This window comes from Neomonachus schauinslandi, chromosome 10 (assembly GCF_002201575.2).
Source record: "Neomonachus schauinslandi chromosome 10, ASM220157v2, whole genome shotgun sequence".
Lineage (NCBI taxonomy): Eukaryota > Metazoa > Chordata > Mammalia > Carnivora > Phocidae > Neomonachus > Neomonachus schauinslandi.
This window is the reverse complement of record NC_058412.1, coordinates 51,679,151-51,732,490: the sequence shown is the minus strand read 5'-3', so window position 1 is coordinate 51,732,490 and position 53,340 is coordinate 51,679,151. Positions and strand designations below refer to the sequence as shown.

The 53,340-nt window shown below is 42.5% G+C and overlaps 3 protein-coding genes across 3 annotated transcripts; 1 reads left to right on the top strand and 2 right to left on the bottom strand.

The window, feature by feature from the left end:
• Positions 1-5,345: 5,345 nt before the first annotated feature.
• Positions 5,346-23,487, top strand: PCYOX1 (prenylcysteine oxidase 1). The gene is made up of 6 exons (XM_021699167.2): positions 5,346-5,500; positions 6,766-6,972; positions 8,196-8,370; positions 18,585-18,796; positions 19,113-19,265; positions 20,084-23,487. The coding sequence occupies exons 1-6, from the start codon at positions 5,389-5,391 to the stop codon at positions 20,740-20,742; spliced, it is 1,518 nt and encodes a 505-aa protein (XP_021554842.1). The 5' UTR covers positions 5,346-5,388; the 3' UTR covers positions 20,743-23,487.
• Positions 23,488-23,677: 190 nt separating this feature from the next.
• Positions 23,678-34,022, bottom strand: SNRPG (small nuclear ribonucleoprotein polypeptide G). Its single transcript, XM_021699209.1, has 4 exons — positions 33,916-34,022; positions 30,110-30,132; positions 29,089-29,213; positions 23,678-23,996 (listed from the first exon to the last, which is right to left on the bottom strand). The coding sequence occupies exons 1-4, from the start codon at positions 33,945-33,947 to the stop codon at positions 23,946-23,948; spliced, it is 231 nt and encodes a 76-aa protein (XP_021554884.1). The 5' UTR covers positions 33,948-34,022; the 3' UTR covers positions 23,678-23,945.
• Positions 34,023-35,174: 1,152 nt separating this feature from the next.
• On the bottom strand, positions 35,175-39,694 carry FAM136A (family with sequence similarity 136 member A). Its single transcript, XM_021699276.1, has 3 exons — positions 39,514-39,694; positions 38,478-38,618; positions 35,175-36,682 (listed from the first exon to the last, which is right to left on the bottom strand). Exons 1-3 carry the CDS (start codon positions 39,598-39,600, stop codon positions 36,494-36,496), a joined length of 417 nt encoding a protein of 138 aa, XP_021554951.1. The 5' UTR covers positions 39,601-39,694; the 3' UTR covers positions 35,175-36,493.
• Positions 39,695-53,340: the final 13,646 nt, after the last annotated feature.

Genomic DNA, 53,340 nt, shown 5'->3' with positions numbered 1-53,340 from the left:
CCCCAATAGTGGGTAAATTTTTAAAAAATAGCTTTTTGAAGCTATTTCAAAATACACTGTACAGTTCAGTGGTTTTTAGTTTATTCACAGAGATTTGCACCATCACTATAATCAATTTTACAACATTTTCATCATTCCAAAAAAGAAATTCTTACCAATTAGCAGTCACTCTCTATTGCCCATCCCACCTGACTTCCTACATATTCATCTGTCTCTATAGATTTGCCTATTCTGGGGATTTCATATAAATGGAATCATGCAATATGTGGTTCTTTATGACTGGCTTTTTTCACTTAGCATTATGCTTTTATGGTTCATACAAGTTGTAGCATGTATCAATATTTCATTCTTTTTTTTTTGCCAAATAAAACTCCATTGTATGGATATAGCACAAGTATCTTTTAAGCTTTAAAACCTTTATGAAAATTTTCTTATTTTGTTATATGTTTTAAATTGTTATATATGTTACATTATAATATATGTATATATTATATTTGTATAACATCATATAAATATATTATTTACATTAACATATATTATATTAAATATAAATATATAAAATACATATAAATATATAATTGTAATATATATGATATATGTTAACATATATGTTATATATTGAAGTTTTAAAGTTACAAAACTAATACAGACTCACTATCACTAGTGAAACAATATAGGGACACCTGGGTGGCTCAGTCAGTTAAGCATCTGCTTTTGGCTCCGGTCGTGGTCCCAGGGTCCTGGGATTGAGCCTGCTTCTCCCTCTTCCTGCTTCTCCCTCTGCCTGCTGCTCCCCCTGCTTGTGCACTCTCTCTATGACAAATAAATAAAATCCTTAAAAAAAAAAAGTGAAACAATATAGATAAATAAGGAAAAGATTAATAATTCCTTCATTCTCCCCCTCTTGACGTAATTAATGTTAACAGATAAGTCAGTAGGTGGGATGCCTGGGTGACTCAGTCGGTTAAGTGTTTGCCTTCTGCTCAGGTCATTATCCCGGGGTCCTGGGATTGAGTCCTACCTACATCGGGCTCCCTGATCGGCAGGAAGCCTGCTTCTCCCACTGCCTGCCACTCCCCCTGCTTGTGCTCTCTCTCTTTGACAAATAAATAAAATCTTAAAAAAAAAATTAGAAAAAAAAGATTAGTCAGTCGGCTTCCACATCTTATTTTACAATCATACAAATGCAAATGTATTTAAGTACTTGGGATTTTTATTTAAAAAATGTGGTTAGTTCATGGATATTACTTTGCAACTTTCTTTTCTCACTTAAACTTACATCATAGATATTTTCCAGTTGAACCAATACAGATCTAATTTATTGTTTTTTTGGTAGCTGCAAAATAGTCTATAAAATGAAAGTGCCACAGTATTTGTTAAATTGAATAAACGACCATAAATGGTATTGATGGACATTAGGTTACCCCTGTTTTTGTTTTGTTTTTCCACTGCAAAAAATTTTGCAATAAGCATCTGGGTACATATACCCTTATAACTAATTCTTTTATTTCTTTTTTTAAGATTTTTTAAATTTATTTGACAGAGAGGGACACAGTGAGAGAGGGAACACAGCTGGGGGAGTGGGAGAGGGAGAAGCAGGCTTCCCGAGAAGCAGGGAGCCTGAGGCGGGGCTTGATTCCAGGACCCTGGAATCATGACCTGAGTCAAAGGCAGACGCTTAACGACTGAGCCACCCAGGCACCCTTATTCTTTTTTTCTTTAGAATAGATTCCCAAATGTGGGATTTTTTGATTAGACAGTATATCCATATATATATCTATCTTAATAGATAATTGTTTTTAAAAAGTTTTTAGTCATTCACACCCCACAACAATGTTTGAAAGTCAGTTCCAGAGATCCCCATCCATTCCACCTCATTTTCTCCTGCATTAAGCTGTCAGTCTTATTAGTTTTTGCTAATATGAAAGATGAAAAATGGTATATCTTTAATTTACTTTTGCTTAAACTACTACTAGAATTGAGCATCTCTTCATGTGTATTTCATTTTTTAAAGACTATTTTTTCAAAGCAGTTTTAGGTTTACAACAAAATTGAGAGGAAGGTAGAGATTTCCCATTTACCCAATGCTCCCATTCATGTATGTTGTGTTTTGTTTTGTTTTGTTTTTTTGAGCATTGGCACTTGTTTTCTCTTTTGTGACTTGCCTATTTATATAGTCTGTATTTATATTGAGTTGTTTACCTCTTATCAATTTGCAGAGCTCTTTGTATGTTTGCAACATACACCGCAATCTTGCCTGCCATATTAGTGGCAGATATTTTTCTGGCGTATTATTTTTTTAAACTTTTAAAATTCTATCTTTTGCCATCTGAAAATGTTTAAGTTTTATGTAGTCAAATATGTTTATATTTTCTTATATTGTTTCTAAATTTCCTGTCTTGCTTAACAAGGAATAAATTTTATTTAGTTTATTTAGAATATGAAAAAAGTGAGATGTAAGGCGGTAAGAAGGTATGAAAAGCAATTTTTTTTTTAAAGATTTTATTTATTTGACAGAGAGAGACATAGAGAGAGAGGGAACACAAGCAGGGGGAGTGGGAGAGGGAGAAGCAGGCTTCCGCCGAGAAGGGAGCCCTATCGGGGCTCGATCCCAGGACCCTGGGATCATGACCTGAGCCGAAGGCAGACGCTTAATGACTGAGCCACCCAGGTGCCCCGAAAAGGAATTTTTTCAGGGTAGTTTCAGAAAAGAAAAAGAAACATGGAGCAGTGGCAGAATTATAGATTTAAGTGTTATCAAAGATAAGCAAAGCCAGCTCTTAATCGGTAATACACTATTGCAATAGGGAAGATTCTAGCATAATCTGAACTTAACTTCAGTTTGTACAGATGTGACCTGGCATTTTGAAGGGAGAATGTAGGTATAGGGAGGGGGATGAGCAGGGGCCCAGTAGAGTCCAGGAAGGGAAAGATTACAAAACTTGAGAGAAAGGGTGGTAACTGGTGCTTCTCAGTTAGGCTCCTACCCTCCCACAGAGGCTATGAGACAGGGACTCTATCATGATGTGTTGGTTGGAACAAACAGTAGTCTTGGCAGCCTTGAGTTTTCTCAGACAGGCACTTTAAAGGTAGCTAGGGTCATCCCAAGGACAGAGCTTTGAACTGTTAGAAATTGTTAGGGTTTTGTTCAAGTCTTAATAGGCTAAGACTAAGGCCTGCCTAGTGGAGTAGATTGATCAGAGGAGGCTGGCTGGAGTTTGGTCAAGTAGAGAACCTTAGTAGTGTTTAGTCTCCTAGAGGGGAGTCTGTTTTTCGAGCACCACTCCTTCGTATGAATGTTTGCTATATTACCTTATTATTACTCTCCATATATATGGTAACATTTTCCCTCTATGACCTTTTTAAAAACCTTTTGGTTTTTAAAGTGGCAGTGTTACTTTGAAAGGGCAAGAGTGCGGAATGAGAAAGCCTCTGACCCACCTTCCACTTTGCAAGTCCTTTACACTGTCTCTTCACTGAGTGTTCTTTTCTTTTTATTTATTCATTTATTAAAGATTTTATTTATTTATTCATGAGAGACAGAGAGAGAGGCAGAGGGAGAAGCAGGCTCCCAAGGAGCAGGGAGCCCAATGTGGGACTCAGGGTCCTGGGATCATGACCTGAGCCAAAGGCAGACGCTTAACCATCTGAGCCACCCAGGAGCCCACTGAGTGTTCTTTCAGTAAACTCTTTCCCAAGGTTTCAGCAGCAGCAGTGAAAGCTTCCAAAGATGACACATGTGTCAAGGTCACTAACATGGTCCATTCTAATCAACCAACAAACATTTGAGGGCCTAGTAGGCTTAATGCATGGGTAATTGTGTTGTGAGGATAATGTAGTTTGGAAAAAGGAAAGTAAAAGACACAGAGAGTTTAGTTCTTTCTTTGTAATTTCTAGATATAGTGAAAAATGGGGCTTACTCTTCATCTTTTTATGTTCTTAACTAGGCGTGTTTATTCCTTGTATGATTTGCATCTTGTTTCATTAACACCACCTTCACTCCCCCTTTCTTTCTCTGCTTAACTGGCCTCCTTGCTGTTCTTTAAACATGCCAGGTATTTTCCTTACCTAGAAAGCTCTTTCCCCAGATATTTGCTTGACCCACTCCCTCACTCCCTGAAAGCTTTTGCTTAGATGCTATCCTGTTCAATGAGGCCTACCCCAACCACCTTATTTAAAACTGTAACCCATTCCTCATTCTTCTTACTCCACTCTGTATAATACATCATTTACTTATTTGTTCTAATTACCATATCTCCTTCCACTAGAATATCAGCTCAATTAAAATAAATATTTTTAAAAATCTGTTTTGTTCACTGATTTTTCTCAAGCACCTAGAACATTGCTTGCCACTTAGTAGGAACTCAATAAATATTTGTCCAATGAATGAATGCTTTTTTTTTTAATGTTTTATTTATTTATTCATGAGAGTCAGAGAGAGAGGCAGAGGCAGAGAAAGAAGCAGGCTCCCCGCCTAGCAGAGAGCCCGATGCGGGACTCAATCCCAGGAAACTGGGATCCTGACCTGAGCCGAAGGCAGACGCTTAACCATCTAAGCCACCCAGGCACCCTGAATGAATGCTTTTTGCACTGGGTTTTATACTCCCTTTTTCCAAGTTTAATATTTCTTTTTATCCAACTTCTGTTCCTTCCATCCACACTGTTCTTCATGTTCACATACTGGTTTTTTGTTTTGTTTTCTTTTGGCGGGGCGGGGGAAGAGTGGAGGTGGAGTATTTTACTTAGAAAATGGGATCTTATAATACCCATCACTCAGCCACTAGTTTTTCTCACCTAACAATACCAGGAAAGGTCCTACATTCTTTTTAATGCTTGCATAATGCTCTACTGTGTGATATGGGCACATTACTTTTATTCATATCTACCATTACTTTCCACCTTGGACCACCCATCCCGGGTCACCCTCATTTTCCCTTTCAGCGATCACTGTTTACCCATTCATCTTATGCCCAACAGTCCCCGGAACATAGTGGTCACTCAGTAAGCATTTGTTGCTCCATGGGTCCGACAGCGATTTGCTTTGTGCATTCTCTGACAGGCAGAGACTGAAAAGACAGAAGAGGTCACTAGTGAAGAAGTGATGCTCCACCTGAATAGAAGGGGAGTAATGCGGCGAGCTGGGGTGAGCCTCCGCCTCTGGTGCCCCCGGTGCCTCTGGTGTGTCCCAGAAGTAGGGTGCGTTTCGAAGGGGCGGGACATGCTTAGGAACCGAGCGGACCATGCTTGGAAGCTCCTGAAGGGACGCCCCGCTCCTTGGGCGGGGCTCGGAGGGGCGAGGCCGGTAGGGGGCGGGGCGTGCGGAGCGCGCAGACTCATAGCAGCCGCGGACTATAGGGCGCTCCTGTGGACTGCCGCGCTCCGGGAGCCATGGGGCTCGTGGCTGGGGAGCTCGTCTCGTCGCTTCTGGGGCTGTGGCTGCTGCTGTGCAGCTGGGGGTGCCCCGGGAGCGCCGAGCTGCGGGCCCCGCCAGATAAGATCGGTAGGTGACGGGGGCGGGGGACGGCACGGAAAGGGTGCGGGAGCACGCCCCGCGCCGGGCGGCCGCTACGCAGTGCACCAGGCCCTGCGGCCGCGACGTCCACCAGGCCGCGCGCGCCGAATCCTCCGCGCAGGTCAAAGTCTTCTCAGTTCGTGACTTAGGGTCGCTGTCGGTGCCCCAGGGACCGTGTCTTCCTGGGACCTTGTCGATGTGCCCATTAGGGGAATGGGCGGTGGAGGGAGTATTGGGGCGGGCGGCCGCCAAGCGCCCCTTGTGCCCGTCTCGGAGGCCTGGGGGTCTGCGGAGGCCGAGGACCCTCTCGCCTCCTTCCCTTGCTGCACCTTTAGGAGGCCAGTCTTCTGGTTCTGGAGCGACCGGCCGCCTCGCTCTGCGGATGACAGGCGCACGCGGTCACAGCACGCAGAGCAGTGCAAACAAGCTGACCCGTCTGCTTCCCTTGATAGACTGGACTGGAACCCCATTACCCCCTTTCACTTTGCTGAGGTCGGCCTGCTGCCAGAGGCCCTAGCTTGCACAATTTCTCTACCTAGGACTACTACACAGCCGAAATAATCCACTCTCAAGTTTCAGTCTTGGTTTTTGCCGCGTTTGGTTTCCTTTCTTACTCCCCTTAAAGCTTTGTTTTGTGGGGGCATTAACCCATCTATTTTTTTTTTTTTTAAAGATTTTATTTGCGAGAGAGAATGAGAGACAGAAAGCATAAGACGGAGGAGGGTCAGAGGGAGAAGCAGACTCCCTGCTGAGCAGGGAGCCCGATGTGGGACTCGATCCCGAAACTCCAGGATCATGACCTGAGCCGAAGGCAGTTGCTTAACCAACTGAGCTACCCAGGCGCCCCTAACCCATTTATATTAATGAGACAGAACAAATCTTGACAAAAACGGTGGCCACTTTATTTAAAATGCATGCTGAAAAGGCCCACCTCCTCTGTTCCCATGCTTTGGGCACGAAGAAGGTTGTGCAGAACCAGTGGTGTCTCAACAAAGAACTATGAGAACCTTTGGGGATTTGTCCCCCCAATCCAATGTCAATTTGTACATCAATGTACTACCACTTTTGTCCGAGGGCTGTGTCTGTCCAGATTCAGAGTTCTATCTTCAGCAACTGTCACTTGCCTCCGGGTCCCCAGCTTCCCTAAATTGGTGATAATAGCCTTGACTAACATCTGTTATTCAAAAACAAAACCCACATAGCTGGGTAAGAAGGAAAGAAACTGTTCCTTTTTTTTTTTTTTCCATCCATAGCAATTATTGGAGCTGGAATTGGTGGCACTTCAGCAGCCTATTATCTGCGGCAGAAATTTGGGAAAGATGTGAAGATTGACCTGTTTGAAAGGGGAGAGGTGGGAGGCCGCCTGGCCACAATGACTGTCCGAGGGCAAGAATATGAGGCAGGAGGTTCTGTCATCCATCCTTTAAATCTGCACATGAAGCGTTTTGTCAAGGACCTGGGTATGTAATTTGTTCTTAGAGCTAAGCAGATTTCTGTGTGACCATCCATGGATATGTTTATCAGATAGGGAACTGAAACTTTTCCGCTTTGTTGTCTTTTACAGAGAAGTTGGTAAAACGGTTTTCCTCACTTTGCTGCTAGCAATTAGTGCAAGCTTAGTTAGGAGCCACTTTCCCGTAATGGGACACTAGTTATCTGTATCTTCAGTTATCTGGAATTACAGCCATTGGGGGGGCGGGTGGGGATGGTTGCTGTTCTTAGTTCTTAAACCTCTGGGTTCATGTTAAAGAGTCAAAGAATGGTTTGAGTTAGCAGAAACCTTGCGTACTCATTTACAGCTGGGAAAATGAGGCCCAGAGGCTTTCAGTGTCTAGCATAAAGTCACTCACACAGGTATGGGTCCAGACATGTGCCTAGAACCTGGGACATCTGACTGCTTCCCTGCCAGCAGAGGAGCTGGACAGGTTGGGGGAAGTCTGGCAGGCCTCCGCAGGCCCTTTGCTCAGAGAATATTGTGTAATTTTTGCTATCTGAAATAGCCAGTTATGCAAAATAGGATTCATACAGGAATGGGGATGTCTCCTTTCCCTTTGCTGCTTTCCACATCTGTGGATGCTTCCTGAGCTGCTTTCCTCCATGAGGGCAAATATATGCCAGGAGCAGTTAATGCTGCAAATATTCATGTCTGATGTTTCTGTTTTTTTTTTTTAAATTTTTTAAAAAGATTTTATTTATTTGAGAGAGAGAGAGAGAGAGGATGGGCAGGAGGAAGGGCAAAGGGAGAAGCAGACGCTCTGCTAAGCGGGGAGCCCGATGCAGGGCTTGATTCCGGGACCCCAGGATCATGACCTGAGCTGAAGGCAGATGCTTAACTGACTGAGCCACCCAGGCGCCCAACATTTCTGTTTTTAAATTGAATTCAGTTTGTGTTCTGACATTTTCCTTTGACTTTTTAGTCTTTTTCAACTAAAAATAGCCAGGCTGATTTTGATATATGTGCATGACCATCTGACCCTTCCTTTAGAGATCTGCTTTAGGACAGCGTAGTGAATGAATAGTGTATTACACACTGTTCTAAAGATAGAGCTCCTTTAATATGTTTTCTGAGAACTGGGGGAAGCCCAGAATTCACGCACTTCAGAGTGTCCACCTAGCTTCAGATGATCTTTCATTTGATCAACATAGAAACCCTGAGTTTAGCTAACCCTTTCTGTTTTTGCAGGTCTCTTTACTATTCAGAGCTCTGGTGGCCTAATGGGGGTGTATGACGGAGAGACTCTGGTGTTTGAGGAGAGCAGCTGGTTTATAATTAACATGATTAAACTAATTTGGCACTATGGATTTCAGTCCCTCCGAATGCACATGTGGGTAGAGGACATATTGGACAAGTTTATGAGGTAATTTTTTCCCCCTTCCATTTACCCTAAGACCTTTTAGTTAGATGATCTTTAGGAATTTTATTTCTTGAAACAGTTCTCTACCTAACTGTAAGCCCTGTTTGTCAGATTGTTAGGTAAATGGTTTGCATAAAATATGCAGACCGTTTATCCACTTGAATATTGAAAGAGTAATTTTTGCTTTTGAAAATGTATTTTGCTGGGCGCCTGGGTGGCTCAGACGGTTAAGCGTCTGCCTTTGGCTCAGGTCATGATCCCAGGGTCCTGGGATCGAGTCCCGCATCGGGCTCCCTGCTCCTTGGGAGCCTGCTTCTCCCTCTGCCTCTCTCTCTCTCATTAATAAATAAATAAAATCTTTAAAAAAAAAAACGTATTTTGCGGGCGCCTGGGTGGCTCAGTCGTTAAGCGTCTGCCTTCAGCTCGGGTCATGATGCCAGGGTCCTGGGATCGAGTGCCGCATCGGGCTCCCTGTCGGCGGGAAGCCTGCTTCTCCCTCTCCCATTCCCCCTGCTTGTGTTCCTGCTCTCGCTATCTCTCTCTCTGTCAAATAAATAAGTAAAAAAAAAAAAAAAGAAAAAAGAAAATGTATTTTGCAAATGCTTAGTTTGTTTTTTTTTAATATTTTATTTATTTGACAGAGAGAGACATAGTGAGAGCAGGAACACAAGCAGGGGGAGTGGGAGAGGGAGAAGCAGGCTTCCTGCCGAGCAGGGAGCCCGATGTGGGACTCGATCCCAGGACCCTGGGATCATGACCCGAGCTGAAGGCAGATGCTTAATGACTGAGCCACCCAGGCGCCCCTAGTTTTGCCACACACACTTAAATGCTCTACAAATGTTAAGTCCTTGAATTCTTATGACAGCTCTCTCAGGTACTGTTATTAGCTTCTTACAGATGTGGAAGGTGGAGGCATAGAGGTTTCAAGTGTGCAAGAACACCAACCTAGTAAGTGGTGGAGCTGGAGTTCCCACCCAAGTATTCTGGCTCCAGAGTTCTCTCTCTCTCGCTTTTTAAGATTTTATTTATTTATTTGAGATAGCAAAAGAAAGTGAGCAGAGGGAGAGGAAGAAGCAGATTCCCTGCTGAGCAGGGAGCCTGACGAGGGGCTCTGTCCCAGGATTCTGGGATCATGACCCGAGCTGAAGGCAGATGCTCAACGACTGAGCCACCCAGGCGCCCTGGCGTGTGCTAATTTTTATGCTGGTTTACAATTTTAGATGCTAGAGAAATTTAACTTGTAAGTGCTGATATTTCATTACTATGAGTTTCAGTGTAGTAAAATAATTGTCAATAAGGTAAAATTACATGTCATATATGACCCAGTATTGACAAGGACAGATATAAGGATTGAGTAGGATAAATATACTCTAGTTTTTGTAACTTACGGTAGTTTGGGATTTTTTTTTTTTTTTTTTTTAAAGATTTTGTTTATTTATCTGACAGAGAGAGAGTGCATGAGTGAGCACAAGCAGGGGGAGCAGCAGAGGGAGAGGGAGAAGCAGACTCCCCCCCCCCCCTGAGCAAGGAGCCCGATGTGGGGCTCGATCCCAGGACCCTGGAATCATGACCCGAGCCCAAGGCAGATACTTAACTGACGGAGCCACCCAGGTGCCCCTGGGATTTCTCTTTCTAGACATCGTTGTTAGGTCAATTCCTCAAACACTTTTCCAGTGGATACATTAAGGTCAGCTACAGTGCAGATTGTTTTAAAGTAGTCATTCATTTATTCATTTACCAAATATTGACTGCCTATTACGTGCCAGGCACTATTCTGGGTCCGGAGGATGTAGAATAGAACATGTCCCTGTCCTCAAAGAATATACATTCTAGTAGAGAGACAAGCAGTAAACCATAACTAAGAAAATATATAGAATTTGTGTAGAGATAGCCAGTTTGTAAAGAAGGAAGGTAGCAACATGCTACCTTCAGCATGCTCAACAGGAAAATCAAGTTCAGATGGCATCAGATACAGCCTCTATGTAAATTTTCTTACCCGTGGCTTACTTGACATGTAGAGAACTGCCCTGTGAGAAATCAAGAAATCACTTTTAAAGTGAATTCTGGATATTATAGAACTGTGAAATAGGGACGCCTGGGTGGCTCAGTCGTTAAGCGTCTGCCTTCGGCTCAGGTCGTGATCCCAGCGTCCTGGCATCCAGCCTCGCATCGGGCTCCCTGCTGGGCGGGAAGCCTGCTTCTCCCTCTCCCACTCCCCCTGCTTGTGTTCCCTCTCTCGCTATGTATCTCTCTGTTAAATAAATAAATAAAATCTTTCAAAAATTTTTTTTATTGAAAAAAAAAGAACTGTGAAATAAATGCAGTGATGAGATAGATTATACTTTTTTTTTTTTTGATGAAGTAAACTCTATGCCCGATGTGGGGCTTGAACTCGTGACCTCAGAGATTTAAGAGTCGCACGCTGTATGGACTGAGCCAGTTGTCAGGTGCCCCAGGATAATACTATTTTTGATTTTAAAGTTTATTACCCTGAGATCAAGAGTCGCATGCTTTTCTGACTGAGTCAGCCAGGCATCTCTATTTTTGATTTTAGAAAACAGTTCCCCTACTTTATGGAATTACTGCCTACCTCTGGTCTTTGATATTTGATTATACAGCACTGATCCTTATGTTGTTCAAAGGGCCATGCACCCTACATTTCTGTTTCTTTCAATAAGTCAGGAACAGAAAAATTTTATTTTGGTAATTTTATCACATCCTATGAGAAAGCTGGCGAGAAGGCTGGTATTGAGCCAGCATGTGCCAGTTGTTGAAGTAAATACTGCTGGACTAGTGACATAGCTGTTGCCCTCTGTGTTCCTACTCCTCCCTGTCTGCCTCCTCTCCAAACCCCTTCCCCCCGCCACCAGCAGGGAATCTTGACTCAGTTCTAGTGCTGTCATCAGTCTACTCCCTGTTGAATGCTGTACCAGTTATTAAATAAATGACCCTTGAATAATTTGGGGGGGGTTGGGGTGCCAATCCCTTGCATAGTTGAAAATCTCTGTGTAACTTTTGACTTCCCCAAAACCTAACTGCTAATAGCCCGCTGTTGACAGGAAGACTTACTAAGAACATAAACAGTCAATGAATACATGTTTTATATGCTGTGTCTAATGCTTACAATAAAGGAAGCTGGAGAAAAGAATGTTAAGAAAATCAAAAGGAGGGGCGCCCGGGTGGCTCAGATGGTTGAGCATCTGCCTTCGGCTCGGGTCATGATCTCCAGGTCCTGGGATCAAGCCCCACATCGGGCTCCTGGCTCAGCAAGGAGCCTGCTTCTCCCTCTCCTTCTGCCTCTCCCCCTGCTTGTGCACCCTCTCCCTCTCTCAAATGAATAAATAAAAATCTTAAAAAAAAAAAAGAATCAAGGAAGAGAAAATATATTTATGGTACTCCCACTGTATATATCTGGAAAAAAAAAAATAAAACCAAAACCCATATATAAATTTACTTGCACAGTTCAAACCTGTGTTATTCAAGGGTCAACTGTATTTGTAATATCACCCCATGCTGGAGATACTCTGGGATATTGCAAAAATCAGAATTGGGAACAACAGAGGTTGCCAAAGAGTAATCTGGAACAACAGATTCCCCTGCATTTCAGTGAAGCAGTAGTTCTCAACCCTGGCTGCACATTGGAATCAATCTTTTTTTTTTTTTTTTTTAAGATTTTATTTATTTATTTGACAGACGCAGCGAGAGGGAACACAAGCAGAGGGAGTGAGAGAGGGAGAAGCAGGCTTCCCACAGAGCAGGGAGCCCGATGTAGGGCTCGATCCCAGGACCCCGGCATCACGACCTGAGCCGAAGGCAGATGCTCAACGACTGAGCCACCCAGGCACCCCTCTTTTTTTAAAAGATTTTATTTATTTATTTGAGAGAAAGTGAGCAAGCGAGCACAGGCAGGGAGAGCGGCAGAGGAAGAGGGAGAAGTAGGCCACCCGCTGAGCAGGGAGCCTGATGCAGGGCTCAACCCCAGGACCCTGAGATCATGACCTGAGCCGAAGGCAGACACTTAACTGAGGTGCCCGTGGGCATTGGTATTTTTTTTTTTTTAAAGATTTTATTTATTTATTTGACAGAGACAGCGAGAGTGGGGAACACAAGCAGGGGGAGTGGGAGAGGGAGAAGCGGGCTTCCCACTGAGCAGGAGCCTGATGTGGGGCTCAATCCCAGGACCCAGGGATCATGACCTGAGCCGAAGGCAGCCGCTTAACGACTGAGCCACGCAGGCGCCTGAGGATTGGTATTTTTAAAAGTACCTCAAGTGAATCTTACCTATAGTCACAGTTGCAAATATTAGGTTAAAATGTGCAATTGGATAATATTCTTGAGTTTTTTCTTTCTTTGAATAGTATAGAAACCTAAAGCCCTTGCTCAAATTTTTTTCTCCCTATTTTCAATGTATATGACAAATCCATTTGGGTCCCCTTCTGGAAAAACTTTTGGGGGATTTGCTGACCAGCTTTGGAGAAGTACATTGTCATTTTTGTGCTTCGTTTCAGAGTGCACAGTGTGAGCGAAGGCCCATGTGACAGTAGTAAACCATGACATTTGAAAGAGGGTGATAGGCAACACCCCACACCCGTGCGAGTATGCATTCATTTTCTTGTTGGTGGAGCTGCTTGGGGTGGAAATCCTGTAGCCCTGCTGTCCATACTTTCCAGGTTAATTTCCAGTTCTGAGCATTTACTTATGCATTTCTTCTAGTTGGATGCTATTCCTTACTCCAGAGTCCAATCTCTTTTCTCAGCCCTTTCAGCAAAGCCTTCCCCTAAATCTCTAGTTGCCATTCATTTCTTTTCAAACTGGGATGTCGCATAAGTGTTATATGGCGCACAGCACCCACACGCTTGTGTTGTTCTATGGTATGTACAATAATTAGAATACAGTAGATACTCAGATGTTTGTTGAATTGAATCCTCTGGTTCAGTGATGGCTTTCTGTTGAGATATCTTGGTTTCTGGGCTAGGTTAAAGCTCATTCTTGTCTCTAGCACTTAGTGTGTTTCTGAGGAAATATTAGATCCTTAACATTTCTTAATCTGAGACTGATAGGATTCACAGTGAAAGGCTTTATAAACACCCTTTCTTCCTTCCAGTTACTCCTAACAAATATACTGAGTCATATTTTACTCTTTTCTCTTCCTCCTTTCCCAAATCTAGTCTATCTTTAATCCTATTAGTTTTTAAAATGTATCCAGAATTTCACCACTTCTCACCACCATGGCTTCTACCACTTTGATGCAAGCCACTATTATCTCGTCTGTATTGTTGGAATAGCTCCCTGTGGTAGGCTGAATCAAATGCCTCTCTCCCCATGCAAGATGTCTACACCCTAATCCCTGGAACCTGTGAATGTGTTACCTTACATGATAAAAGGGGCTTTGCAGATATGATTAAGTTAGGGATCCTGAAATGGGAAGATTATTCCCAATTATTTAGGTGGGCCCAGTGTAATCACAAGAGTCCTTATAAGAGGGAGGCAGGAGGATCAGAGTGAGTAGTAGGAAATGTGATGATGGAAGTAAGAGGTTGGAATGATGCCAGAAAGGTGCCATGAGCCAAGGAATGCAGGTGACTTATAGAAACTGAAAAAAGCAAGAAAATGGACTCTTCCCTCAGAGCTTCCAGAAGGAACCAACCTTGCTGACACCTTGACTCTCTAGACCAGTGAAATTGACTTTTGGATTTCTAACCTGCAGAACCATAAGATAATAAATTTGTCTTGTTTAAGCCACTTAGTTTGTGGTAATTTGTTACAGTAGCAACTGGAAACTAATATACCTCCTAACTCACCTCCCTGCTTTTGCCCTTGTGCTACCACTATCTGTTTTCAGCATAGCAGCCAAAGAGGTATTTTTAAAAATCTAGGAGTCATCATATTACTTCTCTGCTCAGAAACTTTAGTGGCAAAAATAGAGCTACCCTATGACCCAGCAATTGCACTACTAGTATTTATCTAAAGGATACAAGGGGCCCCTGGGTGGCTCAGTAGTTAAGCGTCTGTCTTCGGCTCAGGTCCTGATCCCAGGGTCCTGGGATCAAGCCCCACATTGGGCTCCCTGCTCGGCAGGAAGCCTGCTTCTCCCTCTCCCACTTCCCCTGCTTGTGTTCCCTCTCTCGCTGTGTCTCTCTCTGTCAAATAAATAAATAAAATCTTAAAAAAAAAAGGATACAAAAGTCCTGATTTGAAGGGGCACATGCACCCAGTTATAGCAGCACTATCAACAATAGCCAAATTATGGAAAGAGCCCGAATGTCCATCAACAGATGAATGGACAAAGATGTGGATACACACACACACACACACACACACAGTGAAATATTGCCATTTGCAACAATGTGGATGGAACCAGTGTATTATGCTAAGTGAAATAGAGAAAAGACAAATATCATGATTCCACTGATGTGTAATTTAAGAAACAAAACAAACAAACATGGGGGAAAGGAAGGAAAAATAAAATAACATAAAAACAGAGAGGGAGGCAAACCATAAGAGACTCTATAGTTAAGAGAACAAACTGAGGGATGCCTGGGTGGCTCAGTCGGTTAAGTGTCTGCCTTTGGCTCAGGTCATGAGGGGATTGAGTACCACATCAGGCTTCTTGCTCAGCAGGGAGCCTGCTTCTCCCTCTGCCTGCTGTACCCCCTGCTTGTGCTCTCTGACAAATAAATAAAAGCTTAAAAAAACAAAAGGACAGACTGAGGGTTGCTGGAGGGGGGGGGTGGGTTGGGGGATGGGCTAAATGGGGGTGGGTATTAAGGAGGGCTTGTTGGGATGAGCACTGGGTGTTATATGTAAGTGATGAATCACTAAATTCTACTCCTGAAACCAATACTATGTTTGTTTTTTTTTTTTTAAGATTTTATTTATTTATTTGACAGAGAGAGACACAGCGAGAGAGGGAACACAAGCAGGGGGAGTGGGAGAGGGAGAAGCAGGTTTCCCGCCGAGCAGGGAGCCCGATGCCGGGCTCGATCCCAGGACGCTGGAATCATGACCTGAGCTGAAGGCAGAGGCTTAACGACTGAGCCACCCAGGCGCCCCTATACTATATGTTAACTACCTTGAATTTAAATTAAAAATACAAACTTTCAGTGGTTATTTCATGCAGACTAACAGCCAAAATCTGTACAATGGCTTTAAAGACCTGACATAGGTAATCTTACCTCCTAATTTTTTATTTCCTGTTTATTATGGGCAGAATTATGCCCTACCCCCTTCACAGGTTGAAGCCCTAGGCCCCTGTAGCTCAGAATGACTATATTTGGAGATAGGGCTTTTGAAACTTTTTTTAAAGATTTTATTTATTTGACAGAGAGAGGCACAGCGAGAGAGGGAACACAAGCAGGGGGAGTGGGAGAGGGAGAAGCAGGCTTCTCGCCGAGCAGGGAGGTCCTGTGGGGCTAGATCCCAGGACCCTGAGATCATGACCCGAACTGAAGGCAGACGCTTAACGACTGAGCCACCCAGGCGCCCCCTCATTGCTTTTATGTAGATTTTCTGAGGTCCTTAACTCCACCCTTCCAGAAGTGTTTCATCTCTCACCCCCCCAACCCCCACCCAATATTTTATTTATTTATTTGAGAGAGAGAATGAGAGAGAGAGCATGAGAGGGGGGAGGGTCAGAGGGAGCAGCAGACTCCCTGTCGAGCAGGGAGCCCGATGCCGGACTCGATCCCGGGACTCCAGGATTATGACCGGAGCCGAAGGCAGTCGCTCAACCAACTGAGCCACCCAGGCGCCCCCACCCAATACTTTTTTTTCTGACTGTGCCTCTTCCTGCTCTCCTGGATCTGTTTAAACTGCACTGGCCTCGTTGTTCTTTGCACACACCAGGCATGCTTCTATCATGAGGCTTTTGCACCACTCTTTTATCAAAATATTTTCTCCCCTGGATGCTGCAATTCTCACCTCCCTCAGGTCTTTGCTCAGATGTTACCTTCTTAGGCTTTCCTTGACCACTCTACTTATTTTGGGGGACCATCTTATTTAGAGTTGCAACTCTACCAACTCTAAGCCTTCTCAGTCTTCCTTTTTGATTTGCTTTCTCCTTAACATTTATCATCCTCTAAACTGTTACATAATTTATTCACATTAATTTTTTTACTACCTGTTTCCCCAAGTAGAACACAGGATCCATTAGACATTTTTTCTCTGTTGTGTTGACCTCTGCATCTTTAGCACCTAGAATACCTGGCTCAAAGTTAATGCTTCATAAATATTTATTGAATGAGTAAATGTTAAGGATTATACAAATGTAGTTTAAAAAGAAGAGGCTGTAAAGCAGCCTGATTAGCAGAAATTACACATCTAACTTCTTAGTAAATATGTATTCTAATGCAAATAGTATTGTAAAACAGTTACATGTTCAATGATTACATGGTCTCTGTTGTCTCACATCTAGGAGGCCTTTACTGGAGGCTTGATGGAGTGGGGTTGGGTCCCAGGCAGGAGGCGGCAGGGAGTAATTTCTTTATGATATTATATGTGTTATTTAATTGGCTACTGTTTTGTCTTGCTGTTAGCCAAAGGTCATTCTTCATTTTATGAGATAGCCTATTTTCTAAAGAACTCCGTGTTTTCATCCTCTACTTTTTCCAACTTCCTAGGACTAGAAACCAATTGATAAGGTTGGAAGGAGTTATTTTAGTTTTTGTTTAGGCACGGATATCAATTTCTTCCACAAAAATGTATTGTGTTTTATATACTACACTGTTAGACAGCAGGTAATATTGAAATGGATGGGACATTGTCTCCTGCTCAAAATATTTACAATTTGAGAGAAGAAAGTTGATGTAAGATAGAGATCTTTCTTTGGTACTTATTTCTTCCTTTGTTTCATATACTTATCTATGTATGTGCCTTATTATCTGTCCCCAACTGTAGGCTCCTTGAGGGAAAGGAATCATCTTTCTCATTTTTGTATCACAACTTGAAAAATTACATCTTGAATTACTATGTGGACGTCTGTGAAGTTCAAGAAAATGTTAGTGGTATTTTCTAAAAATTAAGTAATAGTTGAGCAAGACTTTGCAGAGGAGGTGGGGTTAAGCCCAAAGTGTATTCTAGTTGGGAGAAGAGCTAGTGCAGTGTTGGGGAGAAATATGCAGAGCATATTTAGAGATCAGTGAATGGGTCAGGTGTGTTCAAGTGGAGGATGTAAGTGTGAGTTTGTGTGTGTGTGTGGTTGAGGGCAGAGGGGGCAGCTTGTGCTTGAACCTTCTGCTTGTCATGTGACTTTTAGACAAGTCCTTTTACTTGTGTCTCTTATCTGCAGTTAGAGCAAAAGAGTTAGACTTGATGAGTTTGGCTCTAAAATTCACTCCTTTTTTTAAGGTCAGGAGTTTATTTAGTAAGCAGGGTTGTTTTTTGATAAGTCAATAATGACTAAAGATGGGGGCGCCTGGGTGACTCAGTCATTAAGCGTCTGCCTTTGGCTCAGGTCATGATCCCAGGGTCCTGGGATCGAGCCCCGCATCGGCCTCCCTGCTCTGCGGGAAGCCTGCTTCTCCCTCTCCCACTCCCCCTGCTTGTGTTCCTGCTCTCTGTCAAATAAATAAATATTAAAAAAATAATGACTAAAGATGTATTTTAGGACTTCTGGGAGATTCATAAATGTTTCAAAGAAAAGAAACTGGAATCAGGTAGATCAGTTACTCATCTTAGTAGTTTTAATATAAATCCCGAGTTAAAATCAGGGAAATGAGAATGAAGTAACAAGAGAGATGTTGTGAAGACTGGTAAGGTTTTCTTCTTGGGTGGGAGAAGCAGAAAGAAGTGAAAATATTTAAGTTTGAAATTAAATGAACTGAGGGTGACATGTACGATGTTAGGAGTGAACTAACATCCCAATCTACATTTTGGTTGGGATAGGGAGTGGGTGGAAAGGATCAAGCCTGGTGGAAAGATTAATTTTAGACATGTCTAACTGCTGCTGGAAGATAAAAAGGTGAATGAGAACAAGACCTAGGACATACCCACTTCTTTAAAGGTGCTCCCAGTGACCATATTAATGCAGAAGAGTATACAGAGGACAGCGTACTACCTGAGGAGGTAGGGGTGGGGATAAGAGCTTCTGGGATACCTGGGGAAGATGGTGACTGAGGTGCATCTTACGTGACAGGTAAAAATCATTAGAAGGAAATATGCTAATTCCCTTCCCCTTATCTTGTTTGGTGTTTAATGGCCACTTCTCTTCTTTTCAAAAGGATCTACCGTTACCAGTCTCACGACTACGCCTTCAGCAGTGTAGAAAAGTTACTGCATTCTCTAGGAGGGGACGAATTCCTTGGAATGCTTAACCGAACACTACTTGAAACTTTGCAGAAAGCAGGCTTCTCTGAGAAATTCCTCAGTGAAATTGTTGCACCTGTCATGAGGGTCAATTATGGCCAAAGCATGAACATCAATGGCTTCGTGGGTAAGCCAAGGCTTGGAAGTTATAGACATTAGTTCACAGAGGGGCTTACCTGATGCTATGGTGGCTCCAAACTTTAGGCCATGAGTTGGAGAAGACTTACCTTTCTCTGAAACCTCAGACATGGTTGGCAAAATTGTGTATAAGTAGATCTGTGCATTTTTAGTGGGGAGAGAGTCCTTAGCTTTCACTGCAATTTTTGCCCCCAGGGGCTTTTTGGCAATGTCTTGGAGCAAAACTCACCTAAATTGGGAAGAGAGTGGGTAGAGGGCCTTTTACAGAGTCAAAATTAAAACATATTTTTTCCTACCACTGACAGGGGCAGTATCATTGTCCTCTGCTGATTCTGGCCTTTGGGCAGTAGAAGGTGGCAATAAACTTGTTTGCTCAGGGCTCCTTCAGGCATCCAAAAGCAACCTTGTATCTGGCTCAGTAATGTACATAGAGGAGAAAACAAGGACCAAGCATACAGGTGAGCCTGAAATTCTATTCCTAATTTACCCTCTAGAAAATAATTGCTCGGGACGCCTGGGTGGCTCAGTCGTTAAGCATCTGCCTTCGGCTCAGGTCATGACCCCAGGGTCCTGGGATCAAGCCCCGCATCGGGCTCCCTGCTCAGCAGGAAGCCTGCTTCTCCCTCTCCCACTCCCCCTGCTTGTGTTCCCTCTCTCACTGTCGCTGTCAAATAAATAAAATCTTAAAAAAAAAAAAAATTGCTCAGGGAGAAAAACCACTCTTCTGTCATCTCTCAGTTCCAAATGATGGAATTATAAATTGTGTATGTTGCACCACATGGAAATATTCCCAGATGTGCTCAAGTACAGTGGCACATCTCCTTGGATTTAAAAATAATCTCATTCTAGGGGCGCCTGGGTGGCTCAGTTGGTTAAGCAACTGCCTTCGGCTCAGGTCATGATCCTGGAGTCCCGGGATCGAGTCCCACATCGGGCTCCCTGCTCAGCAGGGGGTCTGCTTCTCCCTCTGACCCTCTTCCCTCTCATGCTCTGTCTCTCATTCTCTCTCAAATAAATAAAATCTTAAAAAAAAAAAAATCTCATTCTTAAAAGTATAATTCCATATTTTGTACTTACTGATAAAGTATCATTTCTATTCCAGTAGAAAACTGCCTCAATTCGGCACAGTTATATTAAAGGGTAAAACTTTTTAATTCCTTAGAATTATCTTTTAACTATTTTATACTTTATAAACTGCTACAGTAATAAAATTATTTTTGGAAGGTATATAGTAGAGTATGCTAGAAACACTAAAATGTATGCTTCTTTCTTCTAGGAAATCCCACAAAGATGTATGAAGTGATCTACCAAATTGGATCTGAGACCCGTTCAGGCTTCTATGACATCGTCTTGGTGGCCACTCCATTGAATCGAAAAATGTCCAATATAACTTTCCTCAACTTTGATCCTCCAATTGAGGAATTCCATCAGTACTACCAACATATAGTGACAACTTTAGTTAAGGGGCAGTTGAATTCAACTCTTTTTAGCTCTAGAGCCTTAAACAAATTTGATCTCAGTACAATCTTAACTACTGATAATTCAAATTTGTTCATTAACAGCATTGGGATTGTGTCCTCTGTAACAGAAAGTGATAACCCTCAACCATTAACAGATAGGGGATATGTTTGGAAGATCTTTTCCCAAGAAATTCTCACTAAAGAACAAATATTAAAGCTCTTTTTGTCCTATGATTATGCTGTGAAGCAGCCATGGCTTGCATATCCTCATTATAAGCCTCCAGAGAAATGCCCCTCCATCATACTCCACGATAGACTTTACTACCTCAATGGTATAGAGTGTGCAGCAAGTGCCATGGAGATGAGTGCCATTGCTGCCCACAATGCTGCTCTTCTTGCTTATCACCGCTGGAATGGGCACACAGACATGATTGACCAAGAGGACTTATATGAGAAGCTTAAAACTGAACTATGAAATAACTTTTTTCCCCCTTCTGGCTCCAAATGAAATATCACTGGCAAAGAACACAATCTGAGCAGAGATGATTTTGAATCAGATATTTTGCCGTAAATTAGTATTGTTTAACAAAAGTAATCCCAGTGAATTATGAGAAAATACAAGCTTCTAATTAAGTGTGACAGTGTTAACTACTGCATTTATGCCATCTCCAAAATTTAACTCTTCTTTTAAATATCCATCAACAGTATAGAATCACGTGGAGTTTGTTAAACATGTGGGTTCTCTAGCTCCTCTGGAGATTCTGATTCACTAGGTCTAGGGGATGGGGGGGGGGCCTTGGATTTTGAACAAAACTTTAGAGCACTTTAAGCTGAGCACTTGAAGAGTTTAAAGACAAATTTTAGTGGGGGACTAGTTCACTTGTGCTTCACAGCTGGAAGTGACCTTCAGTCAGATAGTTATAACTACTATGGGAACTGGTTTCATAATGTCTGGCTTTATTAATTTATATCCTTTTTCAAAGTACATGTGCCCATGCCAGAAGCCTTGACTTTCTGAATGTTCTTTTGACTGCTTCTGTCTTGATTTTATTAGGGTTAAATTCAGAAGCCTTAGTAGTTTAACTTTGTCACACAAAAATCTCAAGCAAAATGAAAGCAAATACTATTGATTTAAGAAATTGGCATTCTATTATCAAATCCTCACCTATGGAGCTCTAAAAAATATTGCTAGACCCGCATGCAACCAGAGATTCTGATTTAGTTGATTGAGGAAAAGATCTCAGCATTGTAGCTAAAAAGTTCCTAAGGTGCAACCTGGGTTGAGAATCACTGATGTCGGGGTTTAAGATGTCTCCAAAGGATTTTCAGTGCCTTAGAAGTCCCAGAAAACCTAATGCATTATCAAAGCAGATTCATTTTTTGAAGAATGATTTCTCTCAACAAGAACTCTAGTAGTAATCTTGATAGTAAGCACTGTCAGTCTGACAACAGAGACAACTTAGATTACTCCAGAGCCATCGACACTAGAGTAGGATATTCAGGATACCACACCTGATCAAATCCAGCACATGTTCGAACTGTTAAATGCTTCTAAAACTACTGTAGCATTTGGGGTTAGAAACTGGTTGCTGAAACCTTGTTTTTAAGGCAGTAGTTCTTAACTTTGGCTGCACACTGGAATAACCTTTAAGATTTTAAAGCTTCTCAAATGATTCTAATATGTAGCCAAACTTAAGAACCAGTTCTACATCTACTGTATAAAGATTATCATGAATGGTTGTCCTTACAGTCACTAATAGGACAGAATGAATAAAAGCTTGTGAATTCTAAAAATAACTGTAACAAAGTTTAACATGTATTGTTGGGGAAAAAAAAGTCCATCAGATTATGGCAGCAGCTACTTTCACAAAATGGTGTAAGAAAACACTGATCCTTAATTAAAATGATTTTTGTCTCTACAATTGTGAATATTAATATGCTGATAAAACTGCCAAAATATATTTGATGTAAAGGCAGGGATTAAATTTATAGTTTGTCAAAGGGTCAGCTTTTTAAAAATTTTATTCTTAAGAATGTTAAGAGGCAGTCACATTTTTCTTTTTGTGGTTTTAATGAAGACAGTATTGTAGAGAATGTAATATTGTGTTATATGTGTGCTAAAGATTGATAAATAAAAATTGGTAATGAAATAGTTAATTCACTCACAGACTTGTTTTGCAATGGGATATATTATTTACTTACAAGAATACCAATGTAAAATGTTGCCATTGTATCAGACCTGCTCTGATTAAGTTTTCCAACAGGGCATCTGAAATGGCTTCCTTCAAGAACAAAACAGATTATTAATGTATCAGGCATAATAATTTTAATGCAAACAGCATTAAATAAGGAATTTTTTTTTTTATTGGAAGAAAAATACTATCAGAGCCTGTTATACTTCAGTAGACTACTCGATTTGTCTTTGTACAGAAGAGACTGGTAAAAATTACGCAGCAGTTGACTGAAAGCCAGTTCTACTCCAGTGGTTCTCCAACTTGAATATGCATCAGAATCACCTGGAGTGCTGCTTAAAAATACTGCTGGGCCTCACCCTAGAATTTGTTTTAGTGGGTTTGGAGTGGTAGATGGAAACAGGCATCTCTATTAAGTTCCTAGGTGATGCTCTTGGTCTAGGAACCGCACTTAGGAGAACCAGTTCTGTAATTTAGCTCTATGTGGTTGCAAAAAAATGCCTGTCAACATCAGTGAAGATTTAAAGAGCTGTTGGAGAAGGGAATAAAAATGTACTGCACTTGATACCAACTCTCCTTATTGTGATTAAGTTGGTTTGATCCCTCTAGCTATTCTTTGGCTGTAAACATTTTCTATAAAGAGGAAATAATGTTTTAGACATATATATAAGCCATCCATTGTGTTCTGTTTTTCAAGTACCTTAGTCACCTCTGTATACCCCATTCTCTACAGTTTTAAAGTGATTCAAGATTTGTAGGCTTTTTACAAGATCGCAAAAAGTACAGGCCTAAGTATTTGTTTGATATGTTTCTTGAACATAGGTTTATGATACCACCATTTGCAATTTATCTTTCATCTGAGTTTGTGTGCCATAAAATTTATGACCTAGGTGAATATGGGGAGGATTATAACTGTTCTCTATACTCCACAAAGAACTACAGTACACTGGAATGTTTTTTTCTAGAGTTCTATTCTTATATTAAAAAATTTTCCCTGTTTATGTTCAAAATAAACAACTGTATCATTACTTCCTGTGTTTTACTTCAATTGCACTATACTTGGAATGTAAATGTACTTGGAAAAAGTCAGTACATCAAAACTACAAGAGTTTCGAAAATTGCAGTTAATGTTTCAGAAGAAACCCGCTCAGGTATGCAGGTTCTTTCCATTAGAAGATGGAAAAAAGGCATCCTTGCCATGCTTCACATTTAATCAGATTCTTCTATATTAACGCATAAAAGCTTCAGAACAAATCAATCTCAACCAGGAACAATTCACGTTAGAAAGAATTAGAATAAGAGCTAATACTCAATTTTCTACGTTCAGAATGTCTGAGAAAGCATTTTTGACTATTATAAAAGTTTATTTAACAAAAAAGTTCAGTATGAAAATGCACACGACCTGATTTTTATATTGTAGTAAAACAGGTACTATGGAGGGGACATGTGGAAGCAGTTGATTTCTTCTGATGAACACACCCATTGTTTATACTCGCTCCAAGGCTTCTAACATGATGATACTATTTCCTCGTATTACCTAAAAAGAAAATTTGAAAAGAACACAATTTATTTGACAGACATCAATGAAAGAATTTTCACAAATTCATTAATGGGTTTTCAGTATTAAAGATCAGTTTGTGAGGCTTTTTTGGATACTAAATCTTAATCACGACAAGAAGCCAGGAAGCCCTTTTTAAGTAAGATGTACTTTCTAGATTTAACAAGACTAACAAGTACCCTTTTGAGAACGCTAAGTCTCCAATGATTGATTTCTCACCTTTTAAACTGCAGTACTGAAATAACATACCCATCTCTGTCCCAAGGGATCCATAAATCAATGGGAAAAATGTACAGTAGAATGTTAGTTTAGGGGTATAAGATCACTTAGGGAACAAACCAGGATGGAAATTGTTAAAAGTACGCTTTGTGAAGATGGCATTTTAGTTGGTCTTGAAAATGGGGTAGAATTTTGACAGGAAGATAGAACTCTAAACAAAATTGAAATGAAAAAGTGTAAGGGGATAAGGAAAGAATCTAATTTGAATGTAGTAAAAGGTTATTATGGGAAGTAGGAAACAGAGTTTGCAGCCAATCTTAGAAGGCCTCAAACACCAACGTTAAGGTACTTGGAAGACATCATGAAACCAATAATAAGCCAATGAAAATTTCATAGTCAAGGGAATAACCACTGTTCTGGCAATGTAAGAATGGGAGAGAGCTTAGGGGCAGGAAGAGAAGTTATAAAGAAAAGGCCCTAGGAGCACAGTACCTAACATAGTAGCCATTCCATAAATGAAGATAAGGAAGGATCCTTATGAGCACAGGTGAAATGGCTGGTAACTGAGTTTAAGATGGGTAGAAAATTAAGTTAAACTAGAAGGCAAGGGGACTGTGAACATAAGGAACATAAGGAACCCCCGGTGGAATGTAGGTCATACTACAGATCAGGTCAAGTAGAGCAGGAAAGGTGAAAGGACAGGAGGGTGATGAGAGGAAATAGTAGAAATGGAGGCATTCTGAGTAAGATTCAAAGTAGAGCTATGCTTGTAGGCAACTGGAGTAAAAAAAACCCCCAAAACCAAAACATTTTTCTCCCCTTCATTCTATCTGCTCATTTATTTATTACATATACTGTTTATTCATAGTCTTCCTCACCCAAATGCCATCTTTATGAGGGCAGGTGCAATATCCCCAGTGCCTAAAGTGGTGGCAGGCACACAGAGGGCTCAGTAAGCACCTGTTAAATAAACAAATGACCTTGCATGTTTACTGCAGCTGACAGAAGGGAAAGGAATATGACAGGTAGGGCAGTGTCTTGGAGCCTGGCAGAGACAAACAGCAATGAGTATGATGAGAGGGTGGTGAAGAAGAGCAGCATGAAAGGAGAACAATACCCTGAAGATGATGGGGACTGAAGGAGCCTACAGACTTTTATTCTTTCTCTAAGTTAGGGATGGAAATGAAGAAAGCTAAACAACAGGCTTATCTAGTTCTCAGGGTTTTAATTCCTGGCTTATTTGCAACAGACAGTGAACATCAAATCTCATTGATCGAAGCATGAAAAACTACTAGCCTTCTTTCCTATCTCTCCCTTAAATGTGTCCATTTCTGACCCTAAAAAGGGGATGGTGGCAGAGAAGTTATTTCAGATAACTAAGATTTTCAGATCTGAGGCTTTTTTGGGGCATTATTAAAAAACAAAATACAACTGTGTCACTTTCATCAACATTTTCTAAAATAGGTATCGCACACGTCTTTGCCTTCTCACATAATACATGAAGGCTAGTGGGTGGACACCTCTGCTGTATAGTAATCTTCCTCTTTTCTCATTGTGTTTAGGCCTAATTCTCCAAATCAAACTGGAACCATCAGGTCCAGAATTCCATAGTGCTCCTTTTGTGCTTCAGTGCTAGTTTTTACAAAATGCTGTTTAGGCTTTTAGTCTTTTGAAAGGGCACAGCTATCTAATAACAAATACAAACCTAAAATGGAACTACAGAACCACAAAGCTGGTAAGAACTCCTGAACTATATAGCATCTTTTTAAAAAAATTTTTTATTTTTAAAGATTTTTATTTATTTATTTGACAGAGAGAGAGATAGTGAGAGCAGGAACACAAGCAGGGGGAGTGGGAGAGGGAGAAGCAGGCTTCCTGCCGAGCAAGGATCCCGATGTGGGACTCGATCCCAGGACCCTGGGATCATGACCTGAGCCGAAGGCAGACGCTTAACGACTGAGCCACCCAGGCGCCCTATATAGCATCTTAATATAGAATTTTTATTACATTCTTAGGGGAGCTCTGGGGTGAAATGAAATCTTAAAGGAGTAAGAGAGGTGAGCCACTGACAACTATGGGGATGTTTCAGAAGAGGCTGAGACATCATTAGGTAATTATCCAGCTGACAGATTCCTAATACAAACTATCTCCCCCTCAGAACACATTTTTTTTTTTTTTTTAAGATTTATTTATTTTAGAGAGCACAGGTGGAAGGAGAGGGAGTCTTAAGCAGACTCTCTGCTGAGCATGGAACCCCATGCAGGGCTCAATCTTATGACCCTGAGATCACAACCTGAGCCAAATCAAGAGCCAGACTTTGACTGCGCCTCCCAGGCACCCCAGAACACACACATTCTTAATACTACTCTAAACATAACAGCATTAAGTCATTTCAATGGTCCCAGTGGGTCACTGACGTGGACAAGGGAATAGCAAAGCCAATGTAAGTCTCCTGTGCCAAACAATTTGTGAAAACAAAACCGTAACCTATTTTTCTTCCAACCTCAGAAAAAACATTCTTGCGTTTTCTTTAAAATGTCTTTTTTGGGGCGCCTGGGTGGCTCAGTTGGTTAAGCGACTGCCTTCGGCTCAGGTCATGTTCCTGGAGTCCTGGGATCGAGTCCCACGTCGGGCTCCTGGCTCAGCGGGGAGCCTGCTTCTCCCTCTGACTCTCTCCCCTCTCATGTTGTTTCTCACTCTCGCTCTCAAATAAATAAATAAATAAAATCTCAAAAAAAAAAAGTCTCTTTATTCGGGGCACCTAGGTGACTCAGTTGGTTAAGTGTCTGACTCTTGCTTTCAGTTCAGGTCATGATCTCAGGGTCCTGAGATCAAGCCCTGTGGGAGCTCCACGCTGGGTATGGAGCCTGCTTAAGATTCTCTCCCTCTCCCTCAGCCTCTTTCCCCTGCTCCCTCTCTCTCAAAAAAAGTTTTTTTATTAAGGACAATTAATATGTTGTCATTGTTCTACTTTCTTTTTCTTAAAGATTTATTTAGTAGAAAGAGAGAGCACAAGTGCGCAGGTGGATGGGCAGAGGGAGAGAAATAGACTCCCTACTCAGCGGGGAAGCTGATGTGGGGCTTGATCTCATGACCCTGAGATCATGACCTGAGCCAAACACTTAACTGACTGAGTCACCCAGGCGCCCCCCCCCATTATTTCATTATTTCATTTTCAAAGTGTTAACTCAGCTGCAAGAATTATTGCCTACTAATACAAACTTTTTTTTGGGGGGGGCACACGACAAGCATCAGAGGTAGAAGAGCCGACTGCCTAACACAGTAAGTAGGTGCTCATAACCAATTTCTGTGTAAAAACTAAGCCCATTAAAATTTAGGGGGAAAATTTTGAGAAAGATCCATGATCTAGGTTCAATCCCTTCTTGGATAAAATTCCAAGAAGTGTCACACAATTCTCTGAAAAATTATCTTCCCAAATTAGAACTGACTTTTAGATATCAAAGTCCTTCTTCAATCTTTTTGGCAAATCTGCTGAGATATAAACTAAAAACCTAATTATCCCCTCTTAGAATGAAGATTACTGCATTTGTAAAAGGAAAGGCTAGAGAGAAATCTTGGGGGCGTGTGTGGGTTTTTAGAAGAAACTGGCTGATAATGATTTGCCCATAGTTTTATTCATTTTTCAACAGAAGCTCAAGAAGTACCTGAAAGGAAGGTCCATTTGCATAAAACTTGGGGGGTGGGGTGGGAGTCTCATTTCAAGGGATTCTCTAAGCTATTTTTCCAGCCCAGACCATTGATTTGCTTTTCAAATGAAAATGCATTTGAAAGAAGCAATAACATACACCTTGGAAAAAGTGATTAAAAATTGTAAGGCAAAAAGAAAATCAAGGCTAACAATTAGGAACTCTTACCACCTTCTAGAGGTCTTTATGCTCAGTGATTTGCTAAAGTGAAGTTGTCCTTTTTAATTTACTTTTCCCAAGAAACTTGGGACTTACTAACTTACTGGGTATACTGTCCTGTGCTGGACAAAGAGTGGGATTCAAAGCCTGGGTCTTGCTGACAAACATCAAAAACTTTTTCAATAGTCATACCACCATGGACTAATGAATGTGGAAATGTTTGCTTCTATAATTAACTCAGTGTGTTTTTTTTCCTATTTTCTTTCATGTGAATGGCTGTCACTGTGATCATCCCTTGCAACTTTTACCTTGGCCACTTTTAAATTTGGGTGCAATAAACCAGAAAATCTGGGTTAATTATACGCACAATTAAAATCAAAAAGTATGATGGTAGACTAGCAGATTTGCATCACACGGACACTTGTTAGATAGGATCTACATTTTAGTAAGATCTTCTGGGAACTCATAAGCATGTTAAAATGGAGCATAATGAAGGACTGACTATAGGTCTCTATTATAAAGCTCAAAAATGGGGACACCTGGGTGGCTCAGTTGTTGAGCGTCTGCCTTCGGCTCAGGTCATGATCCCAGGGTCCTGGGATCAAGCCCCGCATCGGGCTCCCTGCTCTGTGGGAAGCCTGCTTCTCCCTCCCTCACTCCACCTGCTTGTGTTCCCTCTCTTGCTGTGTCTCTGTCAAATAAATAAATAAAATCTAAAAAAAAGAAAGCCCAAAAATGATTTCCTACAGCTATTTCAAATCCAAGGACCTCAGAGGTTCTGCATAAGATTCAGACCTAACCTATAGGTAACTAGGATACTATCACAGTTAAATGACTGCCATATGTTAAACTAAAAGGAAAATGGAAAGTCTAATCTTTGCTGTTATTTGCCTAATTTCAATTTAATCCAAGACTTTAATAGAAAGGAAGTTAATCCTTATTTCAAAATATGAAATCTCTAGGAGAAAGCTTCTATCTTTACTTACCACCATTCCAATATTGTTCTGTTGCCCACTAGTTGCCATCTCCACACATTCATCTATCACAAGATTCATAAACGGATCGAACCCCCGCAATATTCCTTGGACATGCCTGCCACCATTTAATTTCACTATAGAAAGGGAAAAAACAGTTTAATAAAACTGACCAATAAATATCAACTATTCATTAAAAATTAGGTGGAATTAAACCTAAGGTACCTAAGGAATTAAACCAAGTAAACCCAGGTACTTGAGAAATATAATCCTCTACCCTTACTATATGTCAAGCAGTGGGCTAAACATTTCACATTTACTTCCACATTTAAACTTACAAAAATCCAGGTGGGGGGATGGGTGAAATAGATGGGATTAAGGAGTGTACTTGTGATGAGCACCACGTGTTGTATGGACGTGTTGAATCACTTATTGTACACCTGAAACTAATACAACACTGCATGTTAACTATTTTGGAATAAAAAAAGGTAAATATAAAATTATACTTACAAAAATCCTATCAAGTAGAATTATTCTAACTTTTCACGAGGGAACTAAAGTATAGAGCTGCTTAAAAAACTGGTTCAAGGTTATACAGGTACTGTGGGCTAGAACCTGGATTCAAAGGGAAGGCTGCTTGCCTCTGAAGCCCAGGTCTTTAATCCCTATATCCTTCTAGCATTGTATAGGTCAGATTTTTAGTCCTGGTCCAAGTCCTTTGTTTTTAAAGGAAAAAATGTTGATACATTTTTAACTATCACAAAATAGGAAAATCCCATTAATTTTGTCTAAGTGAGGGAAGGCTTAAAGGAAATAATGAAAAGTCCAAAGTACTGTGCAATTTGTTAAATACCAGAAATTAGGCAAATAGAACTGTCTGGGTAGGATTTTGATAAACCTCCTTAATTAATGGGTGTGAATTAGAGGTTGTGTGATTTAAATTTTTATGAAGTTGCACCAAACATTATATACCGCCAAGACACATGTAGAAAGCAACTAATTAAAAACAAAACAAAAAACACAAGACACTTACATGACAATTTCTTGTCCATAAATCTGAAAAAGCGAAAAGGGGTACAAATTATATAAATGATTTAAAAATTTTATGCATAAGCACAAAAGTAGGTACAGTCAATATGATTTGCTAAAATTGCACAATAAAAATAATGAAATTTAAAACCGTAAAAAACTTGTACTGTTGTAGAGCAGGGAATAATGGGCTACCTCATTTAGCACTTACACAATGTAATTTGGGAAGGGGCAAAATAATAAAAATGGAATGGATTTAGAATATATTAACGTACATCAAACTAAGTCTTTATATGATGTGAATTACCAAAACATTCTTGTTCAATACTGCCCTAATGTTTGATGACTAGATTTTATTATTTTGCCTTTTTTTTTTTTTTAAAGATTTTATTTAATGGGGTGCCTGGGTGGCTCAGTCGTTACGCATCTGCCTTCGGCTCAGGTCATGATCCCAGGGTCCTGGGATCAAGCCCCGCATCGGTCGGGCTTCCTGCTCTGGTGGCAAGCCTGCTTCTCCCTCTCCCAGCTCCCCCTGCTTGTGTTCCCTCTCTCGCTGTCTGTCTCTCTGACAGCGAGAGAGGGCACAAGCAGGGGGATCGGCAGACAGATGGAGAAGCAGACTCCCTGCCAAGGAAGGAGCCCGATAGGGGACTCAATCCCAGAGCCCTGGGATCATGACCTGAGCAGAAGGCAGATATTTAACTGACTGAGCCACCCAGGAGTCCCAAATTTTATTTTCTCAAAAAAGATTTTAAAATTATTTTTAAATAATCTCTACACCCAACATGGGGCTAACGCACAACCCTGAGATCAAGAGTCATATGCTCCACTGACTTGAGTCAGCCAGGCACCCTTGATGACTGGATTTTAGAGCCATAACAGAAAAACAAAGATTTGTTTATATTTTGGTTATTACCAAAACCGAAGTTGTGAGGAAACTAGAAGGTAATCAAACCATATCCAATTCAATAGCTAGTTTATATTTGAGACAATAAGGAGTGTTGTTTTATTTAATATTAAGCATCACACTTAAGTGTTCAAGATATTTCTGAACACATAAGTATTTTTTAGCAAAATACATACATATTTTGAAGCTTTAAAAAATCTGAATTAAACAGGGAAATCCCATCTCAGCAGGGTATTATGGAAATATTAAGCCATGTAACCAAACCAGTTTTTACCCCTTCCAGTTACAGGTTAGGAAATATGAAATTACATGCAATTTTTAAAAGTTTATTTATTTGAGAGCGTGCATGCGTGCACAAGTAGGGGAGGGGCAAAGGGAGAGAGTACTAAGCAGACTCTGTGCTGAGCGTGGCGACCGACAGGGGGCTCCATCTCACCACCCATGAGATCATGACCTGAGCTGAAACCAAGAGTGGGACGCTTAGCCAACTGAGTCACCCAGGCGCCCCTGAAATTTCATGCAATTTTAATGTATAACATGTAATGGGAGAATTCGGAGGTAAGTAAGTAAGACACAGGCCTGGGGCACCTGGGTGGCACCTCGGTTGAGCACCTGACTTGGCTTGGCTCAGGTCATGATCTCAGGGTTGAGATGGAGCCCCAAGTAGGGCTCGGAGCTCAGTACGGAGTCTGTCTCTCTCCCTCTCCCCCCATGTGAGCTCTCTAAAATAAATAAAATCTTAAAAAAAAAACAAAAACAAACCAAAAATATGTAGTATGATATATAAAATAATCCATTTTAATAGGATATATTATATACAACAAGCAAATAAAACACACATGAACTTATTTAACCCTTATGATGACTTTGTAAGTTATATATTGTTACTACCACCATTTTATAGATGAAGAACTGAGGCTCAAAAAGATTAAGTAAATTGTTCAAAGTCACAGAGGTGGTGAGAAAGTTTGCGCAAATGCAAATGGTTTGGTTTGGCTGGAGAATGGGGGCACTCCATTAGTGTGTGTAATATTTGGCACTTGTAAGATTTCAGATGGAAGAGCTCAAATCCTGTGTCAAGAAGCCTAGACTTTATCATTCAGTCAGTCATAAATTATTAAGGCAAAGTCCAGTCACTGGCAAGACCACTGTGGCAGTGATTTTTAAGAGGCGGGATGGAGAATCTGGGTAGGTTTAGGTATCTCAACCTTGGCATATTAACATCTGGAGTCAGATAATTCTTTGTTGAAGGATGTCCAGTGCACTTACAATGTTTAGCAGCATCCCCAGCTTCTACTTACTAGATCCCTGCCAGTAGAACCGGACTCCCCTCCCTCCCAGTTAATAACTATGAGTTAAGCTAAACCAGGAGGGTATAAAGAGTAAAAAATATCTGAGAAAATAAAGGAAAAAAAAATGTGAAGGTCATTTTGGAGGCAGGTCTCAAAGGATTTTACAATACATGAAATCTAGAGATGAGAAAAATATTAAAACTAGGTTCGTTCTCTGAAATTCTCAAATATCTGTAAAGAAAAAAAGTATCTGTTAAGAAACAAAAAGGAAGTCCAAGATTACAAGTAGACAATGTTTTGTTAAAAAATAATTAGCATTTCACCAGTTCTTGAAGAATCCAGAGGATACTTCTAAGATTTTACCAGCTTGTCAATAAAAGAATAAGTTTTAGATCAGCATTTTCAAAATAATTTCTATTTTTCTTAATGTTAGACTGATGATTAATAACTCTTTAAGGGATCCAACTAAAACATACACGTAGTTTTTGCACAAAAAATGGCTTTGATACAGATGTACGTTTAAATGTAAAATTTTTTTTTTTTTTAAGATTCATTTTTTTGAGAGAGAGACCAGTGGGGAGGGGCAGAGGGAGAGACAAACACTAAGCAAGACTCCAAGCTGTGCTGAGAGCTCCACATGGGGCTGATCTCACCACCCTGCGATCACGACCTGAGCTGAACCCAAGTGTGCCACCTAAGTGCCCCTAAATGTAAAATTATTAAATCCGACCTTTTCTTTAAGTCTGACTTTTCTATGAAGCTGGTAATAAGTGAACTATACACAGGCCAGCTGTTTCACAAATCGATTCCTGAAATCAATTTTTCATACTTTGTGCTATTCAACTACTGTGTGCAGAATTCTGGCATTACATGGTATAAACGAGAGACAAATAATTAGGAGGCATCGAATATGTTAAGTTCAGTCAAGAGTGTTTGCGGAGGTTAAAGCTTTAAAGTAGGAAAATCCTGTTTTGAGTGGATTTTACTGGGTGCAGAAAAAAAAATCCCTAGTTTTCTCTGATTAGAAAAATGAACGTTCTCACACAGCTCTGTTAACAGAGCGAGAGATCACGTAACATTCAAGTTTAACTTCAGCACAAAAAAGCAAAAAAATGGGATTTCTAAATTAAAGCTCAAAGAAACAGCTACAAACACTCTAAGATTAAGGTGGCTTTTGACTCCTCATCTACTATTAAACACTTCCATTCCGCCCATCTTCTTAGTTCTTTATAGAACTACTCTCCAGCCACTTTATTTAGAACTTAACGCTATTCAAGAAGTTCAACAAAGGATGGCATTCTAGGATCTCCAAGCAAGGAGAAAGAGCGAGAGGGACCGCGTTGGGAGACGTGGGGCCGGGAGATGCACCCAAGAAGGCGAGACAGCAGAAGAGGGGCACCTTTTCTGTCACTGGTAACCATGCTATCAACCAAGCCGAAACGAGACGTCGGCGCGGGCTTTACGGCGCCGAGGCGCGAGACCCTGTCGGGTTCTCGGCGGCCTCGTGCCGGAACACGCACGCCAGGCACACTGCAGGAAATGGAGAGAATCTAAGGAACTCAAAGCACTCAAAGAAGCTGCCACTTGGACGCGGCCCTCTCACATACTTACTTTTTCAACTCGGGAGGGTGAGCTTTGCTCATGGTGTCCACTCCGCGAGCTCAAAGATGCCTCCAAACGGAATTCGTGGCGTCCCTCACGCTCCCCCGGTAGGCCCAGTGTTTCGCGTCTGACGTCACCGATCCCCCCGGCCAATCAAATGTCGGCTGATTTCACATTCTACCTCGCGATACTTTGGGGGCGCCTGAACCTATCGGTCTCGTGTTTCCGGTTGCGTCACCAGCTATTGGCCTAGATAGGGTTAGGGGTGGGGCCAGTCGTCCTCCCAGTTCCGTTTCCTCGTTTGTAAAATTGACATAGCGGTTCGGTCTCTAGCTTCTAGGCGAAACCGGTTTATCCCTCTCTTTGTGCACTGCTTTGGTTATCTCCTTCATATATACTACGTGAATATAGGTTCTGGAGTAGTGGGCCTCTAATAGTTCTTTGGTATGTATTCCCACATATTGTCACGCTAAGCCTAGGGTTCCAGTAACATCAATTAGTGACCTTTGGACACCAGAGAAGTAGGGTGATGTGGCCTCAGTTTCTAAGAATTTGAATCTAGAGCGCGGAAGTGCATTACCTATTGACAGTCCTCCAATTCTTGTAACACTGCCTCCAGAACCCTACTTGATGTGCCTTGCTCCTATATAAAAAACGTGAACGATCTCTAATATGAGATACTCTTGACTTGAAAATCAACCCAAGTGTAAAAAGTGATCTCCGACTTGTTCCCACTTAAGTTACCCAAAAGAGGCGAATACATATGTATGAATAAAATACAAATTGGGATTATAGAAGACTTAGGCCAAAATAGTAAAGCCTTGGTGATTCTAAGTAGGGGACGAGTCTCCACAATTCAATTCATTCCTAATGTTCAGGAATGGCTCTATTTAAATACTAATGATAGTAAAGACTTAAACTCATCACATAGTTTATACTCTCTTGACACTCAAAATCCTAGACGTTGCATTTTCTCAAGAGGGATCATTAATTACCCTTTCCCTCTTGCCGTTAGTGTTTAGTTGAAGCTAGAGTCCTGAAATGGACACTGAAATTTTTTTTAGCCTTACAGTTTTTTTTTTTTTAATGAATGAACTTTAAGTTATAGCGCTGTAGCCTGCCCTCAGTTCTTCCCATTTACAATGAACCAGTCCTGCATTTGAATCATAGTTCATAAATAATTTTTACTCTTCATGACCTCTTAAGAAACTTATTTCACACACTACAAAGAGAAGCATCCTAAGAAGGTTATATATTCACTACCCAGACTAAGAAACATAATAGTGGAGGAAAAACTAAACATTTATTTTTTAAAACTGAACCACTAGGAAAATATATCACAGCCTTGAAACACCAAACACAGGCTATATTATCATTTCAAGTAATAAGCTGGTAAAAAGACAATAAGGTCCTTATCAAAATTAAAAGGTGCTAGAACTGGGGCAGGAACACTGCTTGCTGCAAAGGTCCCAGGCAAAAGTGGTATTTGGTAATGGGGGGTTGCCCCTCTTTTCCTTTAAAGGAATCACAGCTCACCCGATTGCCTACTTTTTCTCCTTTGACCTTCCTGTTGCCAAGGGATTGTCTCAATAGGGCTCTGTTATTTCAGGGGGCAAAATAAGCAATACTGAGTTTAGGCCTTCATTCCATTCTGTTCTATAAAAACCAGGTTTTTCCACATCCAGTATTTAATAATTCTCGTAATTAAGAAGACAACAGTTCCTCCTTCAATGTTCATTCCTGGATACTGGTATATAGTGCAATAAAAACCCCCTTTCCCTTCAAGGGAGAGTGTCACTTCCGAGATTGTCTTGTTGCTCTTCTGCAGATAGCCTCAGGGCCCATCATGGCAGCCAGAGAGGGAAAGTCTGCTTCCCATACCCAGTGTAACATCGCTTGTCATATTTTTACACGGTCTCCTAGCTGAAAGATGTAATATATATTTCAAGAAATGTATATCCACATCTTGATGGCCAGGAACAGATATCCACAAGAACTGTTCAAAGTTCTTATCCGACTACCTCTCCCAACTCCACATTTTAAATCAACTTCATGCCCTTGTATATAAAACAAAACCAAGCAAAACAAAGACCCAGAAACCTTTTTTCCCTTCTAAATTAGTAACCTCGTGGATTTTGTTTTACAGCTTATAGGAAACGATTTGATGATCCTTCTGGTAAACAGGAGGTTGGCAACAAACAGAAACACCTCTGCTTACACCACCAGATCATAGGGAGGTTAGAGGAAACTGCCAGCCTGCTGGTAGCTGTGTACGGAGAAGAATCTGGTATCTTGGAGGGCTCTGGCTTGGTACAAAGGAATCCCTAGAGCCAGGACAAGCACGTGAAATTTAGGCTATCAAAAACTTTCCTGTGACCGTCTCTAACCCAAATTTTAGCACCAGTTTTTTCCATTTCACTTTCTAGGGTTGAAACATAAAGGAACCAGTATCCAGAGGCAAGTGACACATGCCTCACACTTGCTGCCATCCTTAATTTCTTCATAAACTTCACTTAAAAGACCAAAACTCCCATTTCTTTTTAAGTAGATTCCTGCTGTCAGCCCTGATGGCCAATTGCGAAGACTTCTATTTCCCAATGGACAAGAGAGACTCCTTCATCTTCTTGGTCATGGTCGGGATGAGGTGCATGTGGTCATCCACACACTTGGTCACACAACTCTCCAGCTGCCGTTTCACCTGAAGCTCTTTACTTCCCGCATCTATTGAATCTTTGGCTTTGTCATTGCAATGCATGGTGCATCGGGCCAGGCGGTCCTGTGGCAAGAAGGAAGAGGGTAGAGAAGGCTGAAAGGCTGGCCTCCATTTACCAAGTGCTTACCATGTGCTAGGCCCCTTTCTACATATTTTGGCTTCACATATATAATCTTGATCAATTAAAGGGACACTATAGTGCAATTAATCAAGATTATCCTGACTGAAATAGAGGGTGGCACCAGGAGGGTCCAAAGCATGACAAGAAAGCAATGAATGATAGAATAAATTATACAGAAGACCCTGCAGAAGTGGGAAGTAACTAGAGGCTACCATTGGTCAGCTACAGTTAAGACTTATAAACATTTGGATTCTTTAATGTCTGTCCTTGCTACAGAAAAACACTCAAAAAATATTGAGTATCTACTATGGGTCAGGTACTCTTCTAATGCTGGGGAATACAGCAATGAGTAAAACATAAAGTTCTTGCCCTCAAAGAACTTACATTCCAATGAGGGGAGTTAGACAAAATGAGGGGAGATGTTGAAGAAGCAGTTAGATATATGAATCTGAGTGAATCTGGTCTAGAGATACGAATGAATGTAGGAGTTGTCAGCCTATAAACGATGTTTATTACAGATATTTATAGCTATGAGACTAGAGAATTAAATCGAAAAAAGGTCCAAGGACAATGCTAGGCACTCCAATGCTCACAGGCTGGAGGGGAAAAGCAGGAAAGGAGGCCAAGAAAGGACGGCCAGGGAGAGAGGTGGGAAACCACAGAGTGAGGTGTCTTGGTGCCCAACTGAACAAACTGTTTCAGGAGGCAAGTGATCACTGCGTCAGTGATGCAGACAGGTTGAGTAAGATGAGGGATGAGAAATGACCACTGGATTTAGGTCCACGGAGGGGAGTGGCCAGCGCAGTTCTGGCGGAGTGGAAGAGTAAGTCTAATTAGAGAGGACTAAAAAGTGAACAGAAGGAGAAAGTTATATAGCAATTCAAGAATCAAAATGTCAAAGACCCTATCGATAAAATTAGCTGTCAAAATGAACACAAAGAAACCTCTGTGGGTTCAGGATCTTGGATAAGTTTGTCCTTCATAGTGTGAGTAATTTTGAAGAATTCGGTAGAGCAGAATGTAAAAATTGTATATTAGATACAATTTGTCCCATGTGAGCAGGATCTCAGGCTATGAAAAACTGGTTCAGAAGTGGGCTCTGCCTTCTCCAAGCTCTAGGAAGGTACAGTCATAGGAAGGGAATAAAATGAAGTTGTGGCTACCCTTTTCTCCAGAAAGAGATCCGGTGGGTACCTTTTGCTCTTAGTGACCTCAGAGGGGCTTGTGAGGAAGACATCAATGAGTCAGCATTAGTAATACTTCATATAAATGACTGTCCTTTAGTGACACAGGAGCTGCCCTCTAGGTATAGCAAACAGGGGTGGTTCTGGGTGGGCAAGTCCACAACATGACAGCAGGATATTGTTCTAATCTGCACCTCTTTATGACTAGCCTACTCCACTTTCCTGGGGACTCTACTAGTTTAAGAATGAATTAATATGTGTCTTAGAAAGCTTTATACTATATGGTATATCTATTTCGTGTCTATGGGTGACAAAGGCCCTTGGTCATGAACTCCTTTTTACATCATTTTTTCTATGGGGAATACTTATAGCACTCAACCTCCAGGAGTTTTCCCCCAAATTTCAAACCCTGTGAAGACTGGCTGGCCACAGGACTGTCACAAATGTTAAAAGAACCAAGACATTAGAGCCAAGAGTTTTGAACAAATGCTTGTCATCTCTTGCAAAAGAGCAACATCAAGGCCTGACATCCTCTGCTTGGGATATTTCTCACCTGGAACTTCTCCAACTCACTGGTCACCAAGGCCTGGGCTTGAGCCAGAGGCGCATGGCAGCGTTCAATGCACTGATGAACCTGCTGCATGGAGGCCTGGCTGTCCTCACAGCAGCTGGCACTGCACCTGAACATGAGGCCCTGGGGAGGGAGGGCAGAGAGAGAGAGGTTAGGCAGGAAAGCCTCTGGGGCAGAGATAACCATGGAGTGCAACAGAAGAGCATCTATATTTGCACCTCTCCTAACAGACACCAAGAACCTAAAACCACAAATGGGAAAATTATCCCCGAAGCCTAGCAGAAGATTTCACGGCCTTCTTGCTGCCAACTCATTGGCACTTGGTGCATGGAAGGCTGGGGTGGACGGAGAAGGTGGAGGTGGGTCAGATGAAGTCAAATTCTGAAAACCAGGTACCTATTCCACAGGGTTCAGAGGTCAGCAACCTAGTAATGTACTTTCCACCAGGGGGCAACCGATCCATTATCAATGACCCAAGAAGCACTACAACAGAAACCCCACAATTTGGTAAGGGAGGCAGGACCAACAGCCACATACCATTTAGGGGATCAAAGCACAACGGCATATAAAGCAGCACTGTGTGGAGCAGACACTAAAACGGGCATGACATGGCCACTGAGGAAGCCAAGCGCTTTTGCCTTTCCGGTGTTTCACCTTGGCCGTGCCCTTTCTGGGCCTCGGTCCGCTCACCTGCGGAAGGGGCAGCACAAGACAGGAAGGCGGGGGAGGCCGAACGCCTCACACTAGGGACTTTCTAACGCTGGTCCAGGGTCTGACAGCCCCTCCCCGGAGCTGGCCTGGGGGGAAAACGGCTTCGCGCGTGGGGAGGGAGCACAGATTTCATTCGCTCGGCGGAAGCTCCAGGAGTTCTGAGGCTGAGAGGTGCTTCCGAGGGGGCCGTGGCGACCCCAGGGACGCCCCGACTCGAGTCTGCAGGGAGGCGGGCAGCGGCGCGCCGCGGCTGCGAGAAGGGAATCGCGGACTGCCGGGACTCCGCGCCATGACCCCCGCCCGCTACCTGCATCTTCCTGATGTTCTCTCTCTCCAGACTCTTCACCATGGAGTCCACCGCCTCCTGTACCCGCAGCTGCTGCATCTCCGCCATGGCGACCCCGCGCTGCACCCACTCCGCGCCGGCGCCCGCATGGAGTCCCGCGCTCAGCCCGCCCCCTTGCTGCGGCTGCCACGGTCACCGCCACGCTTCCCCGCCCACGCCGCCGCCTGGCGTCGGAGAGGAAGAACTGCATGCGCCCGCCGCGCCCCGCGCCCCGCCTCCCCATCGGGCTCGCAGGCGTCTGCCCCTCCTCCCCTCCTGGCCCCGCCCCGCACGCCCGGCTAAGCCTGAGCCCCTGGGAGGCTGGAGGGGGCGCTGGGACTCACTGTCTCCATCCTCTCCTCTCTCCTTCCGGGTCTTCCTTCAGTCTTAAAAAATATTTAATATGATTAACATCCAGATCAAAGCGCAGATCTTAGGTATATAGCTCTAGGAGTTTTAACAAACCCTGCCCTTTCGTAGTCAATCTCCACCCTTTCTCCCCACTACTCCCCCACCCTGACCCCGGGCAACCACTGATCGGCTTTCTGTTACTACAGATTAAATTTTCCTTCTCCGGAATTTCATATATGTATGTACAGTCGACCCTTGGACAATGTGGGGTTAATGTGGGATTAGGGGCCCTGACCCCCACCCCCAGTGGAAGATCCCCACATAACTTTTTTTTTTTTTTTTAAAAGATTTTGTTTATTCGACAGAGAGACAGCGAGAGAGAGAACACAAGCAGGGGGAGTGCGAGAGGGAGAAGCAGGCTTCCCGCTGAGCGGGGAGCCCGAAGCCCTGGGATCATGACCTAAGCCGAAGGCAGATGCTTAACGACTGAGCCACCCAGGTGCTCCCCATATAACTCTTGAATCCCCCCAAACTTAAACTAATAGCTTACTGTTGACCAGAAGCCTTACTGATAATAGTAGATTAATATATTTTGCATGTTTTATATATTATATACTACATTCTTATAATAAGGTAAGCTAGAGAAAAGAAAATATTAAGAAAATCATAAGAAAAGACGTTTATACTACTGTACTGTATTTATTGAAAAAAATCCCTATTTAAGTGACTGGTGCAGTTCAAACCCATATTGTTCAGGGGTCAATTGTACATGTGTTTTTAAAGTTGTGTGCCTCTTACACTGCTTTAGCTACTCTCACAAGTTTTGAATATAGTATGTTTGTTCAAACATTTTCTAATTTCCATTACAAATTCTTCTTTGATTCATGGATTATTTAGAAATGCATCTCTTAATTTCCAAGCATATGGATATTTTTAAGATAATTATTTTTTTTAAAGATTTTTATTTATTTGACACAGAGAGACACAGTGAGAGAAGCAACACAAGCAGGGGGAGTGGGAGAGGGAGAAGCAGGCTTCCTGCGGAGCAGGGAGCCCGATGCGGGGCTCGATCCCAGGACCCTGGGATCATGACCTGAGCCGAAGGCAGACGCTTAAGGACTGAGCCACCCAGGTGCCCCAAACCATGAGACACTCTTAACTCTAGGAAACAAACTGCCATTGTTGGCATTTTTCTTAAATTTTTTGGATTGAACATGGTAAACATTTATTTCTCATAAATCAGCTGAAGTTCAGCTCATGTGGCAGCTCCAGGACTCCAGTCTAGTTGTAGTTGCTCTGCTCTCTCCAAGGGCCACACCCTCCTCTGCATGGTCTTGATTTCTTTCTTTCCAGTCCTTTTTCCTATGTGGATTTTTTTTTAAACACTGAAGTAATAGAATATATATACTTTGATATCTTGCTTTTAAATTATAAGTACTTTCATGTCATTATGTACAAATAAAGGGAAACGTAGCATGTGGCTAATGATCAGTGTTAGGGAGAAGATTGAAATTATAATACAAATGAAAACACTCGAGTAAGTCCTGGGATGTGGGCTGGTAAACCCCCAGATGGTGAAGCAATCCAAGAACTGAGGGGACACATATAACTTTGTAGAACCCTAGGATGGTGACCAGAATCCAGAGAGATGACTGCATGGTAGGTCCAGGTAGAGAGGGCCTCAGGAAGCCTGAGAATATCTCTTTCCCCTGGCTCAAGATAGAAGCTACCTAATGATCTCTCAGCAGTGGGGAGAAGCACAGAGCCTGAAAGTAGAGAGGCAGAGCTGGACCTGGACAAATCTTGTCACTTTGACTTTGGACTTCTGGCCTCCAGAACTGTGAGACATTTCTGTTGTTTTAGGCCACCCAATTTGTTATGCTTTGTTACAGTAACCCTAGGAAATGAATGCACATGTGAAATAATATTCAGCATCACTAAAAATTTAAGAAATAAAAAATAAAACATCAGTGTTTTTTATAGTACTGTTAAATTTGTTAGATATCAGGTTAAAACCAATAGTAGGTAAGAATGAGAGAAGAATCAACCGGCTGGCACAGTTGATTGAGTGTCCAACTCTTGGTTTTGGCTCAGGTCATGATCTCAGGATCCTGAGACTGAGCCCCTTGTGGGGTTCCACGCTCAGCAGGGGTCTGCTTAAGACTCTCTCTCCCTCTGCCTGCCCTCCCCACATGCTCACGTGTGCGCACACATGGTCTCTCAAATAAATATATCTTAAAAAAGGAGAATGAGAGGAGAAAAGAACATTCATATAAGGTAATGATATAATGATGTGAATGGTGGTGGGGATTTAGCTGTAGGGCAAGGCTATTGGCGATATATATAAGCCATAAATATATAAAAACCCCTTGACTCAACAATTCCGTTTAAAGGAGGAACATAGGGAAATAATGTTTGGAAAGACATGAATAAGTATGTTTACTACGGCATTTACAATAGTCAATATTTGGAAGCAAGTAAATGTGTAACAGGAAACTGATTAAATAATTAATAAAAGTACCATGCAATGGAGTGCCCTGGAGGTACAAAGCATGATGCTGTAGGAGTATTTTCATTGACATGAAGAAGAGATGTATGTTCCATTTGATTGGGGGAAGAAATCAAGTGACAAAGGAGTGTACATCATGATTATACATACATTTGAAAGTTTGAAGAATTATACAATAAAATGTTAAGGTCTGTTATATATCGGTGATGGGATTATAAAGGATTATAATTTTCTTCTGAGTATTTACATGGAGTTTCTAAGTTCTCTGCAATTAATGTGTCTCTCTTGGTTATATAAAAATTCAAAAAAAATTCTCTCAAGTTAAAACATTTCATCATAATCAATAAGCAAGGGAGCAAGGATTGATTAGCTCATGTAATACTGCAGCTCACTCAGCAACACTTTAAAATTATTATTATATTTGGGGCGCCTGGGTGGCTCAGTCATTGAGCATCTGCCTTCGGCTCAGGTCATGGTCCCAGGGTCCTGGGATCGAGCCCCGCATCGGGCTCCTGCTCGGCGGGAAGCCTGCTTCTCCCTCTCCCTCTGCCTGCTGCTCCCTGTGCTTGTGCTCTCTCTCTCTGTCAAATAAATAACATTTTTAAAAAAAAATTATTTTTATTATTAGGTACTTTCCCCACAAAGACTTAAGGTCATGTGACTGCTCAGATATGCTCTTTGGACACAAGGTTAGCATGGGAAAGCTCATCACATGGCAGCCGGTGCTACGGATTTCTGTTTTCGTGCCGATAGGTTGGCCTGTCCGTAACCATAGCTGTGCCCAGATTGCCATAATGACAGCCTTGCCTCACCCAGCTTCCTGAGCGATGCATTCCTTCCTCCTTGCATCACAGAATGCTATTCTGATTCCTGAGGGTGTGGCCAATCCTAGCTTCGTACCTGCTTGCTAAGGACCCGCCCTGACTCCCTCCATCTTCGGTACCAACGATCTGATTGCTACCATGGGATTTTATTTTATTTTTTTTCCTCAGCTCCTTCAACTTGAAGAAAACACCCTCCTACTCACTTCTCCTGCTGTCCTGCCCATGTACATCCCTCTAAGGTTTAACAGAATTTTCTTTCCTCTGTAACTTTGGAAAGGCAGGTGACCTGGTGTGTGGCAGGTTTAATGAAATTGCCAGAGTACACAAAATATTTCTGATAGAAGTATCCTGGTCACACGTTTACAGTAGTGAATCATGAGGATCTGCTGTTAACCTCTCCATAGATACGTGTGCACACATGCACATGAACACACACACAACTATGTAAAGAACTATAAAGCGCCCTATAATTGTTATCTTATTATCAGGGATGCTTTGGGCTCACTTTTTAAAAATTTAATTTTATTTTTTTAAAGATTTTATTTATTTATTTGACACACAGAGAGAGTATAGGCAGGGGAACAGCAGAGGGAGAGGGAGAAGCAGGCTTCCCGCTGAGCAAGGAACCTGATGTGGGGCTCGATCCCAGGACCCTGGGATCATGACCTGAGCCAAAGGCAGACGCTTAACTGACTGAGCCACCCAGGCACCCCTGGGCTCACTTTTCACTTTGATTCTTTTGAGCATATCAATGAAGTAGAAATAAAAGCGTAAGGACAGACATGGGAGTAGCTTTTCCTCTTAAGGAGAGATTTGTGACTGGAGCCTAAGCCTCTCAATGAAGGTAGGTCCTGCATTTTATTTTTCGTTCCTTAGTGACCAATGACTATCTGGAGAGAGAAGTGACATTTACTGAACACCTGGTATGTGCCAGGTACCCTAATAACAACTTTGGTTCCCAAAGAGCATGTTCAAAGACCTTGGGTTACTTGTTTCCTTTCTCCAAAAATGGTGCCTCTTTGGGTTGTTCTGAGGAGTAAATGAAATAACCATGTAATCAGGACTGGCACATATTTGGTAGTAAATAGTTCATTTATGCACCAAAGATTATGTGTTAATCAGTTGACAAAAATGTGACCCTAGGCTCGCAGGAACCCTGCATTTCCCTGTATATTCCCTATATTTCCCCTCGGAGCAATTCAGTATTCGCTAACTCAGCGCTCATGGTAAATTTATAGAACTTTGTGAATAATGAGAATGGATCATCCTTTGCCTCACCCAAGGTAGTGGCCTCTGCCTACAGAGGTTCATTAGTGCCTAAGAAGGTTTGGGTGCTGAGCTAGGCAACCAGAGAACATCTCGAGCAAGACATCCATATTCCTAGAGGCTGCAGCTTGGGCCCGGGGCAGGCCCTGCCTTGGCCTCTAGCACTTGGTTTATGAGGCTCAGAGCGTTCTCTCTCCTCTGCACCCTGTTGTCCAGGTACCAGGATCACGTTGCTGCCTGCTCCCCCACGCAGCTCAGAGGTACCTGGGGAACCTTATGATTTAAGCTTTTTCAGCCTGTGGCCAAATTTTCTGGAAGGACCATGTACTGCTTTTATAAATGTGGTAAGAAAAAAGAGAACCCTGAACAGAAAAGCTCTCTGGGCTGAGGGCTGAGGTCCCGGGGGTGTCTGAGCTTCCACCCCGCGTGCAGACCCTTTCCTCAAGCATGTTACCGCCTGAGAGGTTGCCCGTCGCTAGCCCTGCCCTGCCCCCTGCTAGCTCACAGCCCCTCACCCATACCCAGGCCAATTTCTCTTTGCTTTCTGCCTAGTTTGACAAGATTAGCAAGATCCATTCCCAAGAATGGGTACTGAATTTTACAAAATTATTTTTCTACATTTATTAAGATGAGCACAGGACTTTTCTTCCTATTAATAAATTGTATTAATAATATTTATCATGTAGAACTGTCTTTAAATTCTTCAGCTAAATCATACTTGGTTGTGGTACGTAATTCCTTTCAAATCTGCTGCGTTCAACTTGCTGTTGTTTTATTTAGGATTAAAAAATACTGTTCATAAGTGAGAATGGCCTTATGGGGATGTAATGCACAGCATGATGACTATAGCTGATAACACTGTACTGTATATTTGAAAGTTGCTGAGTAGATCTTAAAAGTTTTCATCACAAGAAAAACAATTTTGTGACAATGTGTGGTGATGGATGTTAACTAGACTTAGTGTGGTGATTGTTTTGTAAAATATACAAACATTGAAAAAATGCAAATACTGAATCATTATGTTGTACAATTGAAACATAATGTTCTATGTCAATTATATCTAAATTTAAAAAAATGAAAAAAGAAATGAGAATGGTCTATATAGTTTTTTGACTTGTACTTTTCTTGACTTTGGATTCCACATTATGTAAGATTATGGAATCTTTCCATTTTCTATGATTTACACTTATTTTTATTAATTTTTTAAAAGATCTATTTATTTTAGAAAGAGTGCAGGGGGGAGGGGCTGAGGGAGAAGGAGAGAGAAACACAAGCAGACTCCATGCTGAGCGCGGAGCCCGACACAGGGCTTGATCTCACAACCCTGAAATCAGACCTGAGCCAAAATCAAGAATCGGGCGCTTAACCAACTGAGCTAGCCAGGCACCCCTATAACCTACATTTAAATGAGTTTTGAGGGGGAAGTCTGTTTATATTGCACTGACTAGTCTTTGGCCAATCAGCAGTTACTGTGTCAATGGGTAGCTAGTCTAATTATCACTAGGCCCCCAATCTTCTCTCTGCTGCGACTTGGATGGTAACTTTTTGGGGTCTTGCTTCAGCTTGTGTCCCTGACAGCAGGACCCATCCCATTCCTGCCTTATTTAGGGCAAACTCAGCCTTGACCATAGTCCTCCTGAGTCCCCTCAAAGATGGGCAGCTGCTCTTCTGCCCAGTGGGCCCCTCCTCATTTCCCAGTATCTTCCTCTTGGCTCTAGACAGCCCCCTTATCACTAATGAGTAGGTTGGGCCATCTGGTAAAACTATCAGGGCCCAGTCATTCAGAGGTAAGGCCCAGAGACTCCTGCATTGTTGATCAATCCAAATCTGCTCTTACTTGGGGTGAGGGGACAATTTTTTAAACCAGAGTCTAACTGCTCTCTGAGCCCTGCATGCCCATCTTGATTCTCCTGATCACAACCAACTCTCCAAGTCCAAACTCGGTCTACCCAATGTTTTTCCATGAACCACTGGAAGCCTCAGAGTATTCTATACAAATTTTTAAGATCTTATTTCTATTTTGTTGATAATCTTATAAAAGGTACAGTCATGTCTTAGACTATCTGGATGATCAAATTTTGTATAGATGCTCCCATGTGATTTCAGGACCCATGTTTGCATCTCTGTTTACCATCACATCAGCACTAAGTCATACCCCCCCTTTTTTTAAACTTATAAATTGAAACATTTTCTCTAACTACAACCTTGGATAGGCTAGTGGACAAGTCTGCAACAACAATCTTTTTTTTTTATTAAAGATTTTTATTTATTTATTTGACAGAAAGAGAGATAGCAAGAGCAGGAACACAAGCAGGGGGAGTGGGAGAGGGAGAAGCAGGCTTCCCGCCAAGCAGGGAGCCCGATGCGGGACTCGATTCCAGGACCCTGGGATCATGACCTGAGCCGAAGGCAGACGCTTAGCGACTGAGCCACCCAGGCGCCCTGCAACAACAATCTTAAGCCTGGAAATTTCCTCCTCATAAGAAGTCTATACATTCTTCAAGTTTCAACTGTTCTAGATTGCTCTGTCTGAGACCACTCCCTCTGCCAGGGGAGGCTCCTTGGAGTGCCTGTGCTCACTTTGATACATTTCTAGCCATCCCTTGCTTCATAGGTTTTTCTGCAGTGTCCCCTCCTAATCCACAACTGGAATCTGCATCAACACCTGCTTCCAATCCATGGGCTTTGCTGTGGGTGAGGGCTTGGGCAAGACCTTTGGGTACAAGGAGAACAGAAGGTCCAGAGCTCCTCCCCAAGTAGGCACCATGGTTTTCATGTTGCATCTCCAGGTCCCAGCAGCAGGGGTCACTACACGAAAAGTTATAACCACGTGGCAGCTTTTCACCAGCTTCCTGGTGTGAACTCAGGGGAAATTGGGGCAGCTTGGAGCCAGTTGTTTACTCCATGGGGTCTGTATAACGACACCACTGTACACAGTGGAGATGAGTGGATCTGATGTCATCGTGGCTTCTGCCCGCATTGTCAGCAGAGAGTGGGAGTATGCTGGACACACTAAGGACACACAGGCAAATCAGATTTATCTATTTGAGACAGTTATTTATAACCTCTCTAGATGGTTTATACATATAAAGAAAATAATAAAATATCCAAATAAGCCCCAAGGACCAGCTCTCTGTTTTAGCTACTTAGCGTCTTGAAAATTCCAGCAATAGCTGCAGTTCTTCTGCTTCTCCCCATGAATGCCAGGAGCCCAACCAGTCCCTCAGGGGTCCCGGACCCCTCTCAGGACGGAGACCAGAAGAGGTCCTTAGCATGCCTGTGAATCTTCTCTGTATCTTTTTTCCTCTTAAGAGTCTGAAACAAAGAATAACTTACCACTTGGGCAGATCATTTCCTCTTCTTGGACTCAGTTTTCCCAACCAAAAATGAGGTTAAATCAGTGTAATAAATTCCTCTTCTGTGAGGTGATCCTCCAAATCCTAAAATCAACCAAAACCAAACTCTCAAAACAACACAGGTATTTTTTTCTTAAATGTGTTTAAAAACATGCAATAAAATAGAAACACACACACACATTGTGGTTATTATTTTATAATAAGCTATCTTTGAGGGGGTGGTGACGCAGGCCTGGGAACAATAGGTGGAGTGTAGGCCGCAGACAGGCAGGGGTGGAGGTCTGCCATCTCCTGGATGATCGCTGCCCTGTCAGGCCTCTTGTAACTATTACAGAATTTTTTTTTTTCTTCAAGATTTTATTTATTCATTTGAGACAGAGAGATACAGAGAGAGGGCACAAGCAGGGGGAGAGGCAGAGGGAGAGGGAGAAGCAGTCTCCCTGCCGAGCCAGGAGCCAGACGTGGGGCTCGATCCCAGGACTCTGGGATCATGACCTGAGCCGAAGGGGATGCTTAACCATCTGAGCCACCCAGGAGCCCCCACTATTACAGAATTTTGTCAGAAGTTGTGCTTTTTGTTCTTTGTGCAAGAAAAATGAGTCAGTATTTTCACTCTATTATGAGATAAAATAACATATAAATATACATTGAATCATTTTGTGTAGCATTTAACTTCCCTGTGAGATGATTTTGACTGCTTCGTTGAAGCCAAGTGACCTTGCTCACATTCTGTCGATGGATGATGATTAAAAAAATGTTAAAGTTTTTGAGAAAGCATTGGGTTGTAGGGCCTTTAAATTTCTTTTAGGCCTGTGAATCTACATTGATGGGGATGGAGTTCTGGGAAGGAAAGAAGAAAAAAAGGTAGGAGGCCCCATCCAGTAGGGTCTTAGGGATCTATCAAAGCAAAGTGTGTGTATGTATACACATACACACACACAAACACTGTTTTGTATTCTTTCATGAAAATACAGTCAGTTAGAGGTGCCTGCATGGCTCAGTCGGTTGGGCAACTGCCTTTGGCGTGGGTCGTGATCCCAGGGTCCTGGGATCGAGCCCTGTGTTGAGCTTCTTGCTCGGTAGGGAGCCTGCTTCTCCTTCTCTCTCTGTCTGCCGCTCCCCCTGCTTGTGCTCTCTTTCTCTCTCTGTGTCAAATGAATAAATAAAATCTAAAAAAAAAAAGAATACAGTCAGTTAGGTGCAGCCACAAGAGAAGACAGTGGAGGCTCAGGAAAACAAATTTATTGTACTCTAGGTCCTAGGAAGCATGGCACTCCATACGGGGCCACCTGGGAAAGACAGCAAGCAGCATGGTCAGCAGGCAGGAGCAAGGGAAGCACTTAGCCCATGGCCTTTATTGGGGTTTCCTTGGGAAAGGCAAGGCAGAACTGGGTGAACAGTTTAGGATGGGCTAGTCTGAATAATTTCAGTGGGCTCTAAGCTCTAGGGGGTGGTCCCTAGTTGCTGGGGCAGATTGGGCAGTCTGGTAAAGCTTGCAAGACCCGGGCTTCTGAGGTGAAGCCCAGCTGACCCTTGCAAAGTTTATCAATCCAAATCTGCTCTTACTCAGGGTGGGAGAACATTTTTTTTCTTTTTTTGGTGGCTGGTTCTGGAATGAGTAAGACACAGGAATATTGCTTCCAGGTCAGACCGAGGAGGTGAGGCCAGGCTCTGATTGCTTCGTTTGCATGTCAAGGGTATGCTCCTGGCTGGGCCACAGGAAAGGGCAGTCTCTCGTTAGGAGGAAAGATTTTTTTTTTTTTTTTAATTTATTCATGAGAGACAGAGAGAGAGAGGCAGAGGGAGAAGCAGGCTCCCAAGGAGCAGAGAGCCTGATGCGGGACTCGATCCCAGGACCCTGGGATCATGACCTGAGCCGAAGGCAGACGCTTAACCATCTGAGCCACCCAGGCGCCCTAGGAGGAAAGATTTTTAAAGATGTCAAAACATGATAATGTACTGAAAATATTTATTATAATATATCTGGGTGTGTTCTGTAATATATATAACATATATAAGAGCAACATATTGTAATATATGTTACAGAACACACCCAGATGCGGAGAGTCACACAAAGACACAGACATATACTCTTCCTCAGAGATACAATCTCTCTCTCTCTTTTTTTTTTTTTACCAATCTCTTTTTTAAAAGATGAAGGTGTTCCAGGCTTGGCCCCCGCTTTCAAGGAATCCTACATGAGGTTTCTTGACAATCAGCGCTATTTCCAGGTAATCCATGGTGCAGGGAGACCTCCCAGTATTCTGACTAGCTTAAATGCCTTTGCATGATAGAGGAATTCATTTTCTAGGGAAATTTGAATTTCAAACATGCTGCTGACAAGCCTCCCAGTGATTTAGTAATTCTCAAAGTTTAGTATGCAGATGATTCTCTGGGTGGCTGGGTTGAGATGCAGTGTTGGGCCACATGCCTCTGATACAGTAGGTTGAAATAGAGGCCTAGGGATCTGCAATTTCACAAGCCCTCAAGTGATTCTGATGCAGGAGTTTCATGGAGAAACATGGCATCAAACTGTCTCAGAAATCCCATTAATGTAACAGAATGTTGTTTACTGAGAGAATCAAGGTGCTAAGTGTTCTAGAAAATACATGCACGAACCACCTAGAACACCTCTTTCTTGGGAATCACCTTTTTTTCTTGCTCTCACAAGCAGAAGGCTTCTCTGCTCCTCTTTCTAGTCTGGATGATAAAGCTAAGTGGGCCCACCTGTAAGGTGCTCACAAGGTACTAGAATTCCCAGGTTCTTGACTCACTGCAATTATATTGGCTTCAGCTGGCTTTGTTTTTCCCGTAACTTCTGGGATTGCAATAATAGTCTGGCTTCTCAAAACTTTAAACATTTTATATGACTCACAGGAACAAACACATTTTATTTCTTGATCCAATGTAACATACAAACACACACATTTATTGAAACAAGTTTCTCAATACTTAAGCCTTTATGATTACATTTTCCATTCTGTTCTACTCAGTTTTTATTTAAAAAATTTTTTTAATTTATTTTTTTAAAAGATTTTATTTATTTATTTGAGAGTGAGAGAGAGCAGAGAGAGAGAACGAGCAGGGGGTGGGGTGAGGGGCAGAGGGGGAGGGACAAGCAGACTCCCCGCTGAGCAGGGAGCCCTGGGATCATGACCTGAGGGCAAGGCAGAAGCTTAACCCACTGAGCCACCCAGACACCCCTCTTCTACTTAGTTTTTAAAAACATACTGGTCATGATACACTAGATTGAATTCATGACCCACTGTTCTAGTTTATCTCTTGTTGCATAACAGATCACCCCAAAACTGAGTGTCTTAAAACGGCACCAATAATTTTATTACCTCATGTTTTCTGCGGCACAGGAGTTTGGGAGGGGCTCGGCAGGGCTGTTGTGACTTCCGTCTCTAAGCGGTTGTAGTCAGTTAGTGACTGGACCGGGGCAGGGTGGGGCGGAATCAGCTGTCTCTCCCGTAGTCTCCCCGTGGGCTCGTGTGGGCTTCCTCACGGTATGGCAGCCCCAGGGCAGTTGGATTGATTACACTGCAGATGGCTCAGGGTTCCAGAGCTGAGAACCAGGAAGAAGATAGCTTAGTCACACAACATCACGTCTTCCGTCATCACAAGCCCACCCCAACTGCTGGTGCAGGAACTCCGCCTCCCCATGGGTGGAGTGACAAAGTCGCATTGGAAGAAGTGCCGGGGTAAGGGCAGGTACTGATGAGGCCATAACCCACGTAGAGGGCACCATTGCAATTTAAAAACACTCCTCTAGAGGGCGCTGTGGTCATGTGACATTGGATCCATTTCTCTTTGGGGGCCGGGGCCGGGTGATGGGTAGGATGTGGGGAAGAGAGAAAAAGGAATTTGAGTATTGGCAAAGTGGAGCAGCTCATCCTTTTTGAACGGATCATTCTTTCTGTTGCATAGGACACGTGATGGCTGGGCTGGGTGCGTATGGCCTTGTGGATACCCTAGGGGAAAGGAACCCAGCAAAGGAGGAGGAGGGCTGCTGACCTGCGCGCAGGCTTTAGGTCTATGTGCATTTCCCCCAGGACCTAGCAGAAGGCCTTGCACATGGTCTGCTTTGACAGTGAAGTATAAAGTGCCTGCATATCACCAGGCAGAAGTCCAAGCTATGGGTAGGACAGTGGCGCCCCAACACCCTCATGGAACCCACGATTCCCAAGAAAGCACGGCTGCCTCCATGCTTCTTGTACTCAGGGACTAGAAATGATGATTTGGAAGAATATTGAAGAATATTGTGAGCTTGTCCAGGGACAGTGTATAAAGTGAGAAGAGAAAGGGCTCAAGGAGAGAAAACTGAGCAACTTCAGCATTTAAAGAGAAGAAGAGGTGGCAAAGGAGACTCAGAAGGTGAAGGATGGTAAGGGAGACAGGAGGAGAACTGGAGAGCATGGTGACAGGGGCTGGGACAGGCTTTCTAGGAAGAGGGAGTGGCACTGAGGGTCAAGTGTGGCAGCAAACTCAAGACTTAGAAGAGACCATCAGATTTGGCAACATGGCAACTGTTGGTGACTTTTATGATGACATTGGCAGGAAGCCAGGTGGGCAGGACCTTATTGGGAGTTCAGTGGTCATGAGAGGGAGGAGTAAAGCATAGAAATTTGAGAGGGAGACAAGGTCAAGGTTTTTATTTATTTATTTATTTTTAATCTTGGGCAAGACAAAGTTTGTGCATAGGTGGGGAAAGGAGACAGGGGAGGAGAAACCAGGCTAAAAAGGATTGATTGATATATCTGGCCCAGAGGGGATGGGGTTCCAGGTCCAGATGGAGAGTGGAGGCTTAGCCTTGGAAGAGCAAGGTGGCCCTTTCTAGTGAGAGAGAGAGAGAGAGAGGGAGAGAAACCAATAAAACAGGAAAGAGGTCAAGGTTGAGGGAGAAGGAGGGGTGGTCGGCTGAACTAGTTCAAGCAGCTTCTGTTTCCAGAGTGAGCAGTGAGGAAGGGGTAGATGGCTTGGAGGAATTTTCAGTCAGTCAGATGAGTGAAAAGCTTTAGTTTCAACTTACACATATTTAGGACCCACTCTGTGCTAAGAGTTTTCACAGAAATTACTTTATCCTTCCAACAATATGGTAACACAGAAAGCATCCCTACTTGCAGGCTTTATGCTCTTCTTTGGTGAGTTCCTTGCTTCACTTATGCATGAAGAGAATATGGCTGTGAGGATACAAGCGGCGTGCTTGTTCCAGGTCAGTCCGAGAGCTCACGGAAGGGGTATCATCTAGCTCAGGGACCCTTGGCGAGGCAGACTGCCTATTTGAGACAAGAGAGAGCAACCCTGTTTCTGTTTTGAGTGTGGAGGAAAGCGTTCTTAGGACATTTGTTCAGGGTCTAGGTAAAGGGAAGAGGAGGAGCTGTTGAAGTCTGCCTTCAGGAATAAATGTGGAAGGGGTGCCTGGGTGGCTCAGTGGTTAAGCGTCTGCCTTCGGCTCAGGTCATGATCCCAGGGTCCTGGGATCGAGCCGCGCATCGGGCTC

Excerpts from the sequence above, each read along its gene's own strand:
- PCYOX1 (XM_021699167.2), top strand. The coding sequence starts at position 5,389 with ATGGGGCTCGTGGCTGGGGAGCTCGTCTCGTCGCTTCTGGGGCTGTGG. Across the intron at positions 6,973-8,195 it reads GCGTTTTGTCAAGGACCTGG|GTCTCTTTACTATTCAGAGC; the intron begins GTATGTAATTTG and ends CTGTTTTTGCAG. Across the intron at positions 18,797-19,112 it reads GAACATCAATGGCTTCGTGG|GGGCAGTATCATTGTCCTCT; the intron begins GTAAGCCAAGGC and ends TACCACTGACAG.
- SNRPG (XM_021699209.1), bottom strand. The coding sequence starts at position 33,947 with ATGAGCAAAGCTCACCCTCCCGAGTTGAAAAA. Across the intron at positions 29,214-30,109 it reads TATGGACAAGAAATTGTCAT|TGAAATTAAATGGTGGCAGG; the intron begins GTAAGTGTCTTG and ends CCCTTTCTATAG. Across the intron at positions 23,997-29,088 it reads AGAACAATATTGGAATGGTG|GTAATACGAGGAAATAGTAT; the intron begins GTAAGTAAAGAT and ends TTTTCTTTTTAG.
- FAM136A (XM_021699276.1), bottom strand. The coding sequence starts at position 39,600 with ATGGCGGAGATGCAGCAGCTGCGGGTACAGGAGGCGGTGGACTCCATG. Across the intron at positions 38,619-39,513 it reads AGAACATCAGGAAGATGCAG|GGCCTCATGTTCAGGTGCAG; the intron begins GTAGCGGGCGGG and ends CTCCCTCCCCAG. Across the intron at positions 36,683-38,477 it reads GTGAGTTGGAGAAGTTCCAG|GACCGCCTGGCCCGATGCAC; the intron begins GTGAGAAATATC and ends TTCTTGCCACAG.